Source organism: Sipha flava, unplaced genomic scaffold, assembly GCF_003268045.1.
Source record: "Sipha flava isolate LNK unplaced genomic scaffold, YSA_version1 258_pilon_pilon, whole genome shotgun sequence".
Classification (NCBI taxonomy): domain Eukaryota; kingdom Metazoa; phylum Arthropoda; class Insecta; order Hemiptera; family Aphididae; genus Sipha; species Sipha flava.
In genome coordinates this window covers 332,673-404,761 of record NW_020272917.1, presented here as the reverse complement: position 1 = coordinate 404,761, position 72,089 = coordinate 332,673, and the positions used below count along the sequence as shown (strand labels likewise).

Sequence of the window (72,089 nt, the reverse complement as noted above, 5' to 3'; positions counted from 1 at the left end):
GACCAGTAAAAATTGTAGTACCAGTATTTGTAAGACGATAGCGATTATGACAACGGCGACGGCGGCAGCAGCGATGACGGTGGTGACGGCTGTAGTGGCTGCTGTGGTGGGAAGGGGGACGTAAGTGATAGGAAACTCGTGTTCCTACGAGGACTTTGATATTAGCGACGGCAATACAGTGATAATAGCTTTGCGATCGTAGCGAGGTGCGGCCACCGTTCGATTAAAAGAAAAACGGTGACTGCGACGGTAGTGGCGGCGGTGGCGCGGTGGCGGCGGTGGCGGCGACGACGACGACGGTGACGACGACGACGACGACGACGACGAAGACAACGGCGGCAACGGCGACGGCCGTGCGGGGCGAACGTGCGCTTGGCGGTGCGAGTGACCACTGCGAGCGCACCGGAGCCAGCGGTAGCGATAAGGGTCGGCAGAGGCGGACGCCGCGTTGTTGTTGTTGTTGTTGTTGTTGTCGGTGCTGCTGCTATTGGGCGACGAACGCGGTCGGCGACACGCGACGGCGGAATCAGCGATACGGATGCGCCGTAACGGCGGCGGCGGCGGCGGCGATAATAAAGCTCCGAACGGCTGCGGCATCGCCACTGACGGGCATGAAAAAAAGTTTATCGGCCGCCGCGCCGCAAAGTTGGTAGTACGGTTCGAGTCGTACACGAACGGTGTTCGGCGTGTACGGCCGCGCGCGCACGTCGATCAGCTGACTCGCGCCCTATCGTGCTGCCCCCGCCGCGGCTAAGGGTAAGGAAAAGGGCGCGGGCGCGCTCGTGCGGACGTGTGCGCGTGTAAGAGTATACCGTCCGCGTACAGTAATAACGTACGTGTACGCATAATGCACATTGTGTATGATACGCGCACGACCCAAAACCGTTCGTCCGCATGTAGCGGTGATAACGTGCGGTGTACACGCACAGACAACGACACACCGTCCCCGTCCACGTCGAAAAATCCCTCGGAAACCCCGACCGCGATAGTACAAGCGCGCGCGCGCACGCGCGTCTGTGCGCGTTTAGCTGAACTTTCCCCTACGCCCCGCCGGCCGCGATGACCGACCACCGCAACGCTCCAGTGCACAGCGCCGCACGTATTACGGCCACGCCGGTGATAACAAGAACCAGATAAGCCGCCGTGTCTCTCTCGTCATGCGTGCACCGTGCGCCGGCTCTGCCCCTCCCCCCCCCCTCACCATAGGGTAAGTATACATCGTGTAATGGATACGTCACGCACAACGTGGCCACGACAACGATCTAAACGACTTCCGTGGCCGCATTAACACGACATTAATAATAATAATAATAATGACGCAAATCGTTACTGATGCCACGAAAACGGAGGATAATTTGGTTTTTTTTTTTCGTTTCGTCGCGATTTATCAATAATCCGATGGATTCCACCACGAGTGCAACAGAAATATATCTGGTGCGACCAGCGTACATTACACTTCGGTACACTTTTAAAACTTAACCGTATTCCAATTAATGTGTGTACGGAATGGTTTTTATTTTTTTTTTTTTGTTAACATATTCACCCCATCACGCATATACCTAAATCTTCTCTTGTGTTCTGACTGCTCAAAATACTACTGAAATTGTGAAAAATGTAATTTTATACCGACTTGTTAATTAAACTTAAAGTTTTCAATCCTCTTGTATACGGTTGTATATACATATTTTATATTTTGACGCAAAACACATATTAGAAAATTGTGATATATAAAAATCCGACCACGAGCTCTGTGTCTATTAACTATATAGAATGCACTGACTTAAAATATTATAAGAATTTTTATGAACACAGTAGTATCCCGTAATCGAGGGGAGTACCCTTCGCTACTCATATTTCTCAAAACAGAATCTGAATAAACGCATTGTATAAAAAAATACCTTGAAAAACCATCCGCTATTTATAATATATACAAATAACGTGCATATAATATGTATATAATGTATAAGTATATACTGTTATCATGGCATGTACATATAATGAGAATATGAATACTTACCCCCCTCAGAACGATAGTTTCTTGGCGATAAACCTTCGCCTACACTCGTCAACTTCGACGTCCCATCAACGATAACCCTTCCGACAGACTTCACATCATGTTATATTTATTTTATTAATATAATTTATCATTGTTTCTTCCATTTATTTCCTGCAACCTATTTTTATCATTTTTTCGGCTATTTCATTACGACAAAACTATTGTTGTTGTTTTACATAAACGCCTGCAAATAGTAAGCTAACAATAACCCATTAAGCCCGCTTAAAAAAAAAAAAGCTGGTTACTATATCTATTCTACTCGTAATACGTTTGTTTTTCAATTGATATTATTCTTTTGTCGTAAATAATTTCAACTACTAATTTAAAAGGTCTAAATCACAACCTTAATAATTATTTTCATTAATTGAGGTCTTTAAAATTATTTATGAGCTGCAACTAAAGAATTAATATTATTAAGTAAAATTCAGAAATAAAAATTTTATTGAATATACAATAATATATAATATAATAAATAATGGTATCAACACTTTTTAAAAATCTTTTTAAAAATTATAATTATGTGCATTGTGCGCTGGATAGTATATTATTACACCTACCATGGTTCATTATTATATTCCTTAAACGTATTATTACTGACTATTATATTTATAATTAATGATTTGGACAGAAATCAGTTTAGTATTTACTTCTAAAAAAATAAAATAATCAAAGAAATTATCAAAAAAAGTAAAATAATTTTTAAGTTACAACCGCATAAAATTTTAAAATTAAAATAATAAAAACTTTTATATTGATTAGTGAAATAAAAAACTGAAACTACACTCTGAGTCAATTTTACCTTTTGGTTTTTAGTAATCATAATTTGATACTTCAAACAACTCATTTTAAATACTATAATAATCATCGTTGATAAAAATAATACCACCCCTAGCTTATGAAAATGTATAATATTTATGAATGAATATTAGAACGTTGTTAGTTATGTTCTCCAATTCAATTAAAAAAAAATAAATAAAAAATATTTCAATACAAATGTATAATGACAATTATACTCAATATTTATTTTTCATCGTTATTAAGACCAAATAATTATTTTGCTTATATTACATTTCCGTATTTAAAATATTAATTTATTTATAATACAATATTATAAATAATTCTATAATATATAACAGTATAAGTATTACCCAATTGATTTTAAATTACTATGGTAATACATTACTTACTATTACTATTACGTACTATAATAATAATATCATATATAATTAATAATATTTCTTTCAAATACTTACATAATATGTAGGTGAAAATAAACATTTTAAATCCTTATAATAACTTATAACTTATAATAACTTTTTCACATTGTTCAGAATTTAAAAATAATTAATCTTAAGTAATAACATCAGATACATCATGAATCCAACAAAGCATATTCAACATGTTCTTATAGATAGTAATATTATAATATATTAATATTATAATATTAATTATATTAAAAATAATATATTTTATGTTTGAAACCTGAAATAAAAAAAACTAAAATTTAATTAAAACCAAGCCCGTTGAGATAAATTATATTCTTGAATATATAGTAAGTTTTTGATTTCTTAAAACTCTAACTAATTACGAATTATTCTAAAGTCATTAGTCATATTTTTTAAATGTAAAAAAAATACTATTTTTGAGTATAATTCAAAAGTTTTAAAGTTAATTTTTAAGTAAAATATAAAATTGGGTAAAAAACCATTTTAAATTGTATTCCACTAATAAAAAAAACGTACACAGTAATCCCTCGTTATCCGCCGATTTTTTTTATCCATGGTTAAGTCTGTGATAAAACGTTGTTAATGCGATAACATTTTATCGATATAATACGAACACTGTAAATAATTTAAGTAGATTAATTTTTGTAGATAATTTTTGTTATATTGATAGGTTTAACCATACAACTATATATGTAAATATATACTTATTACAAATAACCCAGTTAGGTAACAATACGTGTACGGTTAATAATCGTCAAAAAAATCTGTTAAATAGATACTATTCAAACTAAATATTTTTATTTTTATTTTCATATTTTAAAATTGGGTATTATTTGAAATTTTATTATCATTTTATGATATTATTATAAATATAATTTATGTTATTATCCGTAAGTAGATTATGTATTAAACAATTTTTTGAAACACAAACTTTATAAAGAAAAACTGTCTGAACTTCCATTTTTTTTTACTGTCATTTAAAACTAAATGCAAATAGTTAGATTTGTTTTTAATTTTCTGATCTTCAAGATCTTTTTTATAACAACATTTGTAAGCTTCATATAATTTTGTTTTCACAGTTACAGACTATAACTAAAATAAAACCATCAGTTTATTCACAACTATTGTTTTTCGTGTAAGAAAATTATTTGTATAAAAAGTATTTATACTTTTTGCATAAAGTCTATAGTTTTCTGTAAAATACATTCATTTCATGGATAATGTGCTCAGCATGAAAGTTTTAAAAACTTTTTTTTTAAATGTCAAAATTTTAATATATTTTTTTACGTACGTATTTTAGTTATAATTTAAAAGGTTAATCTCATATACTCCACAAACATATATGAATATAGAAATAGTCGTATTGTGAAACTGTGAAATAATGTTACCAGGATGATTATAAATTATGGTAACTAAAATATGAATAACAAATCTAAGCATTATTTTTACTTAATAGTAGTCAAATCAAATAAGTATAGATATTCTATTTATCTCATAAGCAATAAATGGTATTTCATAAAGGTAAAAAAAATCGACTTCTAAAGTTATTTTGAATATGTTTGTGAGATGTAATTAGAATAATGTGAAAATCAACTTTAAAAATATCATTAAATTTAAATAGTATAAACATATTTGATTGTTTATATTAATTTTAACAAAAAATGTGTCTTTATTTATATTTATCTCAATAAAAAAACAGTCATTAGAGTCTCATATCAACAGAAGTGTTTAACCTGAATTATCAAAGAAAATATAAAATCATATAATGTGTGATTCAAGAAAAAAAAATAACTGTAAATAGTATAACAATGTTAAATGTATTTTGCAATATTAAACTATTTCTTTATAATCACACTGAATATGAAATATAATTTTAAGTAAAGTATCCATAAAACTATTAAAGTTATCAATGAGTTTTTCTTATAAAAATACGTAGAAGAGATAAAATAAAACAATAAATTACAATATATCGATTTTTTATGTGTATTAATATATTTTTATTCTTCATTTGTTAAAATGGAAATTAAAAGCGAAAAATTAATTTAGTTGAATTCGACAAATAATTTAAAATACATAGTCTTAAATCTAAAATAAAAAAATACCCAAAAGTATTACAAATTTATACCACAAAGTTTTCAAAATATTAATTTTAAATGTGCCAACTTGTGGCAAACATTGAAGTCGATTATGAAACGTTATAAAATGTAAAAACACATTATATTTATTATTCGTGATATGATCATTCGCAGCATTTATTCATTAACATTATTATATTTATATTTATAAATACATATTTAAAACAAACAATAATTTACTACATTTATTTAATAATTCTAAATACACCAAAAAAAAAGTTAAAATTAAAAATGAATGTATTTAATTGAAAATAAATAAGTAAAATTTACTTTATCCAATATTTTGAACAAAGATATAATTTTGATTACAAATTTTGAACGCAATCAAGATTAATACAGATTAATATAATTATAATAATCTAATAATGATAAATCACATATGTATAAATATATTTGATATTAATATCAAATATATTTATACAAAAAAAAAAAAACAATAAAAAAAAATAATAAATAAATAAATACAATAAATGTTATTATTTATATTAGATACATTAAAAAAAATAATATTAAACATTGTAAATACATTTTATAATAATATTTATTTACATCGAAATTTAATAATAAAATTATTAAATGTATAGATTATAAAATTAAAAATGCATTTAATTAGTTATATATGTAAATTTATAAATAATCGTGTAAACCAGCATTTCTCAACATTTTTAACGTCTCAGCCCCAAAATAGATAAAAAATAATCTCAGAAACATTCTTTTTAAAGATCGAAATACTTCATTTTACTGTATTTTTCAAGATAACAAATCGCTAATATTCTTAACTTACTTGAGTGTTATGTATTCACATTTAAATTACTTTAATATAAATTTACAATGTCATGAAAAGTATATTCTACTAATGGCAAACAAAGTTGATGCATTTATCAAAAAACTATGTAATCTTTATCTAGACCACTGGTCTCGAAAAACGAAATTTTTTTACATTCGATTTAACTTCAAATTATATTGATAAAAATGTATACTCGAAAAGTCTTTTTCTTTATCATGTTTTGAACATCATTATAATATATTTAAGAGAATGAAAATTCAATTACTGGAATATTTCTTAAATGACACCCATGATTTCTCGAATAGATAGATTCTAAATCCTTTTAATGAAAATATAGTTGCAATAGCCAAATTACCTTTAATGTTCATAAACCCTTAGAATTATTAGCTAATAGAACATAACAACTACAAATTTCATCTCAAAATTAAAATTTATTTTGACTCGCTCAATGAAATTAATACAGAAGTCTTATTACAGAAGTATTAAAAACATTGATTTCATTCACCACTTTTATTACGCGAAAAATACTTTTCTTCCGTGGTGGCATTAAAAACTAAATACAGATGAAGTTAGCTAATATCATTAATATCACATTAATGTATACTTTCTTAAATTTTATCACTGTGGTTATGAATTTTTTTTTTTATTTTTGATGTAAATAAAATGTTATTTTTATACAACAGCGTTTTATTGAGTAACATCAAATTTAATCACGCATAACCTAATTTTACTTGATTCTAGTTGTATTACATTTTCAAGGATATTTTTAAATTAAATTAAAATAGTAAATTTAAGTATTTATATTGGTTTGTGATTCAAAAGATAATGATATTTTGACGTACACTATAGTCGTAGTAAAATCACTTAGAATCATGCTGAAAATAGATTTTGAATTTTGTAAACTTGGAAATTCAATAACTAATTTAAACGATACTGGATACACTTGTTGATTAACGTCAGCATGTTTTTCCTTCAAAAATCTCATAACCCATAACTGAATCCATAACTATCATCCGAAAGTTTAATTCCCAAATCCTATCTTAAGAAAAAACCGTGCGTTTTCACAGTTTCTTAACTGATATGAAAATTTATAATGTATATGATTAAAAGAATGTTTTATTATATTTTATATGAGATGCAAATTTAAAAGTAATTTTCTAAGGGTAAATATAAGATTTTAAACTGGTATTAACTATGAAAAGTATAAAAGTTTTAATTTTTTTATCATTTTTTGAAACTTTTCACAATAACCGTACAACATTAAAAAGCTTTTCTTGGAAAATCCCATATTAAAATTACTAACTTGGTTTTAAAAAAATATGTCAACTATAATGCAATCCCAAATTAATTTTCTATTAGAATTGAAGAATCCAATGCAACAACCAGATAACTTCATTTTCATGTATTCTATAAAAAAAATAGTAAAAGCTGTTTTAAATAAAAATAAATTGTAAGGTAAATATTTTTTTATACCATTAATTTATAATAAAATTATTTTATCATATAATATATAGTAATAACTTATAAATTGTTTCCTTGATCCCTAAACACAATTAAAAAGTAAATTACTCACTGAAGTGATCTAATTTTTGCTTAAAATATCTCATGCTATTTAAAATTTTGAAAGTTCAAGTATTATGTAAGAGTCAAATTTAAATAAAATTGTGATAATATATTTATAATATTATTTTATTGTATTTGAAAAAACAAATTCAACTGATAAAATATTTCATGAGTCTACTTAATGTACATTAAATAAAATATTGATTTAATATTCAAAATACTCTAGAAAAATGTAATTTTAAGAAATTTCTAAATTTAAGTATCATTGAAATTCATTATACATAACACTCAGTTAAATAAATAATTTTGTATTTTATGGCTGGACAACTTAATTTAAAACTAACCATAATCAATTTTATATGATGTTAAAAAACCGAAATACTTGGTCTGGTTAATAAATGGTTTAAATTTTAAAATATGAAATAACTTGCCTTCAATTATTTTTATGAAAAGTGACAATTATTTTCTTTATATCTTTCAAGAAGGTTTATGATTAACATTATGTTAAAAAATACAGAATTAACAAAAGTAAGAAGTATACAAAAGTACATAAAAATACGTGTTAATAACTATGTGTTTCATTTGAATTATAAAAACAATTTATAAAAAAAAGATTCAATATATCATTTAATACTAACCTTCACTTAAATTCTATAATATAGCATATAAAATAGTACTCGAATAACTCGATTTCTATAAGCTTGTAATGTCTTGTCAGCTTTTTAACTTTTTAATTTCAACTTTTTTGAGTAGCATAAATTATGATATATTATCAATTTTATAATTTCATTTTTATTTCATTTTTAATTTAATTATTATATAGGTAATTATAAAAATTTAAAAATTATTTGAAAATTTGTAATAATTCAATAATAGATATTAATAACAATTAACACTGGAGTATGAATAAATACTATTTATGAAAAATATATAGGTATTTCAAAAAAAAAGACCTCTAGGACGACCAAAGAAAAGATGGTTAGATGGAGTGGAAGAGGACCTGCACAGAATGGGAGTCCAAAATTGGAAAGAGTTAGCCCAGGACAGAGACAAATGGAGGGATTTAGTGATGGCGGTGAAAACTCTTAAAGAGTTTTTAGGGCCGTATGAAGAAGAAGAAGAATATAGGTATTTCAAAAAATGAATTTAAACATTATATTTCCTAAACTTTAACAAATAGGTAGTATCGATAGGCAAGTAGGAACATTAATATTGGAGAAACTTCACACTCTAGACGTAGAACTTTTAACAAGTAATGTTAATTTAATACATCTTCCTTTAAATTATTAGGTATAGCTTTAAGTTTTGAAACATATTTGTATTCAGTGGCGGTTCCAGGGATGGGACTGATAATGTCATGGCCCTACCTGAAAAATCCTAGTCCTACTAGTGCGTTTAACCCTAAAATGATCTTAGATGTAATATTATAATAATTTTTCATGAGCAGAAAATAATGGTATATATTCACTATATGTAATTTAGATTAATATACTTCTGTATTATATTATATGATAAATGATAATCCTATTATATACAGCTAACATGGCTAATAGTATTAACTACTTATTGAAAATTAAAATTAAAAAATATTATATTGTTAATTAAAACATTAAATTTACAAAATAATATCAAGTTTTCTTGATTTTTGAGCCATCATTAAGAACTTCTTTGGCATCAATTGGAATTTCTCTAAAGACGGACAATGTTAAACCATTAAGACTATTCTATGAATGATATCAAATTATGAAAAATATGAAGTTATAATATTAATTTTTTAATTTTTTAAAAAAAATGTATTATACTTTAATTACTTCGTTTCATTTTGAACAAAATATACAAGTCAGTCGTCAGTCGTATCTCGTCAATACACTATACAAATCGCTAAACACAAATATTTTATCCCTTGTATAATCAATAGTATCGTGAGACTAATTTATTGTTTACATTTTACATCAATATAATATTATATTACAGGTATTATGTAATACATATATATCTGTAACCGTGATCTGTAACCTATTATTTGTATATAAATTGTACATTCACAAGAAAAATTATAACTAGTCAAAAAAATATTTATTTATTCAATTTTCATTAAAATATTAAATATCACTTATCAGTTAGTCATGAAAATCCATCTTATCTAAAAAAAAAAAGGATCCATCTCCATATCCCCCTCCCCCATGAGAACACTCATCTCTGGAGTATTCAATTGTATTTTGGACAGATAAAAAAAAATGATTTAGATAAGATATTTGATAATAATTATGGTGTAATAAGCGGGATAAGTGCACTTAATTCAGAATTTTTAAGATTTTGAACATACCTAAGAAACTTTACTTCCTTTACATAAGCTTATTTATATAACGTTATGAAACAAAATACAATTTAAATATTAAAGATGTTTTCTTATTTCATCTATCGTTTAAGGAAATTGAAATAGCATTTTTAGAAACATATAAACTAAAGCCCATTGTTATAACGATACCTACCTACTCGTAATATCAGCTATATGTGAACGTACATTTTCATGTATGAAACGCGTAAAGAGTTAATTATAAAATACATAACTTAACTCTAACCTACAAGTCTAAGCATGATATCAATCAAAATATTTGAAGCAAAATCAATAGATATTAATGAAATAATAAACAAGTTTATCGATGCACATGAAGATCACAGAATTATTTTTATGTAGTTTCTTAACAGTATTTTAATCATTTAAAATTTTAAAATATAGTAATAAGCTCATATTTATTCATTTTTTTCTTTATTTTTTTTTCTTAAATCTCATTTTTTGCGGTCCAATCTTATAACTGTTGGTCTCCTATTGACCCTACCTAAAAATAATCTTGGCGTCGTGGCATTTCGCCTCTATGTGTATAAGCGATTAACTAAAATAATATATCATGCTAATTTAATAGGAATTTTACGAAAATTAATCCAAACACATACAAAAAACTGTTTTGAAATTAATCCGATATAAAAATGAAAGTCCAGTGAACAAATAAAGTCAACTGCACTTTTCATTAGGATAAAATAAAAAGATAAATGTAATTTTAAAATGTCCTTGCTACAGGCTACAATATAAATAAATATATGCTATATATCAGCACTACACTATAACCATGGTAAGTTGATTTGCGGAACTCAAGAAATTTTCAATTTAGAACATGCGGCGAAATGTGTACGAAACGTGCGTAATAATTAATTATGTTTCGATATACTATACGATAATTTAACATGGTACACCACATTGGACACATTTAGGTGCGATTGATTTTTGTCATTAATCGAGAAAAACAAGCAATACAATTTATTTTTTGTGTTAATTATTGTAATTATTGCTGTCTAGTTTACAGTTGTATTTTGTAGTGCAGCATTGCTGTACACATATAGACAAGAACGCCATTATCCAGGCTTGTATTTTATTTGGATTATTACATGAATATTTTATTTTTAATAAATCCAGATGTCAAAGTAGAAGTTACTATAATATCATTGTAATTTTACATTTAAATATGTTATAAATATGTGCATACATTTTAAATTTATAAATTACGACTAAAGTAGGTAAAAGTATTAAAATTCATTGTATTTCAATATTGTTTATTTTCAATGAAATTAAAACATACGAATATTTACTATGGGATGTAGTAAAAAGCACAGTTTATTATCTTTTTTAAAAATTAAATAATAATAAAATGTATAGAAATAATATATAAAATATATAAAATACAAATTGAATTATTTTAAAAATTTCGTATTATTTTTAAAAAATATTAAATTTTCGAAAATATCGTCACATAATTAAAAATGTATAGCGAATAAATGAAGCCGGCTGAAGAAAACATTTATTCGACTGGCACTTAAGAACACAAGCTTATGTTGTAGTGAACAAATAATTTAGTCTAATTTACCATAAAATAAGTCTCTGCGTTTTTAAAGTTTGTTTTATGAAATATGTTATTACGAACATTACATGAGCAAATTTAAAATTGAATTATTTTTTTTACACAAACAAAATGTACAGACACAAATATCTAGATACAAGATATAAATTAATCAACCATTCTTATTATTATAATAAGGTACATACTACGTTTAAATGATAACCTTAAAAAATGTTATAAATACCAATATGACATAATATATGTTTACATTATACATTTTATAAATATTTTTACTGTTAGTACTTGTACCAATATTTAATTATAAATTACAATATTAAAATGTCTTACACTTTTTTTTTTAATTCTGTAACATTTTAGTCAAAAAATATTAAAGAGGTACCGAAAGATTATTTATGAAAACTACTAATAGTTAGTTAGTAATAACATTATTTAATTTCATTACAGCCATCTCTCTGAGATAAAGAAAAATATTTGTTTTAGATACCTATATTAAAAATAAATGTATAAACATACATTTTAAATCAAATTGAGATTTACAGTAAGAACATTTAAAAAAATTTAATTTAAACATGTCATTATTATAACTATATTCAAAATACGTAAACTAAATGTGCGACAAAAAAAATCTTAACTTAACCTATTGTAACGTTCAGAAAATTACACTCGCTGCATGTGAAGCCGACCACCAAGTGTCCGAGTATTCTTTATCCAGAGGCACAAGGATTTATTCAAAAGATCAAAAATATATACAAGAATGAATTTAACAAAATATTTTATTTTAATTAATAATAAATTTAGGTGATAATTGAAGTGTAATTAGTGTAATTAAAACTTCATTCCGTCAAAGGTACTCCGTTTAACATTCAAAGTATTTAATAAATAGCCAAAAAAAAGTTCATCGTATTATGACTTTATGGTAAATTTAACATTTTTTTTAGTTATATTCTTTTTTTAATTTTATTACAAGTAGATATTTTCTTATTGGTCATACTCAATATATAGCCAATATAAAACTTACGGTCGATCATGACATATGTATTGCGTAAAATATATGCGTACATACAGCTTTTCGAACCCCACTTTATGACAATAAATACTTTAGTAATTTCCTATACCCAAAAATATATATTTATTAACTCCGCCTATAATCCGTTTATTTTGAACAGAATCTAAAATATAGACTAACACTATATACTACATAAGTATTATAGTTATTACGATATTAATTTAAATGGTTAAATTAGTTAGAAAATCATCTTAAAAAATATGATTTATTACTAACAAACTAATTTTATAAAAGTTATAAAAAATTAACAAAACTAGTTTTTATTTCATTCTAAGAATACGATAGGATAAAATACGCATTGTTATATTAATTAATATAAAACTTTTAGGAATTATTTTATTTTATGTATCATGTGATAATTATTTAGAAGATTCACAACAAGTAAATCCAAAAAAGTACTGATTAATAACCTTACCAGCAAGCGTCCCAGGGGAAGACCTCGTCAGCGTTGGCGGGATAGATTAAATGCAGATATAAGAATGGTGGACGAAGCAGCAAGTTTCGAGACTGCCATTGATCGTGACAAGTGTAAAGGTTTAGTAGAAGCTGCAAAAGGCCTTAATGGCCCATAAAGCAAAAAAAAAAATGTGATAATTATTACATGTACGCTTAAAGTTTAAGATTAATAAAAAATATCGAAAATAGGTAGTCTACACATTCAAAAATAATTTTTAATGATACATGTATTATAGAAACTAAAATATTCTTCAATAATTATTTCAGTCGTTTAGTAATGTAGCCAAAGAGGGGCTAATTGGACTATATGCACCTAATAGGTCTTGTTTATGTGTACGTAAATGATGGAAATACATTTATATGTTTGGTGATGGAAGTCTCGAATTCTCTCTTACCTAATCTGCCAAAAAAGTGTTTAGCCCCTATCATTTAAAAATCCTGGCAACACCGCTGCAGCCTTCAATTTAATTGATATGATTATATACCTAGACATTAATATTTAATATTTTTATTTAACTTTTTTTTTTTAACACTACAAATGTTATATTAAACTTCCTAGCTAATATAAATGCCCGAAATTACACTCAACAAAAATCTTATGTTGACCTAATGAGTAAATATATATATATATATATATATATATATAATTTAGAAATAACATACTATGGATACCTAGTCATTGGGCTAAAAATAAAGCAAATAACTTAAGATTTAGGCGATGAACGATGATAATAAATGAGGTTAGATAAAATACGAGTATCGTAAAGAAGAACTCCATCATAGAGGACTTACCCACACATTCACTAAACACTCTGTACAACATTGTATAGGTACTTACAAGCTGTTATTGACTTGAGGGAATTTTTCATTGATGATATATTTTATAACCACTAGTGAATTCTTTTTTTTTTTTGTATGAAATTGTTTTTATGCGCGCCAATTTAAACAACTACGAGTACCTATACGTAAGAAGTTCATTACTTCAATAGTTTTTCAATAAAAATAATTGACATTCTTCACACGTTTACCTTGCTACTACGGCTAACGGTTTATAGTTGCGTGTCATCACATATAGGTACATACATCCATTCATAAATATGATGATGCGACAATAAGTCATCGCATTTTAAAGAAGTATAGCTTTCTAAAATGAATTTTTTTTTTTTTTGCAAAATAATAAGACATTCTGGAATTTTAAAATTAGCGACATAACTACTTTTTTAATAGATGGATTTACCTCATACAACTTTTACACTTTTTCTACTCCAATTTTTCTAAAAAAAATATTTTTCAAAATAAGTAGCATTCACCCTTCAAATAAAATATAAAAATTATTTAAAAATAATTCATATCCTATTTATATTAGTCGGTTAACAGAAAAGTTTAAGTGTTTCATATATCTACTATATCTCAAACAAGATGAGAAGTATTAAATGTAATCTACTTATAGAATTTATTTTATATACATATATGTGGTGTATGTGTCATAATACGTGTTTCAAGTTACTGTCATATTATCGTTGTGGGAGGGTGCAATCCCCCCTATGAATGACCTATTTATATGATCGACAATCATCAAAAAATTAAGTAATATTAATATTAATGTTCAAAAATCTAATAAATGGCCGCATATTTATGTATGCGGGCAAGTTGGCGATGTTCAAATTCAATTATTATTTTTTTTTTTTTTGTGTGTGTAAATATTTAATGTGAAGATTTTGTACTCACGTTGTATAAAATATTTAGAATCTTTTAGAAAAAATTCTTGACTTTATATTCAATGGTTTATCAGTTCATTGAGTTCTATTTAATTTTTTTAGTTTCGTCATCTTGCCCCGTGGCTAGGATAAGTTGACTTTTTATTGAGGCAACTTGACTATATCTATTAAAAACAAGTTCCATTACTATAATAGAGCTTTAATGTTCATCAAACAACATATTATAATATATGAAACTAGTATACATATTATGTGTACTGTTTTTAATAATTGTACATATAAATTAAAAACATAAACATAAAAAAATGCATCTTTATTAAAATCAATAAAGTATTTAGGATTGAAAATAACTTGAAAACTATAAAACTATTTGTGAAGAGATGGATGCAGACTATTTAAGATTGATTTTATACAGCTCAGTAAGATGACTCTCTAGGGGCAATATTTTATCACGATTTTACAATTTAAGAGAGGAGTTACTTGTATTTTTAACCATGGAAGAATCTGAATTCAACTTTCTTGGTGATGAAGTGTGGTGGACAAAGTTATCCTTTTTAACTGATTTGTTTGAGCATCTCAATAAACTAAATTCAAGTATACAAGGTCGCAATGAAAATATGTTAACATCTTCAGATAAAATAATGGCTTTCATCGAAAAATTGAATTTATGGAAAACTAAAGTTAATCAAGGTAATCTAATTATGTTTCCACGTACTGCTCTGCTAGTTGCGGATGACAACATTTTGTCATTAATAGTCGAGTCTATCGCATTTTAGGTTGGAAGTAAAAATGAATATATTTTCTAAGTATTAATATTAAAATTTACGAGACCCTTTCAAAGTGTCTATTAGTTACTTGGTTGATTTAAAACTTGCTGAAGAAGAAAATCTCTGTTTAATTAAAAATAATCGAACAATGCAGTTGAAATTCAAAGAAATCACACTCAATAAATTCTGAATATATGTTTCTGAAGAATATCCAGAAATATCTATAAAAGCATTGAAGATTCTTTTGCCGTTCTAAACTTCATAATTTTGTGAACGGGGGTTTTCAGCGCTTACAAATATAAAAAATAAAAAACAAGAAAAAATAAATTTAATGGAGGAAGAAATGACGGTATGTCTGTCAACTATTCGTCCAAACATTAAAAATATTTGTAACGGTCATCAGGCACACATTTTTCATTACATGCATGTACAAACTACACTATTTTTTTGTAAATAAATTTAATTACTAATACAATGTAATTATAATTAATAAACATTTGTCAGCTCATCAAGCGCACTTTTCTAATTAAATGTATATAATTATAATTCAAAATAATTTTGTTAATCTAAAAAAAAGGTCAATGTGCCGTGAAAATTTTTCGAAGAGTACGGTGCGCCGTGTCTAGTAAAAGTTTGAAAACCACTGATATATATATATATATATATGTATGTATGTATTAATATGTATATCTTAAATCGTGGTGATAATATTACCTCCAAAAACATTGAAATGATAACCAACCACGCGAGTTTAATCAGAAATCTTTATTAATCAAAATATTATATAATCACTATTAAATATATGTTATTTGTTGGGTTATACACTCCCAGATGTCGTTTATCATTTTAAATTCGAATTCGTCATCATACCCGATGCGTAAACTTACCCCACTCTCCCCTATACCTTATATGACCTTAAAAATTAAAAATTAAGAAAAAAAACAATGTTTTATTTAATACATACTTTTTATTATAATGAGAAAGAGGCACCAAATTCTATAAATATGCTACATACGTTTTAAATAATTTAAATGTATTAATGTATAAACCATAAAAACATTAATAGTGCTATTTTCCCATGTTCTATAATAATATATAAATAACAATAAAAATAATTAATATTTAACACTATGTAATTAAAAAAAACAAATGATTCAAGGTTATATTTTCTTATTACAGAATATATCAAAATACAATTAATATTTTCTTTTTTTATTATTTGTTTACTTGAAAACAACTAAATTTAAGGAACAAATATAATAATTTTGACAAATAATCATATACTAATATTAATGAAAGCTTATGTAAAAAAAAAATTAAACTACAAAAAAAACAACATCATTCAATAACTATATTATTGATATGTTATACTAATGTTTATATTATTTTTTCACTATTGTATAAAAAATATAATAACCCGAACATTTATGACCGTCCCATAATTTTAAGCGGTCCACCTAGATTAAGCCCATTTTGAGCCCACCGGCTCAATACGTTCCTGTATTATAGCACTTTTCTCGTTTTAATGTGCTTGCATTTTTTAAATTATTTATGTAATAATTTCGTATTAGGTTTTATATTAATTATTATTAAATATTAAATTTGTGACTAAAATTATTGAAATACACGTACCCAGTACAAGTGTAAATATAACCAGATATTATGAAAATTCAATTAAAATTGGTAACCATAATCGCTTATAGTAAATAATCCGGACACACTCGATTTGGGTCCCAGATTTCAAAAACAGCATGAATTGGGTCCGGACGTATTTTATGGAGTACATGAGTTGGGTCCCGATATATTCTAGCCTTAATAAAGTTACTCAGAAGACACCACGAGGAGGTTGGCTAGAATGTCTCCCAAAAATGTTGTTTTTTGTTACGTTAAGGTAACGGTCTGATATAAAGATTATTAAAATATTTAAATTGTTATTAAATATAAGACATTTTTTTTTTTGTTGCTTTTACTGTTTTTTTGTTTTTTTATCGGAAATATTTGTACTATTTTAAACAAGGCAATAAATTTAAAGGACTCATCTTTTAAAAAATTTAAGCGGCTCAATTTTCCGCTAGTAAAACTAAGCATCTTTTCTCTTAAAAATGTTTCTTTTTCTACTCTTTTGATTGGCTGTGTGGCTGAGCTCCGAAGTGATACGTAAATTTTACTCTGGATCCCAAGTAAAATTTCTATTAAAACAAAAATGTTAGGATGAGCTGCACTGAAACTAGCATTTAATTTTGCATGAAAACTTTCACAACTATTTGTGGTGCGATTTGTGGTTGCTGCAAATTCGGCCTAAATATTAGGAGGAAATAATGCATCTTGCTCAATATGTGTTTTTAGAAGATAATCATAAAATTTATCGACGTTTATATTAATTGGTTTGATAGTCATTAAGTCATCAATAAAACAATCAAAGACCTCTTCTGGTTTCAAAAACGGTATACCAAAAACACACTTAAGATAGTCACTTATATCATTATCGGAACGTTTATACGTTTTGATAGCCCAAGCTGTTGAATTTTTTGCCACAAATTTTGCGCAAAAGAAATCTACAACCCTTAATAATAGCATTTGGATAAACACACTTGATAGACGTATGAATTGACACCTCAAAATCGACAAATATTTCAATAAGTTGAAAATTCAGTTGAAGAGACGTGCAATAACTCACAATATACTGAAAAGTTTTAGTGTACTTTTCTAATGTTTTGTTGGGTAATACCAAGAAAACCAATGTACATACAATCCATTTCGAAATTCGTGAATCGTAAAAAGTTGTAAAAAGTATTTCGTACAACTTTTAAACGTCCCGTCCATGTATACTTTAGTAACATCATCACACAAAGCTTTCAAATTCGTTTCAGTTGAAAAACCTATGATATTAACTACCAAATTATTACAGAATAAAAATTATTCGCCTGTTTGTAGTTAAGTTCATTGTGGTTAAACAATTATGGGTTTCTTGTATGCTTTTTGGTAATTTAAGATATAGTAATTTACGAGCATGATGGATATTTTTTATATTTTATTAGATGGACTTATAGCCTAGACACGTGCCGGTATACTGACAAGTTACAATATGATTATAAGATTGTAAGATATTACCAATAATTATTAAGACTACTCTTATAACCGGAAATTACCGCAGACCCAATTCGAGTATTATCAAATAACACCGTGGACCCATTCGAGTATTATCGATTAACATCGCGGACCAACTCATGTTTATTTTAAGCGATCAAATAGCTCGGTTAACCCAACTCGCGTTTTCCCAATAATCCATCGTCAGATAATATTATGCCACACGCTATTTTATTCAATATGTTATTATACATTCCCAATAATCAGATTAATATTTAATATAATACATTTTTATTTGAATAACTATTTGTTTATTACTTTTGAGGACCACCCAAATAATATTTCGCGACCTCTATGTTGAAAACCTCGGTTCTACACGATTATTATCGAAGAAAACAAATATAAAATGAACTAAAGTACTTTAAATTGGGCGATTGTAAACACCGCCAGAATATCGGTTAAGATAAAAAAATAATAAAAGGTCTAATGTAAACTCAGCCAGTTTTTTTTATGTTTTTCCTATGCATCCTTTCATACTATGAAATTCATAGTCATCTAAGAGATTAATTTTATAAAAGTCAACAGAATGTTCATATTTTTAGTAAAGTTCTTACCGAACTTCAAACAAATACTTATATAAAACTAAATGGCATATCTCAAGTAAATGAGCTAAACAATTCGAAATAAAAAAAAATATCAGTATTACAGGATGCTATAAATAGGTACACTAATGGAGTAATACAAGACTTAGAATATTTATAAATTAAATCATATTATTTTACTTTACATACATGGCATAGCTATATATTTTTGGATTATTAGGTATAACGATTATTAATTACGATTTTTTTACTATGATTTAAATATTTAATTTAAACGATATGATATGATATTATACTATAATTTTTTTTTTAATAATCTATCATATTAATTTTATACTACTACTTGATTTTCTTCACTAGTGGAGTTACATGAATTCAATTTTACCTGATATTTTTCAATAGCGGAGTTTACATGAACCCAATTTTACCCGTTTTTTTTTTTTCGGCGGAATTTACAGTAAAAAAAAGTACTTGTGGCAGAGTTTACATGCGCCTCGATAAAATTTGCTACTATTATAAGTATTAAATTAAATATTTATTAAATATTAATCAAATAAGTAACCTTCTTATATACATAATTCAATAATAATGATACTGATAGCATGTTTTGTTTATGTTTAGTTTACATTTCAAAAGTACAGAATATTTTAAATTACGTATAAGATTTCATAGAAAAATGAATCCTAATCATCAAGTTTATCTTCATAGAACGTACAATAATTATACAATAATTTTAATTATTAAATTCATATTTTCAAATACTTTCATAAAATTCATAATAAATCAATGTTTAAACACTAACAATTTATTTTAAAAACATACTTTTTCTAAAATTATGATTTACAAATTGCTATTTTGGATTTTTTTCAAACTGTAGAATAAAATTTCAAATTATCAAATTTGAGTTCTAAATATCAACAAAATCTTTTAATACAATTTTGTTGTAACGCAGGACCTAATTATTTATTTAAAAAAAATTAAAATTAAAAATAATAAACCGAACGAAGGTTATTCCAATTGTCGAATCATCTTAGAATATACTGTATAGCTACTAAATGAAGTATCTTTAATTATGCAACGTTAAACGATAATTAGGAATTTGCAAAATAATCATTAAAAATCATATAATATTAGTGCTAATTGAAAATCGTTTTTTTTAATATCCGTGTGACTCTTTTGTTAACTTTTGTAAAATAAATATTACGATAACATTTTTTTTAAGAAATTAATATTTTTCAATATTAGTATATTTTTTTTAATCAACATTAAATTCTGTATAGTATATTATTTTTTTAATTGCATCGAATATCAATTTTTATTTCCTTAATTGTTGATATAATTATAACGACCAAACTCTTCACACACTATATTACAAAATTAATAACATTTATGTGAGTATGTATCATTTGTTATTGATGAAAAAATCCATATGGCTTCATTATTCCATCATCTGTAATACTAGATTGATTGAGAAAAAGTTTTAAATTAAAAAGAAAAATTTGATTAAATAAACAATTACGAAACTTTCCAACTAAATAATAACTATCATTTTATGCATAAAATACGATAACAAAAAGCATACATCCTTGATAACGACTTATACTGGTGCAAATAGTATTTATAAACAGTTAAACTAACATCAAACACCTGAACTATATGACAACAGAGAAACAAATGTTAACATAAAAAAAAAACTTATAATAAAAACTTAGTACTCAAAATTCTAAAACACAATATTTCTTACATCAATATTACTTTTAATATTGTAACCGTTGTAAAGAATTTTAAAGTCAACGAATACACGAACAAACGAAACATAAATTTCCAATCCAGCAATGTAAAAATTTCAAACACGACTCTTATCTATGAAAAAGAAAATGTGTAATATGGCTTTTATTACGGATTATCAATCATAAAATCCACAACGTTTTAGTAAATCATAAAAATAAAATAGATAATATATGAAAACATCTGAAATCATAATTTAATTTAGTAAAATCATGATATTAAAATGATACATATATTTATGTTATACTCCCAACAGCAATAATTTATTCTGCATTTGGCATGCACGGAACGGTGTGCAAAAACTACGAAATGCAGTTCAATTGTAACAAAATAATTGTCTCGAGTATAAAAAATACCTTCATTTTCAGCTCATTTCATCCTGTGCTATATATTTAATTACATAAAATAATAACTGTTATACGCATAAACATTTGAAATGATAACCAAAACAATACATTTATTGTTATATACCATGTCAGTTTATCATCATTGGATTTATAGCAAAACCTCTTACATATTTTTATTCTCACTACTAGGTAACCTACTTCATACAATTTAACATTGAATTCAACATGGAAGTTTCATCGTAATATTATCATCTGTAGTTTGACATTACAGCTATATTTAGGGTCTATTTCAGGGAGTTATATCACCCCTCCTCCCCCGAAAAAATGAATTATTTATTAACTAATTACTCCTATAGCATCCTATAGCATAATGTATATAAACCCCTGAAAATCACCCCTACTGAATAAATGGTCTGAAATAAACACTGGCTATAATATACAACGTATATATTATTACTATATTAATATCTCATAATGTTCTCGATTCTAATACAGAAATATACAAGTATTTTAGTTCCGCAGTGTACACACTATACAAGCAATTATGAAAACTGTTTTTAAAAAATGGTTGTCTAACATGGTGTCTCTCAAAGAAATGAACAGCGTTTGGTTAAATTATATTAACAATATTTATACCTTTTAAGACACCCAGTGTTATAATATTATTATTTTAATAATAACAATATCATTCGTATATTATATAGATATTATCTATAAATCGAAAGGCGTTAGGATTACAAAATATTATTTTAATTTAATTTTTCAACGAGATTGCAAGCTATGATTTTTTTTTCTTTCTATCACATGCACAATATAATGATTTAGATGTTTTCTATTTCCAACGTACCAATTGATCTATTTATTTATTTATTTATTTATCGTATGAAAAAACATTAAATCGTTAACAACTAATATATAAAAACAAAACACAACTCATAAGTAACTGTATATAAAAAACATAAAACATAAATCAATCACAAGTGAAAGTATAAAATAATGAAATACCAATTAAGTTTATATTTATAGAATTTGGTGCAGATAGACATTGTTTAGTCTTAGATTTAGATGTCCAATTTTGAGATCCACTCAATTGCTTCTGGTGTGGCCATATATAGATTGTTAATGCCTATGCTAAATAATCTCTTTGGTCATTCTTCAACAATATGTTCAATTGTTTGTATCGTACTTCCACATTTACATTCTGATGTAGGTCTGAGACCCCATTTCTATCATCTATTGATGTGATAAAGATTTTTAAAACTGATTGAAATTCTGAAGTCTTCTTTAGATCGATTTTCCCACTTTTTTGATTTTGTCTCTCAAAATTTCACAAAATAGCATTAAACAAATTGGATACAAAAAAATTAATTTTGGGTATATTGAAAAAAAAATTCAAAAAATGTAAGAAAGTCGATCTAAAGAAGACTTAACGACGAATTCAAATTACTTTTCAAAATCCTTATCGCCTTAATAGATCGATCCGTACATTGTAAATAGAAAACGTCTACATTCCTATATTGCGCGTGTGATAGAAAAAGAAAGAAAATCATGGCTTACAATTTCCTTAAGAAAAAGATTAATACATTTTTTACGACAAAAGTTATATAATCAATTGAAGAGCTCATCGAAGCCCGGTCGAGTTTGACTTAAAAAAGAAAATTAAGGACCGGACTTAGGTGGGAGCATTTTGTAAGTTTAAGTTTCGGGCCGGATCAGGCCGAAAAAAAAATCGGCCCGTGCAGATCTCTAGTATGCACTATGTATCTATGCGCAACATAAAGTAATATAAAATATGATTAATACGATCATACGTTTAATTTAGGTATTAATTATTATTATTATTTAGTATTGAAACAATAAGTTGATAGAGAACATTTTATACTTTTTTAAAATTATTTCACTATTAGGTATGACCCCCCCCCTCAAAATAAATTTCTAAATACGCCACTGTTTCAAATTGTGTAATGAATTCATCTAATATCTTATTGATTTGGTCTTATTTTCTAAGGGGTTGACTTTGACTAAGGCATACACGAATAAAAATGTCTAGTGTAGCAATTATTATTGAAATAACGCTGTTTGGTAGTATCTAGTGATGGGGAAGTGCTGTACATTTTTATTTTTCCCATTTCTTTTAAATATAATGGTTTTTAAAGACGGAAAACGACTTTTAACGAGCTTTTATAATAATTATAAAACCCAACGATTTTCCCTTGAATCCGCCATTATTTATAATGTTAGTTTTTATGTATTACACATGCATATGTACGCTCGTATACAAATTATATCTCCCCATAGTCTAGCCATAATTACGTCACTGGGTGACACACTAATATTAATTATCATACGACTAACCTTTTGTAAACATTAATTATTATTCCGACTGATATAACATACAAAATATATTTATTACATTGTGTGAGTTATTGTTGAACAATAGGAATACAGTAGAACAAATAATATTCACCAAATTCCAATCATATACAAACACGAAATTTAGGAACAATATGTGTAAATAGTGGCATCCGTATGAACAAATAATGATAAAAATATCATAAAAACCAAGTATTATTTTAATTTTATAGAATATTATAAAAATACATAATAATAATGTGTAATATCTCTTAAAAATATAAGATTCATAATAATTATACTACAATGGGAAGAAATAAACTCTGAATAAAAGCACATCGCAGATGATAAGGCACACGTTGAGGTATGGAAATGAATTAGGCAGTTTAATAATGGAGGGGATGATAGAAAAAGCACGTTCAAGAAGAAGACACAAAAAAAAACTTCAGCAAAATATGCAAGGATGCAGGTTAACCACATCACTACATGAGTCACATCTGTCAAGCTCAAGAAAATGGCAAACAGAAACATCAAAAAGGCATTTGTTATGAATCTATTTGTTAAAAACTAATCTCCAGATTGAAAAACAAAGTATAACAATAATTACATTATTTCGCTCCTCTCCCAGCTACTTCTGGTAAAGGGTCTCGTATCTTCATATATACATACATGTATATAAAATTTATATAGAATTTATATTGCCTTTGAATAGGTAATTTGTGTGCGTACAATGTACAAACGTTATCTGTAATATTCCTAACCTGCGCCACTTAAATTAAAATTATTAAACCAAAACTGCCGATAATAGACTTGAACTATAAAATTCCTAAATTCAACGTTCAAAATTATAAATGTTTTGCTATTACGTAAAATACATAAAACAGATATTGACACTAGTATTAAATGTTTAAATTAATATTTTATTTTATTGAAGTTGGCATTTATTCAGATCTAGTCGTAAATTTCATAAAAAACTGTTAAAAAATTGTTGTTATTGGTAAAATAAATATTTTAATTCAGGTTCTAGTACGAGTATATGTTTTCGTTTAATGCAATTTAGTGAACAATGCATTTAATGAACAATTTAGTGTTTTACTTTATTTAAAGTAGTGTAAAATTTGAAGGTTTTCAAATGTAGTATTTAGCAATCAATACTATGTAAAATAACATATTTTAAATATTATATTATATATATATATATATATTACTTTTAACTAGTGGTATATTTGTAAATATACTGTATTTGTGGGTATACGCACTAAAAAAATATGGATATTAATCCTAAAATAATTTTTCTAGCTTCACTCGACAATTTTTTTCTATCGATACGTTCGAAAAAATTTAATTAAACCTTTATAACTACATGTTTATAACTTCTATTAAGACGATAAAATATAACACCACAAGATATACATTTGCAGGGCGTTAGAAATTGCATGATGTACATTTAAGAACCATGGACTGAATCTCCATACTCCATATTATTTTATTCAATGTAATTCACTATAGTTAACAAAATACATTAAACACAGCGTACACTGTTATCTTCAACAGATAAATATTTCAATCAATTTTATAGGTCATAACATTTTTTCCAATGAACTATTAAATTATTATTATTATTTTTTTTATTTTCGAGTTCTTTTAGAAGCGTATACCCGTAATATAATATTTTACATTAGGTGTACGCCGAAAATCGAAAATCTGCTGATAAGTATACGCAGTATACCTGCGTATACGTACTAATACATCCCTGCCTTTAACGATATTTTCTTTTTGTAATTCTCATAACTTATAACTTATAAATACAGCAATCATATTTGTTGTACAACAATAAAATACACATACCACGTAAAATATGTGTTTATTATCAATTTATAACTTATTTATAGTGTATTACAGTAAAACATACCATGGTAATACTATTACCACAGAATAGATTAATCTATTCTGTGGTATTACTGTTTCATCGGTGGTCACCGAAATTATTTTTGATGAGGCCATACGGGTTCCGCGCCGACAATATCCGACGTAATTTCAGAAAGCATATTTATAAATTATAATTGGTAATGCTTATTTATATTTTATTAGTTGATACATTTATTGCTGTTTTAAACATCCTTTAATATTTATTTTATTTAGATTACCTAGTAATTTAGCCTATTAAAGACTAGCGTAACCATATGGTAACACAATTGTAGTTGTCATCATCCGACAGTCGTGTTCCAATGATATTAGACATGATCGTATAGACCATTTAGTTTCATATACTTAAGAGAAGAAAAGAAGGAGGTGTGCAAAAGATGGTTGTAAATCGGTGGGACGAACAATGTATGTGAAATGTGACGTTGGACTTTGTATCGATTGCTTCGTTAACTTCCATAAAAAATAAATTAGTTTATAACTATTCAGTTTTATTGTAATATTTATAATTAGATAATATTTATCTAATAATTATTAAAATTGATTTCGTTATTAATAATTGGGTTGTAGAATTTGTATACCTATTATAACGATATTTATTTGATAAAAAATATGATTATTTTAAAATGGGTAGTATATGCTTCTAGCGTTACCATATGGTTACGGAACTTATCTTAAAAACAGTGTAAAAAAAAAAAAAATTATAGACAATAACTCCTTAGGTACGTCAGATAAGCTTTTAATCAATATCAACTTCAAATTTGAAAAAAAAAAATTTACAGATATTGTCTATTTTACAAAAATAACTATGTTCCAAATCTATTTTACTGATAGTTATAAATATTTTTTCAATGCACTTTCTTGTATATTTTAATCGTTAATCGTTTCCTGTTATGTTATTCTATATTAATTTTAATCATTTTTCGTTTCTGTTTCGTTATTCGTTATCCCTTTTCATCGTTTATTGTTCACCGATATATTATCTGTTATCGATTTCAGTTTTTGAATAGTTCAACTGTATAAAAAACGTTTTGGTACCTTGGTTTTAACTGCTAAATATTTATGTCTTATTCATCGTAATAAATTAAATCAAAAATCCGTACCAATTTAATCTTATGTACGTAGAGTGTATTTTCAACCGTCATAAAGTTCAAATAATGATGCTCAAAATTATTTTAAATTATTTTTCAGAATTTCACCTATTACTTCATCTATTGAATTACAGTCAAGTTGAAGTTGTAAACCATGAAAACATGTAAGTAAATTGGTCGCGAACAATTGATTGTTGGTGAATTCATCACCGTTGAATTGATCACTGGTGAATTGATCACGGGTACAATTGGTCGCCATAATAATTGATCGCCAAACAAAAATTATTTGTAATTGTTTTTGAGTTGTAATACTATACTACAGAAAATCATTTTACATTCTTCCTCAATTCTACTATATTATATGAAGATAAAAGATAAACTGAATGCTGTAGCTATAAAATTGATAATAAATCATTGATTTTTGTTGATTAATTGACTCACTCTGCAGCTGCGATAAACTGTCGCAATCTTTATTCTAAATTATATACGTTTAGTATATTTGTATATCAAAATGCTGGTGCGGTGTCGTCTTTGTCAAATTTATTATATTTATTACGGTTTTTAATAATGGAATTCATAAACAGTGAAAAAGGAAAAAATAAATTACTTTGGAACGGTCACGTTTACATTTTTGAAAAATTTGAAACTGAAAATAAATCAATATGACGGAAGTGTGATCAATATAAGATATTAAAGTGCAAATGACGTATTCATTCGAAAAATGACCACGTAGTTAAAGAAATTGCACATAATCATGTACCAAATTGTGGAAAAAATTAAAGCCGCTAAAGTTGTTAATTAAATAAAAAATATTGACACCCAAAATGTAGAACTGAATACTTGTGCTGTAATTAGTTCTGCTTCAACTACGGTAAGTTAAAATTGAAATTTATTTATAAAACATAAAGAATCACTCCTAAATTAATTTTATATGATCAATCAAGTTTTTTGATTGTTTGATTGTTTAGTTGGCAAGTGCTGCTGCAGGACAAATACCACCAGTATCTGTTTTAAAGAGGAAAATATAACTTATTTGACAAAAAGAACAAACTGCGCCACATAACCCAAAAATTTTAATAGAATTGATCATTCCGGAAGATTATAAGACTACATTTGATGGTAAACCTTTTTTATTATTTGATAGTGGTCCTGGAGAAAATATAATTTTAATTTTCTCTACTCAAAAAATCTACAACTTATGCAAAATTGTGAACACTGGTATGCAGATAGCACTTTTTCTACGACACCAAATTTATCTTCTCAAATTTACACGGAATTCAATTCAGTAATGTTTTTCCATCAGTTTTCGCATTATTATCTAATAAAATGGAAAATATATATGTTAATTTTTATAAAGCATTAAAAAATTTGAACGAGTCATTAAATCGTAAGACAATTATAGTTGACTTTGAAAAAGCTGCGATTAATGCTATTCATCATATTTTTAACAATACATCAGTTCCTGTGTGTTTTTTCATGTAATACATATATACTTTTTAAATTTATTATTAATAATTTTTAATTTAAATTTATTTTTTTAATTATAACATATAGTATAAAATATTTATTTTTTTTTATTTAAACAATTATTAGAATATATTATTTTAGAATTTATTTTTTTATTATAGAATCTAAATAATATTTTACAATGAGTAAACATAACATAAAACAAAAACATATTATATAGAATTATAATTGAGTATCAATAATAGTATTTTAATATTCATGCAATTTGTTTTGTGTTATTTCTGTAGTATAGTATAACTAAAAAAATATTTAAAATAATTCTTGTTCGGTGATCAATTTTTATAGCGGCTAATTATAGCCGCGATCAATTCACCAGCGATCAATTCACCGGCGATAAATTCACCAGCGATCAATTCACCAGCGATCAATTGTTCGCGACCAATTCACCGCGAACCCGTATCAATGTATTATTATGGTAATTTTCTATGAAATAAAAATATTTTTAACCCACAGGGGCTTCGCCCCCCACACTCCTTCCATGCACAAGTAAAACTTATTACTATTAAAAATATAGATATGTTTAAATTGTATTAAAAAAAAAAATAAATATAAGTATATAAGTAATATAAGTATATTTAAAAATAATTAATATTTTACTTTAATGACAAATATCTATTTGTATCAGCAAAGATATTCAAAATATTATCACTTTTTATATTTTTTAATATATAGTATTGAAAGATCGCTGAACCTTTCTTGAACCAACGATGTCCTTAGCCAAGTTTTTATTTTTTTCATTGCACTGAAACAGGTCCGTATCACCAGCACGGACATTTTTGAATAAAAGTACCAAACCTTCACAGTATTTTGTACTTTTTTTTTATACAATTTTGTACAACCAAAATAAAATTTTGTACACCCACCCAAACTCGAGAAAACCTGATTTTTCTATGGCCGTGCTGGGGATACGCATCCTCAGCACGGCCATTAACCAATTATTATAAAATTGAAATTTAACTTCTACAGTATTATGTACAATTTTGTACATCCACCCAAAACCGAGAAAATCCGTTTTTTCTATGGTCATCACATTTTATACTGTGCCTACTACCTATAATAGACACAATGCTGTACAGTAATACCGTATTACTAAAATAATATGACAATAATTTAATAATAACTTAGTATTAGGTATCAATAACCCGAGTTTTACTTTCCACCGCACTATACCTCTCTATAATATATAGTGGACTAAATGTAAATGAAAATAATTAAAAATAGAAAAACCCCAATTTCTAGTTTGTGCATGTAGCTTGATTTATTTGACTAGATGTTTATTTTATACACGGTTATTTCCGAAAATAGAAAATGAATATTGTATTTGACAGTCAAATAGTGTGATCCAAACTGTGAATACTGTTTATGACATATAATATATGAGATATAAACTTACTTTGCTACCTACTCAAATAATTGAATCGATCATTTCGAAAAGGCCATATCTCCATAAAATGAAAATTGTCAGGAAACATAAAAAACTATTTTTAGAGATCAAAATTAAATTTAGATAAAAATTGAAAATGGGTTGAATTATTTCTCTTATAAAAAACCAACTATGATATGGCGGTCTCGCAGGAAATATGCATTATTATTAGTTAAATACATCTATCACATAAAACTAATTTTGAACATGTATGGAGAAATGGCCTTTTTGAAATAACCGATTCAATTACAGTGGAGCGTCGATTATCCTTACTAATTGGGACCGAAGGGGGCGCGAATAATCGATTTATGCGGATAATCAAACAACCATTGCAAATTTTAATATCAAGTTAAAAACTAATTTACTAGGTTTAATACTAAATATAATATTCATACATAATATAAAAAAATAATGTATTTATTTGAATAATAATTTTTTTTTTTTGCACTTCCAATAAACTTTTTTTCGCCGCCAAGTCCTTTATTCTTTTTAATAATAAAAGTTTGGTTGTATTACACTCCGGTTGTTATTCATACCACTGCATTGCTGACTCCATTTCTGTAGACTTCACCAGACGTAGGATCAGTATATTTCTCGGCGTCTTCATATTCATTTTCAATTTCAAATGGCAATTCTGATTCTTTTACTGCTTCAACAATTCCATCGTCGTTCATATCTCAAATCCTAAATCATTTGCATCATTTTCTAGCCAATCTATCACATCAACTTCATTATTTACTTCAAGCCCAGGAATTGATTTTAGTAAATTTGTGATTTCGGTTATCTCTTGTATCTCTTCATCTTCTTGAATTACTTCTGAAATTAGCCATAATTTATTCCACGCATTTTTTCTATTTCGTATTAAAAGTAACTGCCAAGATTCAGCTAACATATAATATGCATCTTTTAAATTTAAATTTCGATAACAATTTATGACATTTTCTTCACTATTCGTCAATAGCAAACGTCGTAATATTTGTTTTCTTTAAGTCCGTTTAAGCTTTTCAATTACCCCTTGATCCATAGGTTGAATTATTGCAGTAGTATTGGCAGGAAAAAACATAACCTTAAAATGTGGGTCTACTATATTCAATTTTTCAGCAAGATGAGATGGTGCATTATCTAACACACTGGTTCTCAAACCAGGGGGCGCGCTCCCCTTGGGGGGGGGGGGCGTAAACATTTCTGAGGAGGCGCAAGCAGTTATTACGAAATACAACTTTTATTGATTAAATTATTTTTTGTTTTAAAACTTAGAGAAAAAAAAAATAATCGACTGGTTTTCTATATCCGTTATCGGGGTATCAGTAACGGATAACCGATAAAGACTATAAGTATTTAACAGATTTTTTTGAGTCTATTAACTTAAATCTCAAATTACAAGGGAGGAATACCAACGTCATAATCGCCAACGATTCTATCAATGCATTTCTAGAAAAGATACAGCTTTGGAAACGCAGAGTTAACAAAGAGACTCAACATTTTTCGTCTTTCCGTCGACTGAACGAACTTCTGTCTGATGAAGAAGAACCATTTCGTCCTGCTGGGTTGATAGATATAGTGATTAAACATCTCGACAGTTTGACTGATAAACTCACTCGATATTTTCCAAATTTTTCGAACGAAAGTTGGCAATATATATTAACAAGTTCTTCATTCAGTACTAACGTAGACATATTTCCAGATATAATTCAAGAACAGGCAGTCGAGCTGAAGAACGATTCACGCGCGAAAATTGATTTTAACAGTAGCTCTATGGAAGAGTTTTGGGTAAAATACCAACCCATTTATCCTGAAATTTCAAATGAAGCTTTAAAAGTCCTTGTAAAATTTTCATATACTTATTTATGCGAGTTTGAATTCTCCAGCATGGCAGTTATAAAAACAAACATAGAAATTGTTTAGATGTCGCATCTAACTTAAGGTGTTCTCTATCAAATATTGAGCCGAACATAAAAAAAAAATGTCCAAAGAAAAGTATGGTCAGCATCAATAATAATTATTAATATCATTATGTATTTTTATTTGTATATTTATTAACTATTATTAATATTTTTTACTAATTTATTACTATAATATTTCATCTTACATTTTATTATTTACTATTATTTATATTTTATAATTATTATCATCAATAAAAAAGTAGTCTTTCCGAATAATGAACGAAATAATGTTTGAAAAAAGATTGGAAAATTAATTACTTTATATTTACGAAAAATAATTGTATAATAATGAGAGCATTTTGTTAATATTTTATCGTTGAAATTTTGGGAAAAATAAATACCCTCTGCCACACTATATTATTATTTCGACTGTATATTAATAATCCTATGCTGTTATTATAAAAATTTGTTTTTATTAAAATTTAGTGGACATCCATTGATATTTTTCAAAGTAGATTAATTAATAAAAGCGAAAAAAAAAGGTACATACGTTTATATATTTAATATTTAGATTAGATATTTTGGAAGGGGTTATATAACTTCTTCACTTATTATAGGGGTGGTATATTGTTGGTTCCTATAGCCATAAAAAAAGATAAATCCGCCTCTAATTATAAATATTAATTACGAAATATACTACAAAACATTCATTTTTCGCATTCTTATAATCGAAATATGCAATAATATACATTTTATTCAATAAATGCAATAATATGCATTTTATCCAAAATATGCAAAAACATGCAAAATAAAAATACCACCATTTATCTCATCATAAGGTAATTCGTAAACATTACTGACAAAATTAATAATCAGAAGTCGCAAAAAAAAAACATGCTGTTGCATACAAATCCTAGCCCTACATATATATAATTTAACATAATACACGATATAACATAACGAATGATAAAATTAAATTATTAAATGAAACTAAAAATAAATTTGTACTCAATAGTTTTGTAGTGCGGATAATCGACGGTCCACTGTATTATCATAACTATGTTTTATTTTTATTGTATTATATAAGGTAAATAAAATTTATGTATATCATAAGTTATTACATTTCTTTTAATTTTATTATCTTACGTGTATACAATTAATGTACGTATTTTGTTAAATTAAAATAATAGGTTCTATTAGAAATGGAGGATGAAAGTAGAAGTATGTTTTTCCATCAATTGCAATTGCTTAAGAGAAGTGGTTACAAAACCAATCAATCACATTATTGTAGAACTCTTGTCAATACCCAAAGGTAAATAAATACATTTGAATTATTTCAAAATCATATGGGAAAGTGGTATAAGATCCTATTTTATCGTTATTTGTATTTTTTAGTGTTTTTAGTCCATTTAAAATTTGCTTTAACTATTTTGCACCAAATTTTTACTCTCAAACAAATTAAAAATTCAGTCATAATATTACCGTGGAATAATACTGAGGGATAGAGCCACAAAACACAAAACCACAACCACGAAAAATATTAAAATAATTAATGAAAAAAAAAAAAATAATAAATTTTGTAGTAGTAGTACTAGTAGTAGTTGTAGTATATTTATGTAATGTATTACATTTTAATTGTTATGTTATTGTTTTCATTATTCATAGATTTAAGAGTTTCTGGTAAATATTCACATCTTAAAAATGCTACGAAAATTTCACAAAATTATGCAGGGAAGGTTTTGTTGAAACTTGGAGATATTAGCAAGACAATAAAAGTGCATGGTGATGTATACAATTTAAAAGGGGTAATTGCTTTTAATGGATCAGCAAGATAATTGAGTGAGTCATGTGGACATTGTATAGCATATGCTTTAAGATCAAATGATCAATGGCAATGCTATGACGATTTAATGGAGCAGGTATTATCAAAATCAAGTAATTTTAAAGTTAATGCAGAGATTCTGTGATTATAGACATTAATATATATTTATTAATATAATTAAGTACATCATCAATACAACAAGTACACGTAACAGTTACAAGTACATGGCATGTCAATAAAATATCATGCAAAATACTAAGACATGACTATGTCCGTTGTAAGTATGTACTCGTACCTATACAAGGCAGGTATCTGTACCACTGCTATCTTATAGATAACAAAAGTTAATAATTTAAAATTGTATAATAATACTTACTACTTTGTTCTATCGTGCAGGACAAGAAAATAACGGGTGACGACAAATTCTTTTATTTTGGGTACAAATACCATATATTAAAGAATAATAATAATAAGAAGAAGAATAAATGTGGGCGCCCAGTTGTAAGTACAAAATGTATAAAATATTTTATAACAATAATAATACGCCTTATCGACAATAACACAAGATAATTGTAATAATAAAAAACCACGGCAGTCCAATACAAATATAGAATAAATAATAAATAACGGAAACATTATGATAAGCTAGCATCTACCTCGAACGGTCTAGTGCTCGGATGTTGCGCCCACGCGATCGTGCTAAAAGCACGTGCGACGAACACAAAGACCGGCTGATGTCTTCGTCGATGGTAAGCAGAAGATTATCTGAAAAATTCTTCAGCGATTGAACGTCCGGGGAACAAGGCACGACAGTGTCACTTAGCGGCTAGTACGACGTTGAAAAAGAACCGAGAACAACTACGTCGACCGTTGTGGACATAATCCAAACCGCACTCAAAACGTCTTGAAAAAGGAGCCGGAAACGATCACGATGAAAGCCACGGACGAACGACGAACACGAAGTAGATAAATCACAAAAAAATAACCATGGACGGACGACTCACAGGTCCGTACCACACGAAGTCGGCAGACCAATAAATAAAAATGCTGGCGATACGACAAAAGTAATAATAATGAAAAATACGTCCATACGTAACGAAAACCGGAATTGACACCACAAGAAACGGTCGTCACGGGAAGCACACGGCAATCACACGAAAACGTTGTCATCGACGACGCACACGAACGAAGAGACCGGCAATTTTCGTGCGAGGAAAGAGGAAGCAAAAGAAACACATGCCACAAAAGCAGCGTTCGTTGGCCGAACCGGTCCTCTTTTGACGGGGCATGAGGGGGAGGGCGCGCCACGAAACTTCTCGAAGTTTCGGGAAACTCATGGCGCAAATGACACGCGTTTAGCGCGCATTTTAAAAAAAAAAACGGAAGTGCTCAGCCGCACGAACAACTTAATAGATTATAATGGTAAAAGGTACTACTCCGTAGTGCGTAACACTGACATTATGAGAAAAATGTAATAAACTCAATACAATATTTTATAGGTGATTGTATCATTATCGGGCTTTGGTGGGAGTACAAAATTTTATTTTGGTTGTACAAAATTATTCAAAAAAAAGTACATAATACTGTACAAGTTAAATTTCAATTTTATAATAATTGGTTAATTGGATGCGTATTCCTAGCGCGGCCATAGAAAAATCGGGTTTTCTCGGGTTTGGGTGAGTGTACTAAATTTTAATTTGGTTGTACAAAATTGTAGAAAAAAAAGTACAAAATACTATGAAGGTTTGGTACTTTTATTCAAAAGTGTCCGTACTGGTGATACGAACCTCACTGAAACTTCTTTTGCAAGTAACCGAACTACCATAATTGGTATTGTTAATGCTATTGAAAATAGTTTTTATTATTTCTTATTTTACGATTTATAAAAAAACGAATAGATAATTATAAAAACAACGAATATCATTTCTAACAAAGTTTCGATTTGGGGGGGGGGCTATGCCCATTGAGTCAGTGCATTAATGGTAACTGGATGGGAATTTCCCAGATGCAAGTATATTTTGTTGAAATTCTACTAAACGGGAATGCAGGGAAGTTTGAAACAGAAATGGCCTCAACACTGGAACTTTCGTAACTGTATTATTTATATCCATGTTTTTCAATAATTTAAATTTTTTTTTATATTTATCATAATAATTATGATATTATTATTAATTATTGTCACCGTTTAGTATTATCCGTTATCGTGAATTTCAAATCGAAATTATCAACGTACTGATAAGAACTATATTTAGTCATAAGTAATGTGAGTGTAAATTGAATTGTGCTATTATTAGCATCTTATATACAATGGATAAAGACATAAGATAAGTAATAAATGTTCGTAATCAATACGATTTGTCATTGAAATTTACTATTGCAATTTATGTTATTTTAAGTCCCTTACAAATGGTCGATTATTTCAACCAAAATATAACTATCGATCGACAAAATAATGCAATAAGTTTTGAAAACTCTTAAAATGATTTATAAATATTATTATTATAATAAAATAATCCAATTTGTTTTTGTTTGATTACATTTATTATTATTATTATTATTAAAAATAATTTAAAAAATTGTTTTAACCTTAATTTTAAAATATTAATAATAAAGGGCCAAAAGTATTGATCTCAAAAATGATTTATAATATGCAATATATATAGGGTAATGGAACTTATGATTTATTGAAATTAGGGCATAGACACTGTATGTATAAATAATAAAATAATAAAATAAATATATAAATCGTTCAATCGAGAACGATTTATTAATTTTGAACTATCATCGTTTTGAACAGTGCAACCATGCAATCATACCACTACAATATTTATGAATTTATGATGGCGAACGATAAACGAACGAACCATAAGAATAATTAAATCGGACGAACGACGACCCGTTCGTTCGCGAACGACACACCTCTAATTCAGTCAATCCGTGTATCGTTCAGTGAACGATGAACGAACGAACTTATAACGAACTATATCTAACTGAACGAAACTTCAAGTTCCCAATTTCCCATTCCCAATTAAACAGAACTACGAGATATACATTACATAAGCCGTGTATCATTCAGTGAACTAGTTCAATTAAGTGAACGAACGAACTAGTTCACTCAACTGAACGAAACTTCCCATCCCTAGTACCAACTGACTAAATCGAAAATTACCTATTCCAATTATATAATTTATATTGATAAAAGTTATACAATGTCCACCGATTTTCAAAGCGGGAAAAATACTAATAGGTTATACTGTTTTCAACAAAAATTTTGATTACATTTACTTTTTATTTATTTTATTTTACTTTGATTACTTTTACTTTTTATTTTATTTATATTTATTTTCTATAAGAAAGGACCAAAATTTAAACTATGATAACATATAATTATGTATAACATTAAATCATGGATATATTTTCGGGTTAAAGCTTTGACTTGTATTATTTTAGTAACCAATGTAATTAGAGAAGGGTAATGCTTTTCTGTTCTCACAATTCTTCTTAATATCCATGTTATAAATCTATGTAATATATCATGTATATTTATAAATATCTAGCTTAATATTTAATTTTATGTAAACCTTTCTTAAAATATATGTTTTTTCGTACATTTTTTTAATTTTCTATGTGCTAATATGTAAACAGTATAAAATATTACGTTTTAGTTTTAAGTGTGTACTGAAAAATAAGTATTTAAAAATGTATTATATAAATATATTATTAAAAATTATTTCATATAGTTGATACCTGTTTATTTTATATGTAACTAATTAACACAATAATTAAAAATTAGCATATAAATAAATAGGTTCTAAAACTTATGAAAAAAAAAAATCCTTAACATTATTTAAATTTAAATAAATTAATTGAAATTAATTTCATCTTTAAATAGGAAATTTCAAATATTAAATTAGGCACTAAAATATTATATGTCTATGCTAAATATACAGGGATTGGTTGGTCATATAATTTGAACCGTAGTATAGTTTAAATTGAATATAATTATTATCGAAAAATATAATAATTATCATTTAAATGCAACAGTATAAATTCTTAAATAAAAAAATAATTTTATAATATAATTTTTAGAAATTTTATGTTGGCAACACATTTTATGGCACCGTTTTTCGATTCCAGTCCTTATCATTTTTCGGACAACTGCCCCCAACTCCGAGTGACTGTGGCTTTGAACACGGTCTCCAGATGGGCGTGGCATACGTTATCTCTTAAATAAATCATATCACAGAACAATATATACTCGTATGATAATAATTATGCAATTATTGTATAGTTAATACATGGTGTAGTGCGATATACTTTTTCTATGGTGTAGAGTAGTTTCTTTTCTACACCGTGAGTTAATACCATAGAGTAATATTATTACTATTACTAACCTAACTATAACTGTCTTTTCGCAGTCAAATAGAGCACCACGTTATCATTTTGTTGTCATCGCCCAAAATGTATTATCAAAAGATAGATTTATTATTAAAAAACGAAATCTATCAATTGAAATGATAGATTCTCCATGTCCACATGTAAATTGATTGGGTTATATTTCGAAGTTTTTAACATCAACGAACTTTTAAACCTAAATATATACTTATTAAAAAACTAACTTCAATTATTTTAAGAATAAAACTTTATAGTCCGTATTATTTTTAAAACCACTTATATAAAATATTTTCAATGTTTGTTCAATTTTGTAGTTTATGAACTAGCGAGGAATTAATATGAATGCGATATTCTATTATTAAGATAGCAAAGGTCACCATAAAAGACTTCGTGATGTTCACTGGCACAAAAATCACGAGTGATGTTTTGTTTTGTTTTTAATATTTTGTTTAGGTTATATGATTTTGGGGCGGTTTTTAACCGCGTAAATTGTACATGTGTATACAAACATGTGTAACGTGTAAGTTTTGTGATAAATCGATTTCAAATTGCGGCGATTTAAAACCGAGCCTTTGTGCGAACAATTTTCTAACACAAACTTGAACTTATAATTTTTAAGTTCTCTGCCCCATTTCCCCTCAATTAAACTGTGGCCGTCACCAAGGCCGTATCTAGAAATTTTTTTCGGGAGGCGTCCAAAACATATATATTGTAGTTTATTAAATTTAGATTTTAACTTTTGATATTTGGTTAAAAAAAAAAAACAGAAAAAGATTTAATCTTCTTTTATTAAAATGAATATCATATTTTCATATGATATTATGATATAAAATTAAAAGCAGTCAATGATTAATTGGAGCTTAAGTCATTTTTGACTGAAAATATTTATGTTGGTATTAAAAACAAATAAGAATTTTAAACATTCGTAAAATATTGAAGACATTTCGGGGATTCCAGACACCCCGGACCCCACAGATACGGCCATGACCATCGCCACACCGGATATACGGGGACGGTGTCAATGATTCGTATGGTTACAACTGTTTTGCGCTTAAGTCGACGCGGCAAAACGCCTACGTATTTGCCGTACGCAACTGAATATAGGTGGTCCTGAATCGCACGTCCTATTTTGGATCGATCAGAGGGATCGGGACTAATTTTCTTAATAATAATAATGAAAAAATGGAAATAATTCAACTATTATATGGATTATTATAATATAATAACAAATTGTAGTTGGGCGCCCTTACACCAGTATAATAACCATTTAATTATACACAAAAATAATAAACTAAAATATTACAATATCAATAAAGTAATCATATAAAGGGAGGCACAGCTCCCAGTACCTCAATATATTTGAGTCCCGCTGGATTCTATCCCACGTGACCGTGGATAACTCGACACTTGCGACGAGAACTCAAATACACGGACGATCCGCAACGGCAGGGGCAAACTGGAATGGGTCCCGGGTACAAATTCTTGGTTAATGGCGAATCACAAAATAAAGGGTGCACTAACTAAATAGAAATAAAAAACTCTGTTCTAAAAACACCACAATCGTACGCTAAATGTGCCAGGCACACGCAGAGGCTCACACCACGGGAGTCACTCGACGACAGAAAAACGCCGATCTCGAGAACATTCTCTACGGCCCCGGTGAACAGATCAATCCGATAAGATATGAGACCGGTTCTGGACCCGCAGAGAGTGTAAGCAGCGAGTCTCGAACATTCTCCCTCCATGGGAGGCCATGCCTCACATTTTAATTAGTAATAATAATAAAGAGAATAACGGGGAGGGTGCTGTACCTAATACAAAATAATAAAAAATATCACAAGAACAGAATAAGTACACTAAGGAGTGATGGGCGATAATAATAATTATAATAACAATAAATAGATAAGAGAATGAAAAAAAGTATACATAGTAAATTATATCGAGCGGTCGCAGATCGTCGCAGTGCTTACTATAGGGTTAACGGAGTTGACGGCTGGACTTCTATGAATGGAGTGAGCTTGACCATTGGACGGGTTATTGGACCGCGATTAGTGTGTAGACGGACCACTCGTACGACTCCATCTGGCCCAGGGAAGATTTATACAACGCGACCAAGGCGCCATTCTAATGGAGGTAGATGCTCACGAATCAATACTAAATCATCAATCTTGATATTGGATTTATTTGTAGACCACTTGTGACGAATTTGCAATGTATGCAAATACTCATTGGACCAGCGACGCCAAAACGACTGGTGGCATTGATCAAGTAACTTCCATCGGTTCACGATAGTATGGCCACTATCGATGTTAACACGTGGCGGCACAGCGAGTAAAGGTTGACCAATTAAAAAATGACCTGGCGAAAGACAGTCCAAGTCATGTGGATCGGTAGATAATGGGCTCAGTGGTCGTGAATTTAAGACGGCCTCTACGCCAGACAAGAGAGTAGTCATTTCCTCGTAAGAGAAGGTATGCGTACCCAATACACGAAGAAGGATCCGTTTCACGAAGCGAACTGCAGCTTCCCACAATCCCCCGAGTGGGGTACTCCAGGCGGATTAAAATTCCAAGTACAAGATGGTGAGTGGGCCATTATATGATGTTGAGACGTCGGGGAGTTAATAAGTTGACGCAATTGCTTTGCCGCACCGACAAAATTGGTTCCGCAGTCCGAATATATATCACTGGGAAGACCTCGTCTCACTACGAACCTGTCAAAAGCTGCGAGAAATGCTTCAGTGTATAGATTGGTAACGAGCTCGAGGTGGACAGCTTTCACGGTGAAACATACGAATATGGCGAAATATACCTTAATTGACCGGAACTTTCGCAATTGTAGTTCTCGCATTTGCAAAGGACCCGCATAGTCTACACCAACATGAACAAATGCGCGGCACTCATTTACACGTGAATGGGGTAAGTCTGACATTATGGGCTGAGGCTTCGGGGCCTCAAAACGTACACAAACTGTGCAACGACTAATGACAGCGCGTATTACTGACCATAGACCAATAATTCAATATCTACGATGAATAAGAGAAGACATAACGCGGGGCCCTGAATGGCAGGTGATTTTATGCCAATGACGACAGATGAGAATGGATAAGTGTGAAGTTTTCGGTAATAAAACCGGATGCCTTTGTTTATAAGGTAAACTAGAATGCCGAATCCGTCCACCAACCCGAATGGTACCAACGGAATCAACGAACGGACATAGGCGAGCTAAATGTTTAGCTGATATACGAATTCCACTTTCTAATTCGTTTCGTAACATTGAGAATGGAAGTCTCTGAGCCTCGATAATAATGCTGAGTTCAGTGGCGTTAATCTCCTCACGCCCTAGAGTGGGTGTGTTATTGGTTTTACGATGCGTGGTATTACTAATGAAGCGCTTCATCTAAGCTACGATGCGATATATGTGCTCGAGACTCGAAAATCGAGTAAACCATTCGGTGGGTATGTCTACTACACATGAGGTGAGAGACAACTTGTTCATTTCCGGGAGATCTGATAACGGAATTAGTAAACGAATGGTGGACCATTCCAATATAGCTCAAGATTGGCTAATTCCAACGGTCTAACCCCACGTGAGGCGCAGTCTGCAGGATTATATTCCGAATCGACATGACGCCATTTACAGTTCGGTAAGATGGAGCTTATCTGGTGTAATCGGTTAGAAACATACTGTTTACAACATTCATGAAGTACAGTTAACCAAGTTAACACAATGGTCGAATCCGTCCATGTGTAAACATCTATAATGTCTAATGTTGATTCTAGGACGTTTTTTATGCGCAGCAACCAGCGCACAAGCAAAAGTGCTGCATTAAGCTCCAGTCGTGGAACTGACAATGGTTTCAATGGCGCCAATTTATTCTTTGTTCCAACCAAGGAAACTGAGTGTTCACCATGATCATTAATGGTACAAAGATAGACAACTGCCGCGTATCCGCGCTGTGATGCATCACCAAAACCTAATAAATAACAAGGAGCTGCGGAACGCGTCCCAAAGTGTCTAGGGACCTTAACAGAAGTAATATGACTCAACTCTGACACGAAATTGGACCAGTCTTGATGAATGTCTTCGGGCAGTGGATCGTCCCATGCTAGCCCTCGTACCCATGTCTGTTGCATTATAGATTTAGCACGAAATATTATAGGACCAAATAAGCCGAGTGGGTCGAAAATTCGAGCCACTAGCGACAACACCCCGCGCTTAGTGTACATACACCAGTGAAAAATCTTAATTTAATGCATCCGAAACAATCTATTTGAGGACGCCACTCCAGGCCTAACACCTTGGTACCTAAGTCCTCGACCGTATTGAAAGGTAATGGTTCAGTCATACGACTGTCCGCCGGAACCGCATACAAAATGGCGGAAGTATTAGAGGACCACTTTTTAAGCTCTAACTGCGCATTGCCCAGTACTGCAATCAGCTTGGCTTGCAAATCCAATGCATCAGTTACAGAGTCAGCGCCCACGCAAATGTCATCAACATAAGTCTGATATGTTAAAGCATGACGAACAATCGACTTGTCAGCATTAATTTACCGATTGTTGAATATACATATTAACTACAGTTGTTTATGGTTGATTAATATTGAATAAAACGTACAAACAAAACGACAAGGAACATTTTTGATATTGATAATAAATATTTTGACGTTATAAAAAAATGATGATAATATAATGCTCTCTAGTAGCGAGTGATCGAACTTGGGCACCGTGATCATGCATTGCATAGGAATTGAAATGGAAAATTAGTGGACCTGCACAAAGAAATTTGTATAACTACTAAATTCCTAACCTACGATTGTATTAACTATGATTATAATCAATGTATTATGTGGGCCGTTCCCGGTGGTACTGCAATACCGGGTCAACCCGCGGTGGAGCAGGAGCAAGCCCCAAAGTCTCCACTAAATTTAAAAAAATTAGTTTAACATTTGAGTCCTTCTATGAAGGACGTATCAGATGTTAAGCTGATAAGAACAGATTTTTATTTATAAAATGTTTATGGTGAGTTGACAGACATGTGGGCTAAAACATTTTTTATGTTGGAAGGACACATAATTGTGGTCTTAGTAAATATAGTACATAAATATAATTTTTGATAAATTTTAAGCAGCTATAGTAATAAATATATAAAAACAGTAAATAATAAATAAATAAATAGGTAAAAATATATATATCATATGAATAAAAATAATTAAAAAGGAATAAATATATAAAACAATAAAAAAAAACAATATGGTAAAATATAGGTAGAGTATAAAATTAGTAATAAAGTGGACAAGAAATATCCGAGTATAGGAATTATAAAATGTATAACCAATGATAAAAGGTATACAATAATAATAATAAAACAGTGGTAAAAAGAAAATAGGAATAAAGTATTGAGTGTAAAGAGATGTTTTGGGAAATGATTTTAATCAGATTGTCGGACTCCCGTTATGTGTTCTATGTAAATGCTTCTTGTGAATTTAATTGTTTCACTTACACATAATTTTTGGAGTAGCTTCCCGTACGAACGGCTGCATAATAGTCTTAAGAAGCTGTCGTTGTCGGGGTCCCAAGCACCTAATGACCCGACAATGAAGGGCACTACGGTTACTTCAGCTAAGTGCTGTGCTGCAATCTCAGAACGCAGTTCTTCATATTTGGTCTTTTTGTCCTCAGCTGCTGCTTGGAATGCGGGCAATCTGTTCTCGAATACTATGGTTGCATCTATGATATATATTTTCGGGCCTTTCCGAAGAACCAAGTCAAGGCGCAACCCGCGGCTGCCTATGACCTGGTTCTCGGAGAGGACCTCGAACTTGCGAACTGCCGCCTTCTTGATTCTTGCAATTACTGCATTGTGCCGCGCCATGTAGAGGGCGGTGTACCGCATGCAGTGGTTGACGACGTGAGCTAGGCTTTCTGTTATGTATCCACATCGTCTGCACCTGCGGTCACCGACCCTCCACGACGAGGCCCCATTTAACGGTACTAGGTTTAGGCGGGCGCGGTGTACAAACCGCCAGTCCGCAAATCGCATGAAGTCTCCGTTCCTTAAAAAGTGGTGAGAGGCGGGATGTGCTCCTACGCACTCCATTGCTCGGCCTTGGTCTGGTTTTTCGATCAGGACGTTACTGCGTTGAATTCTGTTGTCGTCCCGTAATGTTTTCATTACTTCACGCCTCTGTTTTTCCCTAAGCGTGGAGCCGCCATGTTGGATGGAAGGGCACGGGTCCAAGCCCCAGCCGACCTCCAGCCGTTTCGATGCGTTACGAGCTCTCGTCCAAACATTGGAAATGGTAGAGCCACGGGTCTCCCTAAACACGCCCTCGTGGTTTCCAGAAAGGAATTCAGCGACCTCTGTTATGGTTGGTAGGCGGCCGATTCTCTTTATAGTTGTTTCGGTAACGTGTTCGTGCGCTTCAATGGAGACTCGTATGTCTGGCGACGTCATTAGTTTGAACGCTGAGTCAATTGCGGCTATATCAGCGTCTTCGGCGAGTATACGGATCCCGCACCCTCCTCTCCGTGTGGAACCATAAATGTATTCACCGGACGCCTCCTGGGGTAAGTATAATGTGGCTTTAAGTTCGGGCCGTAAAATCTGGTCCACCTTGGCCCAGTCCATTTTTTTAAAAGTTCCGACTCTCATCAGGTGGACGGTGGATGGAAAGAAGAAAGTTTTTAGTGCATCGAGCCTTTGCCACGGGGCCAGTTTGCTCCGAACTATTTTAAGGCCCGTAGTTATTATATCGGCTAGGGTAGCCATAGGCGGTACAATGTTGAAGCCTACTTGTGCTCCCAAGAATGAGGCGGCTTCGCCCTCGGCCAGTGGGCGTAAACGGGATCCGTTTACACGGAACTCGGTATCCCTCACGCCCACTGGTCGGTTACCCGAAATATGGAGCGTTGAACATTTCAAAGGGTTTAGCATGAGGCCCAAGGAGGACAGGTCATCACGAACCGCGTCTATGGAGGATTGAAAATTGGCCGGGCTGTTTTCGATAAGGCATAGGTCGTCCGCGAAGGCGAGCACGCAGTGTTCGGTGGCTTCACCTTGGGCGCCACTGACGACCGGGTCGATGGCCATTATAAACAGGAGTCCGCTGAGTGGACAACCTTGTTTAATTCCGGATCGTAATGGAATGTCCGCTGTCTTTCCTCCGGCCGTGCTCACCGATGATGTAGCACCGGAGTAGATGTCCCGGAACTGTAACCGCAGTACAAAGCGCAGCTGGCAATGACGATGGATTTGGTGAAGGGGTGTCTGGAACGGAAACTGAAGGATGCAGCAACGAATGGTGGTTACGCGAGCACGAACTACAGCGTATCCTCACCTTACATTTATTGGCCCAGTGCTTGTCATTAAAAAATATTAGGCATAATCCTTGTGATCTAATCCATCGATTACGTTCCTCTACTGTCCAAGATTTGAACCGAGAACATGACGCAACTGCATGTGCACCTTGACAACATGGACAAGAGATGGCCGGCTTCATGGATACCAGCGTGACAGGGCGTCGCGATTCGATTCTACGTAGCCCGTCTCCCCCCATTTTACTTTTTGACTCACAATGGCTGTAGGATTAGGTAACGAGCTGCCTCGAAGCTTGCGATTGTCACCCGCTAATTTTAAAATATTGATAAGTGACTGGACGAAATCTACTAACTCGTCGATGGATGGATACTCAGTGTTCACAGTAGATTCAAAAATTTTCCGGGTAGTCACCGGTAAGGAGCGGAAGGCGAGATTAAACAGAATAAATGATCCCATGTTGGGAATATCAAGCGCGTTTAGCAATGCAATGTTTTCGGTGAACGTAGAGACAAAGGCACTGAGGTCGGGCACTGATTCTTGTTGTGATACTGGAACGCATAGTAATTGATCCACCAATGACGTGGCGACTAAACGGGGGCGATGAAAACGAGTATTTAATGTTTTTACTGCTAATTGGTAATTTTCAGCTGTCACAGGTATGCGACGAATAGCGTCCGCGGCGGGCCCATCAAGACAACCAATTAAATAGTACATTTTTTCCACGTCGGAAAGGTTTGTTCTAGAATCAACCAAGGCCTGGAAGCAATCACGAAAAGTAGGCCAATAATGAGGATCACCATCAAAACGGGGAAGCGGAATCTCAGGAAGGCGTGATAACGGTCGTTGAGAGTCGGAGTCGGAGATAATCGAAGCCGTACTCTTCCGTGAGTCAGACTGAACTAATGGTGCCACATTAAATGGACCAGAACCCGATTTGGGTAAACTATCAGCGATTGCGCGACATTCATTAATAAGCGCGCGCACTTCGGATGGCAGATCGGTAAAATACTGATCCTGGTGACTCGTCGCGATAAGATAATCCAATACCGAGTCATCTTCCGCCTTAAATTGCGACAAAAACACATCTAAATTATTCACGTTAGCAAGGAACACAGCAGAGACGGAAGGGTCGCTATCAACACGTACCGCAAGATCATGGACTGCGCGTATATTGTTGACAATGGTAGTGCGTTTAAGCTCAGCGCAAATCTTCAATCGCGATAAACGCTCGACATCGTCGGTCATATTGCCGGAGTGATACATACGTAATTGAGCCTCGACAATTCACTTGCACAGCGAACGTAATTACGCGTACGCACGTATACGATATCTGAATGCCAATTAATAATAATCAATATAGAACAAGTCTCAGGTGATCAGACCCCCGCAAGCACTGCGCAATAACTTGACAATATAAACTATCTATAAAAATCACAATAATCCTAATCGACACACGAAGATACAGGTTGCTTACCACTACGTGGATATACTATATAGTTCAAATAATAATAATGATAACACAATTAATAAAACACAGTTAAGAAATAATGTAATAAATAATATCGCATTACAGCGAGCAGAGAGCAAGAATTAATCGCGAACAATGGTCAAACCGGTCTGGCGAATGTTGTGAGATGTCTCTTACACCGTCCAATTTGAAGATAATCGAAGGGTTATTAAAATAGCACACAAATTACGTACGACACTATTTAATATAAATCAAAAAAAAAAAAGAAAAAACCTTGGTGTCACTCGGTAGACAACAAAGAAAAGAAAACCAATGAATAAAATGCCCTATTAAAAGCACTCCGATCGAACCAAAAATGACGGAAACCACGCTCTGCTACCAAATGTTTTGCGCTTAAGCCGACGCGGCAAAACGCCTACGTATTTGCCGTACGCAACTGAATATAGGTGGTCCTGAATCGCACGTCCTATTTTGGATCGATCAGAGGGATCGGGACTAATTTTCTTAATAATAATAATAATGAAAAAATGGAAATAATTCAACTATTATATGGATTATTATAATATAATAACAAATTGTAGTTGGGCGCCCTTACACCAGTATAATAACCATTTAATTATACACAAAAATAATAAACTAAAATATTACAATATCAATAAAGTAATCATATAAAGGGAGGCACAGCTCTCAGTACCTCAATATATTTGAGTCCCGCTGGATTCTATCACACGTGACCGTGGATAACTCGACACTTGCGACGGGAACTCAAATACACGGACGATCCGCAACGGCAGGGGCAAACTGGAATGGGTCCCGGGTACAAATTCTTGGTTAATGGCGAATCACAAAATAAAGGGTGCACTAACTAAATAGAAATAAAAAACTCTGTTCTAAAAACACCACAATCGTACGCTAAATGTGCCAGGCACACGCAGAGGCTCACACCACGGGAGTCACTCGACGACAGAAAAAACGCCGATCTCGAGAACATTCTCTACGGCCCCGGTGAACAGATCAATCCGATAAGATATGAGACCGGTTCTGGACCCGCAGAGAGTGTAAGCAGCGAGTCTCGAACAACAACAATATTATTATAAGCAATGTAAGCTAGATATATTAAATATTAAGTGAAACTAAAATTTCGTTTTTCTTGAATATTGTTACAGTTTTTCACCGTAACAAATAGGATACACGTTGCCAACATCTTATCAGATTATGAATACGGTTCTACTTTTAGACAGGGCCGGCACTACCTTTTGTGAAGCCCTGAGCAAAACTTATTTTACCAATAACCATAGTCACCTATAGACTGTAATTAAATACGATGATATGTAATCAGACTCGGCGACAGCTACACGCCATATCGGGTAGTAACTAAATTTATTTATTTATTTTTTAAATTTAGTTATTACCCAATATCTGAAGATAAACTTTCTAGGTATCCCGGTTGTTGTACCGTGCGGCGTGCCGTACGAATTGTCGATGCATTAATGACATATTAAATATAATATAATATTGTTTTTTATATACCAACGGATTTCTCGAGAAATCGCATTCGCCAAGTGTATCAAATTGATACTGTTTTGACCCCTGTTTTTAATAATTTTGAATTAACTCATCTCTTCTTTGATTTTTATAGAGCCGATTACGAAAAAATTGAACCATTTCTATTGTCTTACAATTGGTATAATATTATTAATTCCTTAAATGTGAACGAAGCTACTAATGCTTTATATGATGCTCTCCACTTTTGTATTATTAATTTTGTCGAATTCAAGAAGTTTAAGTTTCCCCCATGGTTCTTAAATGACCTTAAAAGCTTGACCCTTCAAAAAAGAAAAGCCCATGGTGCTTACAGAGATTCTACTTGACTACACCATTTATTTACTTCAGGCGCGGTATAAGTTTCTTTCGAAGAAATGTTATGATAACTACATTAAACAAGTCGAAACGTCTTTTTGTACCAATCCCAAATCTTTTTGGGATTTCTTGCGGAAAAATAGAACATTTTCCAATCTGCCTACTACAACTTTAATTTTTAATGGTTACGTTTTTGAAGCCTTCAGCAAGCATTCACAGTTTGATTTTATTTTTTTGGACATCACCAAGGCCTTTGATCGCGTGAATCACCGTGCATTATTGAGCATTCTGTTAAATCTTGAGTTTGGTGAATTCCTATTATCGTGGTTCAGCTCCTATTTGTCTGAGAGGAAACAGCTTGTCAAAATCAATGGTTTCTGTTTTAGCCCATTTAGTGTAACCCCAAGATGGGCATCTATAACCCGTTGTTTTTGCATTTTTTGTTAATGGTATCAAAGATGTGATACAGCACAGTTAACTTCTTTTGTTTGCTGATGATATTAAGATTTTTCTTCGTATTAGCACTATTGATGATTGTAAACTCTTACAATATGATCTTAATACTGTCGCTCATTGGGCCCGAGGACTAGGCTTGGAGCCTAGTATCCTTAAATGTTATACAATAACTTACACTCGTTCCTACGAGCACATCGTGTTTACATACACTATTAACGATATTGCGCTAAAGCAATCAGGTGACTGTGTTATGGACCTTAATATTACTTTTGATAGATCGCTTACTTTTCAGATTCACATTGAGAAAGTTACTTGTAAGGCTTTGAAGTTCCTGGGTTTTGTTAAAAGAATTTTGACTGAATTCAAACTGTCCAATTAACTTAAGACTTTATATTGCTCTTTCGTTCGGTCTGTGTTAGAGTATGGAGTAATTATTTGGGATCCGTACATACTTGATGGTAGCAGTCAACTTGATAGAGTTCAGCATAAATTTTTGAAATTTACCGCTTTTGCACAAGTGATTGAGTGCGCTCCTCATGAGCATCAACCTGTGTTGCAGTGTCTCCATTTGTTAAGCCTATGCGACAGGAGGAAACAGGCTAATCTTACGTTTCTTTCTAAACTTATATGTGGCTAAGTAGATTCCCCTGCTCTCCATACACTCAATTTTAGAGTTCCAAGTTTCTATTCCAGATATTCCTTCCCATTCCAAATTCCTTTTAGCCTCTGTAATGATCTAATAAATCGTCCTATTGTCCGTATGATGAAACTAACCAATGAAGACCCACTATTTCTTTTATATTTATATTTAGCATTAAATAACTGTCTGGTTTTTTTTATCTTAATTGGACACATCCCGTATATAATAATAAATAAATAAATAAATGTTGGTTAATTTATATTTAAAGTTGGATGATGATCGATAAAGTGTTGAAAATTTGGAGAAATTGCAGTATTTAAATTAGTTTTATAATTCAGATTGTTAGACTTACGATTATTATTCGAATTGTTCATTTGGGTTAAGCAAAATTTTTTGTAGCGGTCAGAATGTCATATTTTACCCTTATTAAAAATGTTCTGAACTTTTTTGTACAATGCAATTATTATTTGAATAAATTATTTGATTTCTTAAGTTTATATTGGTTAAAATAAAAAAAATGAATGAACTTAAATATTCTGAATTGTTAAATTTGATTAGCGAGCTTAAATTAGAAAGTACATTTTTCCTTTAATATAAATAATCAAATACAAGTTCATATATGGTAAATGGCAGTTAAAAATTTCAAAACTTACAAATAATAAATTTCCTCTAAATAATATTTACAGTTTTTTTTTTATATACATAGTATTCCTGCAAAATCAACCGTGAGAAAGTATTTTCTATGATGAACTATAGAGATGAAAATAAGTATAGGCTTGAACTTCTTATACTTAAATATGAATTATTTATCACCCTTAATGCTAATGAAACATACACTGAAGTATATGACACATATGTTTAAGAGATGAAAAGTTACTAAAAGATGCTAAAAATAATAAAATGTATATATTTAAAAATATTATATAATTTGTTTATAAAAATAATGTAATTCCTAATATTTTTAAAAAATGATATTAAAAATTTTACCAGTTGAATTTTTTTTTTTTTGTATTCTATACTTTACTGGTATTGATAACCTAACCAAACAAGTATGGTATACTAAATTCATAATTTGTTTTTTGAGTCAGAAAATGCTCCAAGAATCAAGATACTTTATTATGAAAACAGACAGTTGATAACCCTGAATATATATCATGTTATTTTAAGCACAATAAGTAGATTTATTATGTTAATATGCTGATGTCATTACCATTATCTTATGCTATATGTCACGGATGATCTTAAATGTGTTCTGGCATTCCTTGGGTACTATAATGTGGTAAAACCCAGGACATTTTAAGTTGACCTAGATATTATTCTGCTTATTAATATTATATATAATATAATATAATATAATATCTTATCGAAAGATTTGGCTTCCCAAGGAAATTAATAAAACTACTTAAAATTACACAAAAATACATGAAGAGCAAAACCAAATATATTACTAATTTACACATAACTCTTTTTATATAAATTTAAAAGATACCACTTTTAGTAATTAAATATATATATATATATATATATTAATAATAGACAAAGCTTAGTATGTTATGCATATGTATATTTCTTTACACAATTTAATTTCTTTGATACACCACTAGCGAATACGAATACCAATTATTCGCATTGAATCGGCCTATATTGCGGTTAAACATGTCAAATTCAAACATGGCGAAAATTTACAACCATCAAATTTTTTCATATAAGTATTCAGGTATCTTCCGAGCAAATAATAATATTAAGTTACCGTGATACAATAACCAGTAAAAAAAAAAACTACTTAGTCCCAATTGGTTTTAAGTAATTAAGAAATAAATTGCAATTTATAGAATAATAGATATATTTCATTAAGAAAATTACTTAACTGTGAAAATGACCAATTCAAAAACAGTTTTATTTCATTTTACTAAAATATAAATAAATGCAGTTATAAAAAAAAATTGAACTTTAAATCAAACATAATAATTATTGATCATCAACTAAGATATTTTTTAACTTTTTGATATGGATAAAAAATAATATCTAAAAAAAAAAATATTAATATATTTTACAAAACAAATATTATTGTTATAGAAACATCAAAATGACAATTCATGTATTTTCTATTATTCCTTAAATAAAAATGTAGAAGTATAATAATAGTAAATACAATTTTTGAACTATCTTAACATCTCAAATAATTAATTTACATTTACTTATAATAAGATCCTTTTAAAAATAAGTCAAATAATTATGTGAATATTAAGGAAAAATGAACACATTATGAATGAAATCACAAAAACTTAATATAATTTCTTTTTTTATTTAATGGTCATAGTAGTTAAAAAAAAATTACTTAAAAATAATAATTACACTGCAACAAATATTCTAGAATACTACTAAACCTGTTAAAGCCTTCAATGCAAATAAAACTCATATTAAAATGATGAATATATAGAGTGTGCTACACTAAATGGCCCAACACGACTGTAAACATCCTTAGCTCTTACTGCAAAATGGTATCTTTCACCAGCAACAAACTAAAACAATTTTAATTCAAATTAAGTTATTTTCAAAATTAGTAATAATTACATTTACTTTCGTTAATGAGCAAGCCATTGGTAAAGGAAGAGCATTGACGTTTCCAATTTCTTTCCAAAGATCACTTCTAGGAATATCTGTAGGTGATTCTTTATAAGCAAATATTTGATAACCAGAAATTTCAGCATGTGTGTTGTTAAGACTCATATTCCAAGAAAGCACTAATGCTATAATAATATTAATATGTTTACAATTCAATATATTTATAAAAAATAGTATACAAAATTTAACATCAATAATATAAAAAAACCTTTTGAATCTGGAGATTTAGCAAGGGTCATTCTTGGTGCAGGTGGAATTTTTTTTGATGTAGGAACATTTCTTTGTAATGGAGGATTAGGCAATGGAGCAGGATGCTGTAATATTAAATTAATTCATTACCATACATAAAATAAATAAATTAACATTTAGCATCAAATAAATTAACTGAAATCATACTTTTTCTATAGGAATAGCAGGAGGTACAGGTTGTAATGTTCCATTAGATTTAGATGCAGATACCGGACGTGTAGTGAAAGCAACACCAGGCTTAACAGACTTTATAACAGGGTTTAAAGAATGACGTTGAACTTGTACTGACTTCAAAGTCGATCCAACCTGTACAGGCTTTAATGTCTGCCCAACATTTACGGGTTGTTGTACTAAATTGGAAGCCACAACTGAAATTATTAATATTTGTAATTACAATAATAATATATACTATACTCCATTCCACATAAGAGCAATGGTCTATCATGAAATATGGGACTATAAATTTGGTTTACTAGTACACTCGGCAAATAAGCAAGTGCTTAATGAGCTTTGTCATCCAATGAAAATTTAGTAAAATTAGACAAATATCCCTTTCATCACTAACCTTCATTTTTGTGAAATAAATAATTTTGTTATTACATACTGAATATTATTTTAATTTTATATCCATTGTCTACCAATCTATACATTTGTGTAGGACCTACACTGTAGGTACATTAATACCCTCTTTAAACCCTAGATTGTTTTTCTCCAAATGTTCTCATTTTCAATATAGACTCATTATGTATCCAAATGCATAGGATAAATAATTTAAAAAAAAAAAAAAAACTAAAAATTAAGCTAAAAAATAACTCACACATTTGTGTACTGTAAACTGTGTACTGGAAGTTCTGTAATACCAGTATAGTACAAAAAAAAAAAAAAAAATTAATAATAAATTCTAGCATCATAAGCATACATATTCATGAATAAAGTTGCTTTGTCAAAATACGAATCTGAAGGATTCTTTTTATATAACTATATACTAATTCCATTACTATAAAAGCATGTGGGCCATATTGCTGATCTGGTAATTGAATACCATTAAAAGACTCTGGGACTTAACCAGTAGTTATAACAAGTAGAGTTTGTTGTTGTTTATTTAATAGTGTAGTAGTGCCTACTCCGTACCGGAAGTAACAATATTTTCTGAATTGACTACTAAATTGGGTGGTATTTCCGTAATAAAATATATTTTAATAGTTTAAAACAATTATAACACTAAACAAAAAAAGAACAATTAAAAAATATTGGAAAGACAGACAACAGTAGTAGTAGTACAGTAGTACACACACAATCAATGTTGTGAATGAACTAAAATAAATATTATAAAACTATTGCAATAGATAATTAATAATATTATCACAAAATATATTTTATATATTCTATGATATTATTTGATATCTATAATCGTGTATAAGACCAACATACACATATATGTAGGTCAAAAATATTTGTAGCTATTGATAATAAAATAGAATATAAATATATGATGATCACAGTTTTCAATACTTTGATTATTCTAAAATAGAAACATATTAAAAAAAAAAAATTTCAATAAAAAATTAATGGCTGGACCTATCGACAAACATGTAATTCCAAAGAAACTCAATATAAGTTATTAAAATATTGTCTATTTATTTTTGGTATTTTTTTGTTTTTTTTTCCTAAATATAGCTGATATATAAAGCTCAATTCACACTAACGGTCTCGGTTCGTTCCGGTCACGGTCAAGGATTATGATGTACAGTTCTCACTACCGGTCACAATCAGTCAAGTTCTATCTGCACGTTGCCACAAAGTATACAAAAGTGTTCAAAAAACAATCAAAACAATGGATATGACTGAGATAAGCGCGGCGGTTGACTATTCACACTAGGCGGTCTCGATTAAAAAGCTCGTGACCGCGGCGGTCTGGATCGTGAATTGACCAGTCGAGACTAGACTGTGACCGGATCGAACCGAGACCGCTAGTGTGAATCGAGCTTAAATATGATAATAGATATTACCTACCAAATTGTGTTGTAATTTGTTTTGAAATCACTATTTTACTTAGTCTTAATTATTGAGATTTTCAAAACTAAGCCACACATTTGTGTAGGTTTTCAATCAATGCAAAAATAGAAATTACTATTATAGACCGTCCAGTGAGAGAACGCAACTACTTCGCGCATGTGAAATTCCCCACCACGCGGCGACAGGTGTTAACGCTATCGATAGTGGTCGTTAAACGAGACGTTCATGCTGGTAAAATGGTGGGAATGCGCAAAAATTGATGTGTTTTGGTCGCCACCCAGTTGCGTTCTCTTACTGGACTCGGTGTAGTATTTAAAGAAATAACAATTTGTATACACAAATGTATGGCTTAATAGGAAATAACAATAAAATTAAATTCTGCTCTAGTGCTGAAAGGGATATAGATGATGACCAGTATTAGTTTTGCTCTTAAATGTAATAAGAGTATATTTATATGATATTAGTGCTGTACTCATGTTGTACAGGTACATATTTTTCACCCTTATAAAAAATAGATCTTTTATGAGGATCCCTATTCATAGAGCTTAGGCTTGTAGCATTTGCTATTTGAGTATTTCCCTACAATTAAAATTAAATATAATTAGTTGAAAACAATTTATTTTATTTACTTGGTGATGATGTTCTTACTATATAACTTGAATTTGATAAGTTGGGTATTTCTATGTATGTTATATTTTTTGGCAAAATGTGTGGCGGCTTTGCTGTCTAAAATAATACAATTTAAATGGTATTTTTATTTTATTTTTTTGCAAATAATATACATATAAATAATGGTGATTGAATAATTACCAGTTGTGCTGGTAAAGTCCCTGGTGATACTCCTGGATTCAAAGTAGTTTGTCGTACAATTTTGATAGGTGATTTATCCAAACTTACGCCATTTGAAACTTCAATATCATCATCCTCAGTAAGATCAATAGTAACAGTATTGTCTTCATTAATAGGTACAGCAGGAGGAACTGATTTAATTGGTAGTTCGTTTGTAATACGTGGCTTTTGCTAAAATTAATATACAAAATAAAAAACTAAGCATCAAAGTAAACCAAAATATGAATAACTAGAACTAAAAATAGTTACATAATTTGAAGTCATTTAGAATAAAAATAAATGTATAGAAGTTAGTAAATTAATAAATATTATTGATAATTACTAAGACTCAGATTATAAGTTAGTAAGTGCTAAAATATATATTTTACTATAACCTAAAAGAACCTTAATATAGGCACAATAAAATGTTTTTTTAACACTACAAAATTTATAAAAATAAAAGGATTTAACTATTTTAATCAAATTTTTTTTATAATTATAATCTAAGTTATGAAAATTAATGAAAACACAAAATAAATAAAATGCAATGCATATAAGCTAATAATATATCTAAAATTAAAGAAATAGTACTATAAAACTAAAATTTAATAAATATGCAAAAATAAGTAATATAAAATTTAAGATTTGAAATCCTTGTTACATTTAACAAATGTAAAGCTTACTCTACTATTTAAATTAGTATTCAATAATAATAAGCAAAATAAATAATACCTAGACATATTTACCTCCAATATTACATACTACATAAGCTTTTTATAGGTATTAAAATTATACCTAATATTTTATAGTTGGATTTTATAAATTTGAAAAATTGTTTGTTAAAATAAATATCACAGTTTAGCTTCATATATAATTTTGAACCTTATACATAAATATGTATTTCCTGAGATATATAATTAAAATATTTAAAAAATTAAATAAATTTTTTTTTAAATATGTCATACAATTTAAATTATTACCTATGTGATAATACCTATGAAGATATTAAAATCTTTCAAAATTACCTTAAACTTAAAAATATACTAAAACAAAGTTACATTTAAAATTATATGAAACAAATAATAACCAAAAATCATTGTTAACAGTTAAAAAATAATATTAAATAATTATGACACCAAAACCCTGATATGTAAAAAATAAAATACAGTGACAAGAGTGATAACATCTTTCACTCCATATTTACTTATGATTGGGTTCCACCAGACCAAAAATGACAGCACTAATATTCTCATTACTATTGAAATCAGTAGGTTGATTGCCGAAAATTTGAACTTTATGACTGAACAATATATTACAGAATCAACAGTGAAAACAATAATACTGAAATAACTTATATTGTTATTGTTTATACAAAAAAAAAAAAATACAAAACCAAGTATATGAATTTTTATAGAACTATAATACTATTTTTTTTTATTTTTTTTTTAACGTTACAGGCCATTTATCAGGCCCTTTGCTGTCAATACTAAATCCTTCCATTCTTCACTATTATATGCATGGTCCATGTCTTCGTTCAAATCTGGTCTCAGCTCCTTCATATCACTTTTGACTGTATCTAACCAACGTTGCTTTGGTCTACCACGCGGTCTTTTTCTGTTTAAATTATTTACAAGTACTGTCTTGAAAATACTGTTATCGGCTCTCTAAACGTGGCCAGCCCACTCCAATCTTGTACCTTTTACAAATTGTGTTATACTTTCTTTCCCATATAGCTGCTTTATCTGTTAATTTGACCTTCTCTCCCACACTTGGGTGTCAGAGTTATACATGGGACCATACATTTTTATTAAGACCTTTCTTTCAAATATACTTAGTTTATTTTCATCTCCTGCTGTTGTGGCCCAGGTACAACAGGTGTATGTCACAGCTGGTCTAAGATACATGGTAAGGTTTCTTTGGCTTTCTTAGACAATAATTTTGACTTTAGCAGATGTGACAGAGCAAAGTAACACCCATTACCGGTTTTTAAACGAAGTTTGATTTCATTATGCATGCCATTTCTATTATTTATATTGACTCCGAGATATTTAAAGTCATGAACTTGTTGAAAGGACATCCCGTTGACTTGTAAATCTAATTTGTCTTCAGCACTGCGTACTTTCCTAGTCATATACACATATTTGGTTTTCTCCTGATTTATCAACAACCCCATATGCTTGCATTCTTTCATTAGGTTTTTCATACTGTTTACAATATCCTGCTTTATGTTACCCAATATTATTATGTCATCCCCGTATGCCAGGAGGGTGTGATTTCCATTTACTTCCATTGGTTGTCGTTGTGAGGTTCTTCGTATCACGCTTTCCAACGCCAAATTAAACAACACAGGCGATAACACGTCACCCTGTCTTAATCCTTTCACAACTTTAAATGATTCTGATAATTCTCCTTGTACCCGTACAACACAGTTTGTATTATTATTGCATAATTTTATTAATTTTACTATTTTCGTTGGGATACCCAATTTTGTCAGATTATTCCATAATTTGTTTCGGATTATATTATCATATGCTTGTTTAAAATCCACGAACACTAAATGAATGTCCTTATTATATTCATAATGTTTACTAAGGATTTGTCGTAGTGTAAATATGTAGTTTATCGTTGACTTCACTTTTCTAAAGCCATACTAGTATTCACCAATCACTCGCTCTGATATATCTTGTATTCTTTTTAGGAGAAACGTCGCTAGAACCTTGTATCCCACATCTAGGAGAGATATACCCCTATAATTTTCTACACATTTAGGGTCACCTTTTTTTAATATTGGACAGATAATTGATGTTCTCCATTCGATAGGAATTTCTTCTGTGTGTCATATCTTAGATATAAGATTGTATAACTCGTCCGTTAGCCTAGGGCTTCCTAGCTTAAGTAGTTCTCCGCAGATTCAGTCTTCTTCTGCTGCTTTATTATTCTTAAGTGACTTAATAACCATTTCTATTTCTACTCTGCTTGGTTCCAGTTCTTCGTTTTTTAGGCTTTCGTTTATGTCTTCCTCTTCTTCATAATCATCTGTTTGACTTACCGTGGGTTCACTATTCAGTAGTTTAACTATAATACTATATGAATGTCAATTATCATGATCTAAATAAAACATTTTCTAGCACATAAAATTACTTATTTTATGAAAAATAAATAGAATGAAAAGTTAAAATGTTTAGTTTTTTCAACATTTTAATTTTAATGGGTCTCTATATAAAAAATTACTTTTCTATTTGAAATTTAACTATTTAAGTCAATCTTAACTTTCCGGCATCATGGTTACCATTCATCACTTAGTGGCACTAACCACGACAATTAATTCATGCATCACCTAATAGCATGTAAAATATAAATATTTAATACTATTTTGATTTTCTACCAATTTAACTCAGAAATGTACAATGACAAAAAAAAATATATTTCAATAGGAAATACAGCAGATTCAAATTCAATTGTAGATTTGTTGAGTAACAAATCCTACATTTAAAATTAATATTTACTTTTATAGGAGTTGTATTAGTTGCACATTCAACATTTTTTGAGCATGATGGTTTAGGATTTTTTATTTTATCTAATACAATGACATCATTTTCATCATCACTAGTAATATCGATAGCTTCACTGGGTTCCTCATGTTGCTGTACAGAAGTAGAAGCAATATTTACTTTTGATGACTGAACACTACTATCCTAAAATTATAATATATTTCTATAAATAATTTATAAAACTACAATTTGTTAATAATCAATTTACCTTTTTTTGGAGTTAATACTGCTTGTAAACCTACAGTCCTTGTAATTACATGTGGTTTAGCATTTGGATTGTTACGCAAATCATTCATATGCATGCTGACAATAGTTTTGAGTTCTTTACATTGTCTATTTAACGTTGAGAACTTTGTCCTCCAAATTTTCTCTCTTTCCAAAATCATCTGAAGTTCTTTTCGGTGCCTACCATTACCTAATTTTTCAGTCATAACTTCAAGCATCTTTTGAGTACATATACTTTCAAATTGCTAAGACAAAAATTATAATTTATTAAAGTTATTATTAAATAATATAAGTAGTTAAAAAAATTGGCAACTGCTAACCATACTCCATTTTATTTTAGTCAATACATTTTAAGTAATAAAGAATATCATAAGCTAATATGTAATCTATTAAAATTTTAATATTATAATAAAAGTGCATTGAATGTTATGAATAATATTAGAATAACTATATTTATCATTTAGGGTCAAATTTAAAACTAAAATTTAAATAAATGAATACTCAACATCAAAAATTAGAAATACATTGAAACTATTGTACATAAATGTAGCAAGAGCAAGTTGACAGCTACCTGTATCAGTGACGTATAATATAAAAAAAAAATGTCTTACAGTAAAAGTCATATTTTTATCATTAAAACATTTCAATAAATAAGGAAAATCATTATCAGCCATTTCGCTAATTCCATTCAAAACATTTTGGACATCTTTTTCATCAAGTATTAATTCAACATTTTGATTAGTTGATTCAGAATTGCTATCTGATTCAACATCTTCAATATCTTTTGCCCCTGCCATTAAGTTTTCATTCTGATTATTAGTTCTTGAATATGAATGAAAAATTTCAGGTAAATTACCTTGAATACCTGAAAAAATATATAATTTAAGGAGGGTATTAGATATGGAAATGCTCCATCCTAATTCATCAGTATTTGATTGATTTAAATTACTTTCTGTTTTTGATGTTTCATTGACATTTGATTCTATTTTATCTCTAAACTGAGAAATGTTATCAGCATCTTCAAGATCAGAATTCTCTACTATTACTAACTTGTCGGAACATGAACTATTCAGTAAAGAGCTATTATCATTGACATCATCATCATTTTCACTATCATATACTGATCCAGCACTAATTATTTCTACTCCACATGTAGATGTATTAATAAATATATTACTTGATTGATTTTTATCATCAACTTTTTTACAAATAGATGTTTTATAGGGAGAATATACATTATGATTGTCAGAACTAATGTCATTAGTATTGTTATGATTCTGATTATCTGGGATATCTTTAACGCTGTTATTTTTAGGAATTTCATTAGAAACAGAAGAATCATATATTTTATTTAAATGAGATGATTCTTTGATTGTATTTATGTTTTTAGGTTTTTTATTTAAAACTTTAATATCATTCTCTTTCGGGTTATTTCTATGAATTAAGGTGGAAACTTCAATTTTTTCATTACTATTACTATTATCAACAGTTAATTTAGATTTTTTAATCTTATCACTGACTAATATATCATCTGATAAAGTTCGTTTTAGACCAATTGTTAACTCATTAATGGGAGAAAAAGATATAGAAGTTGATTCATTGAGAACATTTAGAGGTTTACCTGAAAAATTCATAATAAAAATGTATTAGAGAAATATTTAGTAAAATATATTAAAATATATCTAGTCAAGCTATGTAAATTAATTAAGTTAAATTAATAACAATAATCATAATAAGATAATTAATAAAAGACAATCATAACAATAAGACAGAAAATATTTGAATCTTTGAAATCAGTATCAAATATACAAGTGAAAATAAATAATGAATTATTAAACATAAATTATTTTTTTTTGACTAATTTAAATTATTAAATAATAAATATAAAATGACCTAATGACCTAACTCTATTAAGTATAAATTAATTATAAATACTTTATAGTTATATTATGTTAAAGATATAAAGCAATAAACATAGTTGTGATAATATCCTACAAAATAAATATAAAAGCACATGCAATTGAATCATTATGTTAATTTTTAAATCTTCAGAACATATTGAACATTAGAGATTTTTTTCAATTGATCCATCACAAAAGAATATAAAACTACTTGAAAAATAACAACTAAGTCAATTTAAGAAAATTATTCATTTGTCAAGCAGGAAAATTTTACCAATGAGCCATATAACATTTCTTTCTAAAACAAATTTCATAAATTTCCATTTAAGTAACATAAATATTCAGTTGGTGAAATAAATTGTTTTTGCTAAACCTATAATTATAATTTAGTATGTTTTATAATAGTGGTTCTTAACCTTTTGTAGATCACGGACCCTGATGAAAATTTTTTAGAAATTGCAGACCTCCTTACCAATTTTTTTTTTCGAATGCATTTTTTCTTTCTACAAAAATTTTCATGTTATTAAAACCAAAATTATAATAATGATTTTATATAATAAATTATATTAGTAGACATAACAAAACATACATATTTATAATTATTTTTATTACACTTAATTTTTCAGTTAATTTAAATTTAATTTTTTTTTTTTTTTTTTTTTTAGTATTCTTAAAATTTAATTTTTTTAATTTTTATTAACTTAATGTGATGATTGATGTTATACTTAAGATACAAGTTTTTGAACATTGTATGAAGATAAGATCTATCTATTGTATAATAAAAAATATATGAAAAATAAATTAATGATAATAATAATCCAACAATATTATAATAATGCACTCATGTCACATATTAACGTATTTTAAGTGTTAGGGCTCTCGTGGACCCTCGAAATGAATATCGCGGACCACAGGTTAAGAACTGCTGTTTTATAACATAATCATACATCTGTTAGTTTGTTAACTAAGATTTTTTTTAGATTTTTATAGATAACTTTTCCTAGATACCTATTATAAAGGTTTGTTATAAATTATAATATGAAATAATATTAATAGCATATTTAGAACAAATAAGAAATATACCCCCAATGTTAACTTTTATAATATCACCTAATGGCAGCATAGTATTTGTAAGCAATTTAATAAAATTTAATTAAAAACTAAAAATAAGTTTCTATGATATTTTAATTTTTATCTAACCGGAAATACCATGAATTTGTTAATTGAAACTAAAACTAATTGAAAGTTAAATATATAATTAAGATAATATTATTATTATTGTTGTTGTATTTAACTAAGTTTTATTTGTATAAGAATAAAAAAACTTAAAAACATTTTCTTAAAAAATTTAAGTAGCATAAGTTCATAACAAGAAAATATTTTAATCCCTCAACTGTTGACATAGATACGACACTTCATTTAATATTGATATTCAAAAAATTTTAAGTACTTATTCATATTTTGAAGTCTATTTTTGAAAGTTTGCACTAATCAATTTGTATCAGTAAATGTAAAATAATAGGTATACTAAATAACTAAAATCATTTAAATATTATTCTAAAAAATGTACCAATATGTAATGATATGAAAAACTACCATTTAAAAAAATAAAAAAAAACAGTTTGCAAATAATTTTTGAAGATTCTTAGTGTAATCATTTTAAATAACTGAAGAAAATAATTAATGCAAAACATACAATTAATAATAAAAAAAAAAAAAAAACGACGTTTTTATTTCAAGATTATTATTCACTTAATATAGGTCTAATTAATATTCTATCTAACTAATAAAAATCCATATTTATACGGGAATTTTTTTACCACTTAAAATAAATCAACATGAGGTAGCTCAGAAAAAATGTAAAAAGTTCTACCTAATTATAATTTAAGTAAAATATGGGTCAACTGTATTTTATTATTTTTTAATAATACTACAAACATATTTGATTGTATCTGAGGTTAATAATTAAATGAGGCAAACGTAAAATTAGATTAATTTATGATTGACACTTGACAATTGGATTAAACATAAATATTAGGTATGAAATTAGGCAAAAATCAAATTTAGGTCTGAACATAAATAAAATCATAAATGTATAAAAATATTTTTACTAACCTAACTCAACAACTCTAGAAGCCTCTAAGCTCTATATAAAAATATATTAAAATCATTAGTACCTCTTAATAATTCAAATGAATATTTAATCTTTATTTAAACTTATTTAAATGATAAAATTCCACCATTTTATGGTTTACAAACAAAATATTGTTTTCTAAAATACTATTTTCTGTAGATACCTCGTGCTAAACAAAATTAATATAATTGTACTATATATGATAGCATAGTAGAGCAGTTTTTTTCATGATATTAACCTATTATTTTAATCAGTGCATTAAAATTAATAAAAAGAAAGTGCTATTAATTTCCATAAATTTTAAACAACCACACAAGGAAAATTTGATAAATTGTCTAAAAAAGTTATTAAATTATATAAAATTTCAAAAATTTAACCATAGTTTCAGAACCCAAACTAATAAAAATAAAACTATTAGGTAAAACTGAATTTCAGTATATACATGCAATAATAAGATGTTGAACAAGAAATACATGGCCAAATGTAGTAATAATCATGTACACATAGTTCAAAATCAATGAAACTGAAAATCCAATTACTAATAATCATTTACTTATGATAGATAAAATAAGATTATCAACCAGTTAGATGCCTTATGAGTTCTCGATGGAAATGAAATAGGACAGAAGAGGCACAACAAATTGTCAATAAAACCTCAAAAGCTAAGTATTCGTATGCAAACATATACCAGTGTCTGGAATACACCAGAAAGATGGTTGAAAAAAAACAATGATACAGTATTGACTTACTGTTGGCTGTAGAAGTTTCAGCAACAGCTTCAGGCTTCTGTTGATTTTGTGCGTCATCATTTTTGTCATTGGCTGCGGAAATTTCATTGATCAACAAGGCAGCAGCCGAGTTGGAGTAATCCAATTTTGAAGACGCTGTGGAGTGAGTAACATTCGGAGACCTAGGGACTGTAACAGCATCCCGAGAAACGGCGGTAGTTGTAATTGTATTAGCGACAGTAGTGATAGTTGCACTAGCGGTGGTAGCAGTAGCGGTGACAGCCATAGTTATGATGGTGGCGACGGCAGCATAGGCGACTGGCGCATCAGTTAAGATAAGTTTAGATGATCGCCGGAAAACGATTTGTGAACCAACGAACACCGTCGTCCGAAACACGGCACGGTACGATGCGACGACAAACCGTCGTTGCCGCCCGTTACTACGGCGTGTTATACTTCGATTTCGATGTTCTAGCGGACCGCACAAATCGTCGGCCGTTCACTGGACAACGTAGCGCACACCAATGGGTTATACTTTTGTGTAAATCAGTTTCCGAACGTTAATGAAAACACGTGAAATAAAAAAAAAAAAACGAACGAAGATTTGTGTAGAACGGAGGGTTCGTTACAGAGCGGCAGACGAAGATCCAATGAGAGCGTTTATCAGCGATAGATGCCAGTGTTGCATGCGACGTTGCCGTGCTCGTGCGCCGCCGTTCGATCGGACTTTGTGCACACATCGGTGCGCCGCTCCTGGGCGCGTACGTCCGTCGAATACACGTTGGCAAACGTGAGCACGCACAACGTTGCCGGCGTCCCGACCAATCCGAACGATTTACGTGTAACCAGTTGCTGACGTATCAATCGGTAATTCGGCCAGCCGTTACAAAAGCTAAGACGCAATGTACCCTTAACGTGTCCCGTTTAGTCCCATAAAAGAACTATCGCCAGCCACCTGATCACCAATGATCGTCGAGTGAGCTCGATTTGGCGTCGGTGTCGTAAATCGCGATCCTTATACGTAAACAAGAGTGCGATGTACAAGAGTCAAGTATACCTTCACTTCTCGCTTTTACAAAATTGCACCCGACGAGTTAAAAGAGCGCAAAATATACTAGTTATGATGCGATCGTGCAAGAAATATCCCGTCCCCATTAATCGGTAGTTATGTTACTTGATTTGTTGTTACTTGTCGCACACTTGATTGCACGCATGTCACTTGTTAATGCATTTACTAGTTGCCACTTTGAATACGAGTTAATAATGATCGTAGCGATTTTAGTTTGATGCATTACATTCCTATTCTCCTTGACGAGTTTTTTTCGTCCGTTAGCTCCTAGGTGTTTAAATGTTGCATCCAACTATAGCACAACGCTTATAAACTTCCTCAATTTGATTTTGTAATACAATTCAAAAAAGACAAATTTAGGTTAAGTTTATTTTAAATCGAGTTTATAAACAAAATACACATTTTCAAACGCTAAAGGTGCGTTCACACAAGCGTAATAAAATGGCGAACTATTCGACAAACTGACCAACTGTTCACCGAAAAACCAAATCGTACGTGTGTTCGCGTGATTCCCGTACAACAATAAATAATTACTATATAAATAAAAATAATGGTTAGTATTTTATTAACGTGTGTTCATAAAAATGTTCGTAGGTACGTCCATACATGTCGTAACATCATTCATGTTACGTTGACATTCCGACAAATAGTTCGATTGGTTCGATCAAACTGTACAAGTTCGCCGATTTCTTACACACGAATACATGTTCATTGTTTTGTTACACAGGTGCGAATGCGGCTTAAGAACTGTTTATCGTATTAGTATTATCGAAAAATTATGAACTTTGTTTCACGGCCAAAATTCTCATACTTTTACCTAACCATCCAGAGTGGTTTTTGCCCGAGAAAAATAGATTTTACAAACAAATGTAAAATGTAAAATGCTGTTAAGGTTCTCCGCTATTAAGGATAGAGAAAAAAATCCGTTGATTATCGAGTATCATTATTTTTTCGGTCATGATTTTTTGACGTGAAACATTTGTTTGCGCACCTTGGAAGTAAAACGTAAGCGTGACAGCATTATTTTATCCATGACTATACGTTTATTTAGTCATGCTTTTAACTTTGGGCACGATGCCCTTACGCCTATTCTCCGTCGTTGACGTTGCCCGGTAACGCCCGGTTATGCGACCAGTGTTGCCAGACTTTGGAATTGTAAAGATCGTATAGTCTAATAAGAAATTTCGTATTTTTCGTTCTAACACCGTACAAATATATTTTTTTCTCGCAGTCTCATTTCATATTCTGTAATTTGTATAATGTAGTTTATACTTGAGTAGTACAGTACATCATATAGTAAAATACTAATACTATACAAATTTACTATACTTTAAAATACTATACACTGTACATTACTTCTAGTAGACTCTACGCATCCTTACCAAAATCTGGACGAATCGCGAAAGTTTTACCCCCGCTGTTTCGTCACCGTCAAAAAAATGAGTCTACGGACTCACGTTTATTATTAATATAGGACATTTGGCCCTCGGGAGTTATATAGATTAATTTATACCTACCCAAAGGACATTTGACCTCCGGTTAGGTTAGGTTATGTTCTAAATTAATTAACTCAAAAAAATTATGTAAGTAAACTAACAAGTAAACAGTACTTACTAATTCTAGATTATGGATTGTTGGTAAGTACAATTTGTAGTTAAGTTTTTGAATTAATAAAATATGTTACCCAAAACTGACTTCAATTATTGATAGTCGAAAAAACATAATAAATCTAATTAAATATGCACTTTATTTTGCAATTGCTTTACAATAATTAAAATTCCAACATTTATGTTAATAGTTTGAAAATTTCATTGTTAGTACAAATTAATCAGACAAATTTCATAATTCTTTAAGTTCCTAACCAGATTTGCATTTGAGGATACCTACCCATTTATTCAAATACTAATGAAAGGTATTCCATACTAACTTTAGTTATTATTTAATATTTTATTAGTACAGAATACAGGTATTTATTTTTATACATATGTTGTGTTTAGTACTTACACTAGTCATCATATAATCTTAACTAAAGATTTTTATAAGAAACTGAAAAAATATTTTTATATATTAGATAAATTCTTATCATTTTGAGAAAGTTATAAGTTATTTTAAATGATTTATGTTATTATTTTTTACATAATATAGTATAGGTAGGAATTTTCTGATAAATTTTTTGACATTTACCTTACTATAATGTAGATTGAAGGTACAAACATAGTATTCTGCTGGTATTGTTTATTATGAAAACTTAACTTAAAAAGTTATTATTATAATAAATAAAAATATTTCTGTAAAAACATTAAACGGAAAATACCTAGTGATCTGGGTTATAATATCTTATAAGTCCAGCCTGGCACACTAAAGGTCCCTGGGGACATTTTTTTAAAGGATCTTTTATCTAAATATTAAGGTCCTTATAATTATTTTATAAAAAAATTCTGGTAATCCAAGCTTGATAGGGTCTTTTGAACTTGTTCTGAGCCGGTACTCTGTTCTTTGAAATCCTCTTTCACTATGACTAAAAAGTTAGAGAGTGCAATTAAAATTCATTATACGATACCAGAAAATGTTTATATGTATATATATATATATATATATATATATATATATATATATATATATAATAAAAAGCAGTGGCGTATTTAGAAACTTGTTTTGGGGGAGGAGGTCATACCTAATAGTGAAATAATTTTATAAATTAGTATATGATGTTCTTTATCAACTTATTGTTTAAATACTAAATAATAATAATTAATAATTAAATTAAACGTATAATTGTTTTAATCGTAATTTATATTACTTTAAGTTGCGCATAGATGCAAAGTGCATACTGACAACTGACAAGACGTGATAGTCGCGGACTAAGATATTGATATTCTTATCGACCTATAATTTACCCACATCAGATTATTTATATACCATGTGTGTGTGTGTGTGAGTGCCGTACGGTCGATTTTTGTTATTATTATCCGATAACAATTTAATTATTAGCAATATTAATATTTTTTTTATATATATATATATATTTTCGTTATACTTTAATATTTTATTGAATAAACAAACTAAAATTATTATATTACTGAAATGTTTAAAATTTGACGTTTTCAGATATTTTTGGAAGGGGGAACTCCCCCATAAATACGCCACTGATTAAAAGGGAAACGGCCCTGGACAGTAAAGCTTTAGAGAAATAACGTTACTCAGAACCATCAACATTTATGTTCTAGTTTAATTTTACATCATAATAATATTTAAAATACTTTTGAATCTTCTCGTCCTGTTATTTAAATTAATTATATTTGGATACTTAAGCGTGTTCATAACACCATTAAATATGCCAAATTAACCCTTATTTCGTATAAAGCATTGTTATAACTAGTTCAACATGAGTACTCTATACGATTTATGAAGTATACGAAATAATTTTATAACAAGTATTTCAAATGTAGCGCTAAAAAAATAATTAATTTAGATAATAGCTAATTAATTTTAGTGTCTTTGACGAAATAAATACAAAAATAATTGAGAATTATCGTGCCCAAATATAAGGTTTGTAGTATAGTACGATGGTTTTTTGGCGGGTGGCATTTTGTCGGATTATGAAGATGGTGTATTGTCGAATGGTTAGGTTAGGTTAACTTTTAATGCTGGATATACTATACATAGGACTATCTCCTGGTTTTATACAAAATATTAGAAAAGTATAAAGCCAAAAGTAATAACAAAAGATAACATTTTTATTACTCTCATATTTCTCCATACCTCTAAGTTCAAAGTACCATATTTTAATCTTTATTAAACGATAAGGACAATTAATTAATTGTAAGATACAGCAATATTCAATTATGAAACTAAAATGAAATTGGTAAATTAAGGTTTACTACAGTTGGTAGAGCAAAATTGGTAGCTATCTATATTTGGCAGGTAGCTTATTTTATTTTATAATATAAAATTATATTATAATACAATACTATCATTAATACTGGTCCCTATTCAAAGGGTATTTAATGATGTCCAAGATTCTGCAAAAGGAACAACATTGAAATGTTTATAATATTAGTGTTATGGCCAAATAGTTCGTAAAATCTAATAATAATCAAATTTTGTATTTTAAATACTGTGCAAGATGATTTTGAAGCAAATTTAGGGAAAAGATGATTTTTGTAATTGGAAATGACTAAATCCATGTTGATGGGACTTAAGGTTTAAACTTTAAACAGCTAGGTACGCTTTTATAACAAAATTACAAAATATTAAACCTAATTATAACATTTTTATTATATTTTTGCTTGAAGTATTCGGAATGAATTGTGTATATTTAAATTTTAAATTACGATATTAGGTTTTTTTTTTCAAATTGTGTTTTATTAAATTTATTTAACTATTAACGTATTTAACTATTTTAATTTAAATTTAGCAATATATAAAACCATTATAATAAAAATGATATTATCATTTTATTAATGTTTTAACATTTTGATAGCTGCAAAAAGGGGACTAAATGTAGACAAAAACGGTCACAAAAATGTTTTCCTGTGAAGATCCATTCGTTGGAATTTTGTCTTTATCACGTGGCTTATGTCAAGTGGCTGTTTGTCAGATGACTTTATTTCGTGCTTCAATTTTTACTATAGACGAATGAAGATTTATCTTTATATATTTATGATTTTATGAACTTAAGAGATCAGTGTACGAACACAAAAAAAATAAACATTCGTTTTTAATTTTAGAAATTTTTAATATTTGTACAATTTATTTATTATTACAATATTATTAATTCTATGAAATAAAAAAATGCTGTTCAATATAAATTAGTAGTTCATTTAATTGAACTCTAATATAGAATCCTATAATTGGACATAGTAAATTGTAAATTGTGTTATCAATTATTATTGATAGAAAAAATATATATAATATCCACCAGGTTGTATGGTAACGAATACAATCAAGGTTAGTAGTGTATATTTCAGGTAATAAATTATTTTATTGTATGACTTTCGAGCATAGCTAGGAAAATTTTTTATTCGTAGGTACAAACATTTTCTACAATATGAACGAATACGAACATTTAGCGATAGTTATCCGAATTTTTTCATATTTTAATCTGGCTGCACTGGTTGGTTATCAATATGTATTTGTTCTATAATAAAATGTATTCTATTCAGTTTTTTCCCAAGTAAGCTGTACTGAAAGTATGTTCATATGTAACCTTTATGATAATTTAAGATTTTACCATGGCAGAAGAATTGATTCGTCAAGTGTATAGTTTAAATAAAATAAATGTATTATGGCCCTCCGGAAATATAGCCCAGTGTCGTTATTTAAATTTTTTTTTAATACGTATGGCGTATAAAACAGGCCACTAAGCCTATCTGGAATTTTCGACACAACAAAAATAAAATAATAATATTTTTATCATTTATTAATGACAATATAATAAGAATAATGGTATTAATTAAATAATTTAACTAAGAAAAGCAGTAAAGCCAAAGGTGATGATAAATATTGTAATAAAGCGTTTATTAGGTACAGTTACAATTATATAGTTATATTTTTTATTAATATTAAAGAGGATACCGACGCATCTTTATTCTTGCAAACTTATTTACAGATAAAATATCAACACAAAATATTATTTAGGTAATGTTTTAATATTTTCAATTATCAATAATATATTATAATTATGAAATAAGAACTACTGATAATGGATAGCAGCTGATGGTTAGGTTAGAGGTGGGTCGTTACTGCTGTATTCGGTACAAAGTAACGATTACATTGGTGGAACGAGTAGGAACGAGTACAGCTGATCGTTCCTCAAACGTTACGTCGGTACAAAGTTACGCACACGCTCACTAGAGGAGGGGGTGGAAACCTCTTACACCCCCTCCCGTAAATACGCCACTGATTGTTCCAATCGTTACATTAGTACATTTTTAAATTTGTATTATTAATTATTGTAAAATTATTTTATTTAAAAATAAAATACTGAAGGTAGTAAGTTGTATAGTATACCATGGATTACAATAACACATTTTAATAACTGTAAAAGTGTAAAGTAATTTATTATTTTAATATGAATACTAATAACAATTAACAAGCATTGATTTTAAAGTTTAAAATAATAATAATAGTAATAATGAACAATTTTACTTATTTTAATAATTACTATTTAAAAACATTAATATTTCAATGTTTTTTTAACGATAACCTGCTACGTCTTTCTGAAATAGTATATCCGGCTTTTGAAAAGATTCCTTCACACGGAACAGAACTCGACGGCACACACAACCGTAATAACATCATCTCAAACAAATTTGGATAGATATTTCTTCTATTATTCCACCACTTAAGTGGATCTGATTTTCTGTCGAGTAACGGCTCACTTATATATCGGTCGATCTCCACTGTAACGATTGTTACATATTATTAATGTCTACTCATGTAATATGGATATTGCTGAGTAGACATCACGTTAATTTACATGTTATTACATTAAGTCGCGGTAGTTCTGCCACAACGTTCGTCCGAGGTAGCTGAACTCCATAGTCCGTAAGTCTAATTTATATATGTATATTAAATAATAACTAAATCTAAACCAATCTACATTTATTTGTAATATCAAGATCTTTCCTCTTATGCATCCCGTGCTACGGTACAATATATTCATAAGGATTAGAAAACCTTCCCTGAATATCATATATTTAACTGGTCATCCCCGACCACGTTACATATTGGTGGAGGCGCCGTAACCATAAGAATTACAAATATTTGGGATTGGTTTAGATTTTTTACCACGTTACACCACAATAGCTTCAGATTTTGGTGTACTTAATGTTGGTGTTGATACCTACATACAATTACAATATGATTTAAGTTACAAACACTTATAAATATATTAAATATATAAATTTAGTATACGATATACCTGTGCATTAAAGTGTTTCCAAATTTCAGATGTTTCATTTTCTATTGCATTATTGTTCAATGGTGTATTTATATTATGTTCGTCATTATTTTTATTCCTTTTAATTATTGCCGCAATTTTTTCTACGATTTGATCGTACGTACGCTGGTATATAATATGGTTA

General features: G+C 29.5%; 5 protein-coding genes, 1 long non-coding RNA gene, 1 other non-coding gene and 1 pseudogene across 10 annotated transcripts in view; 2 read left to right on the top strand and 6 right to left on the bottom strand.

The window, feature by feature from the left end:
• Positions 1-621, bottom strand: part of LOC112684807 (protein unc-13 homolog B) — a 160,468-nt gene extending 159,847 nt beyond the window's left edge. For 3 of the 4 annotated variants that reach the window (XM_025556487.1, XM_025556486.1, XM_025556490.1), the window contains exon 1: positions 1-621. This exon is cut by the window's left edge and continues 10 nt beyond it. The gene's annotated coding sequence lies outside the window, so the exon portion shown is untranslated. The other variant, XM_025556489.1, reaches the window with a different exon arrangement.
• A 32,299-nt stretch (positions 622-32,920) lies between these two features.
• On the top strand, positions 32,921-33,678 carry LOC112684915 (annotated as a pseudogene).
• Positions 33,679-41,449: 7,771 nt separating this feature from the next.
• Positions 41,450-47,426, bottom strand: LOC112684914. Its single transcript, XM_025556647.1, has 2 exons — positions 47,414-47,426; positions 41,450-42,702 (listed from the first exon to the last, which is right to left on the bottom strand). Exon 2 carries the CDS (start codon positions 42,155-42,157, stop codon positions 41,450-41,452), a length of 708 nt encoding a protein of 235 aa, XP_025412432.1. The 5' UTR covers positions 42,158-42,702; positions 47,414-47,426.
• On the bottom strand, positions 42,775-42,949 carry LOC112684940. Its single transcript, XR_003148742.1, has one exon. It is a non-coding gene; the product is annotated as a U2 spliceosomal RNA (small nuclear RNA).
• On the bottom strand, positions 43,362-45,023 carry LOC112684913 (uncharacterized protein T26G10.4-like). The gene has a single exon (XM_025556646.1). The coding sequence runs from the start codon at positions 45,021-45,023 to the stop codon at positions 43,362-43,364; it is 1,662 nt and encodes a 553-aa protein (XP_025412431.1).
• A 4,534-nt stretch (positions 47,427-51,960) lies between the features above and the next one.
• On the bottom strand, positions 51,961-64,642 carry LOC112684809. The gene is made up of 13 exons (XM_025556492.1): positions 63,954-64,642; positions 60,119-60,790; positions 60,026-60,034; positions 59,781-59,959; positions 59,155-59,414; positions 58,900-59,089; positions 55,376-55,585; positions 55,214-55,291; positions 55,066-55,144; positions 52,697-52,917; positions 52,509-52,614; positions 52,256-52,425; positions 51,961-52,197 (listed from the first exon to the last, which is right to left on the bottom strand). Exons 1-13 carry the CDS (start codon positions 64,216-64,218, stop codon positions 52,096-52,098), a joined length of 2,541 nt encoding a protein of 846 aa, XP_025412277.1. The 5' UTR covers positions 64,219-64,642; the 3' UTR covers positions 51,961-52,095.
• A 6,510-nt stretch (positions 64,643-71,152) lies between these two features.
• Positions 71,153-72,089, top strand: part of LOC112684905 — a 4,133-nt gene continuing 3,196 nt past the window's right edge. The window contains exon 1 of the long non-coding RNA XR_003148740.1: positions 71,153-71,550. This is a non-coding gene — a long non-coding RNA (uncharacterized LOC112684905). The remainder of the gene's footprint in view (positions 71,551-72,089) is intronic.
• Positions 71,583-72,089, bottom strand: part of LOC112684903 (zinc finger BED domain-containing protein 4-like) — a gene marked incomplete in the record, with an annotated part of 2,165 nt that continues 1,658 nt past the window's right edge. The window contains 2 exon segments of the mRNA XM_025556636.1: positions 71,583-71,848; positions 71,927-72,089. The exon segment at positions 71,927-72,089 is cut by the window's right edge and continues 384 nt beyond it. Of these exon segments, the coding sequence (XP_025412421.1) occupies positions 71,798-71,848; positions 71,927-72,089 (214 nt within the window).

Excerpts from the sequence above, each read along its gene's own strand:
- LOC112684913 (XM_025556646.1), bottom strand. The coding sequence starts at position 45,023 with ATGGCCATCGACCCGGTCGTCAGTGGCGCCCAAGGTGAAGCCACCGAA.
- LOC112684809 (XM_025556492.1), bottom strand. The coding sequence starts at position 64,218 with ATGGCTGTCACCGCTACTGCTACCACCGCTAGTGCAACTATCACTACT. Across the intron at positions 60,791-63,953 it reads TGAAACTTCTACAGCCAACA|GTAAACCTCTAAATGTTCTC; the intron begins GTAAGTCAATAC and ends TGAATTTTTCAG. Across the intron at positions 52,918-55,065 it reads AAGATCTATTTTTTATAAGG|TTGTGGCTTCCAATTTAGTA; the intron begins GTGAAAAATATG and ends TAATAATTTCAG.
- LOC112684914 (XM_025556647.1), bottom strand. The coding sequence starts at position 42,157 with ATGTACACTAAGCGCGGGGTGTTGTCGCTAGTGGCTCGAATTTTCGAC.